Raw genomic sequence first — 72,089 nt, forward strand, 5'->3', positions numbered from 1 at the left:
CGACGTCAATAAATATCTTATAACTTAATTCTAATATTTTAATATATAAAAATATGTAAAATTAAATAGTTAACCTATTTTTAAATTTGAATTTGAATTTTTGTAAAAAATATCTATTTTTTAAAAAAATCAAACAAAAATATCATATTTCAAAAAAGATATTTTTAAATAATAGAAAGGATATGATATTTTTGTATTAACCCATTAAAAAATACATTCAAAAATCAAAATTTTTAAAAAATTTATCGCAGGCTGTGGCCAATGAAAGTGGGTGGCCGCGGCCACATAACGATCTGGGCAGAAATATGCGTGCTAGCCGCGACTAGGGGTTGATAGTGGCCGCGACCATTAGCTGCCGTTACCCAGGCTTCAGCCATAGCCCTAGAATTTTTAAAAAAAAAATAAAATTTGTGTAATTTTTCAACCCAAAAATATTTTCTAAATAATTTTTACCATGTTTTACATCAAATAAAGCAATTATATAGAGACTATTTGCAAAGAAAATACAGTAAAATAACCCAAATATGTTAAAAATCACATAAAATTCAATATGCATCATAGAAAACATGAAATACATCCAATTACTGAACACATCAAAGAATTCAGTTTTACCATGTTCATGCATGAAAATAAAGATCACCCAAGGCTCTAAGACCAGTTGTTGAGAAAACTTATACATGATCTTGTTTATTTTAATGTAAATCTAATATTAAACAAATTAATATAAGACAACCTAGAACAATTTTCTATAATTGAATTAAAACAGAAATAATGATAAGAACACTTACATTATACGCAGCATAATGAATGAGTCATTCATTTAGTTTCTCTAACCCTTGTATCCTTTCTGTCGCAAGGCATCACTAAGAAACTGAACCGATCTTCAATTTTCTTCACAACCTTCCAAAATATCCTTAGAACCACCTAAACTAGAGTGGGCAATTCTCAACACATGAGATAGAAAGAAAAAAAAAAAGAATAGAAGAAAATATTGAGGCTTAGAAAACGGCCTATGTTGTAGAAATAATCTAAAACCTAGAGCATCAAGAATAGATCTTCTCATCTTCAATCAGATAGTCTTTCTGTTGTCTTCTTTTAACTCTCACTTAACATTCCTTTTATAGACTCAATTAAAAATCAATAAAATAATAGATAATATAAGCCTAATGATCGAAATTATCATGGGCTTTAGGCTCGCGAAATTTCTCATTTAATTATCAGCCCATTGGACTTAAAATCAATGTCTATATTATTTTCTATTGATTTAATTAATTAAATAATTATTTAAATCATTTATCAAATTAATTATTTATAATTTCAATCTTGATTTAAACTTATTCATTAATTTAGACACCAATTTGTCTTAATTAATAAATCTGCCCTAAAATCTCTTTTCTTCTCTAAATTGTAAAACTCTGTGAAACTATAAAATATTGACATGGTCAACTTTGATAATTCTAATTGATGATTAAATCAATTAATTGAGACTATCTAGATGATTTTATCCAAGGTACAATGGGGACCATGGGCCTATGAAATCAAGCTCCAATAAGTTATCATAAATTTAACAAATAAATTTACTAACTTATTAATTCCTCATGACTCCACTAAAGACTCGGAATTGTACTCTTGAATTCATAGAATGCTCTATAACAAATATATACACGTTATTAATTATCCATTGTTACAACAATAATTGTCTCGCAATCCTCTATAGACGGTCTACAATGAGATGGGACTAAAATATCATTTTACCCCTCATTGTATTTTATCCTAAAAACACTTAGTTCCTTATAAATGATATTAATTACTGAAATGAGATTTCTATCATTTAGCACCTTGAACCAAACTAAAAGGAAACCATCATTTTACTTCTTCATCAGAAGCTATAGTTGTTCATATCTATGATTAACACTCCTACTCAATTATACTACCGAGTTCCCAAGATGTAAGTATTGGCTAGTCCGTAGGGTAAGCTGGTAAAGAACAAGTCAAAGAACTCAAAAAATACAATAAGTTATAATACTAACCACTCAGAATTGAGATTAAATTGACCTATGGTCAACTATATGATATGACTAGAAAAAATAATAACAGTATGTTTACTTATCCTATCTACTGTCAATATCGGTCTAGTCCGATGTAACAAATACATCCGATCTTATCTACTTTGATAATGTTCTAGAAAGAACATAACACTATAATGTGTAAGTAGATAATATCGTAGATTGACAAGTCAGTACAAATCTTGTGCACTGAATAATCTTAGGACTAACTTATGTTTGAACATATAATCATATTTAAACTCCACCGTGATTACATCAATATAAATATGATTAGCTACATGATCGAGATTTAATAGAAGTTTATATTAAACAAATAATCATGAAAATAAAACATGTGAGCAAAGTGATTGACCATGTAAAAAAATGATTTCTATTCTTTTTTGATAATAAAATGAGATTACAAAGAAATTGGGTTTTAATTAGGGCATAAACCCCAACAAGAGCTTCCTAATAACTATTATTCAAAATAGTTTATGTAAAGTTATTTGGTACATTGTCGTTACCATGTTTTTGAGCTTGCGGGTATGTAATAATTCACTAGCATGAATACCTTTTTGTTGGCTCCAAAATATTTATAACTTTTCAATGTAACTTTTTCTATTATTGTGAGTAGGAGTTAAGAATGATACTTGACTATATATATAATTATTATTATTGTATATAAATATATATTTTATTAAAACAGTACCTAAAGAATTTATAACTTAGATGTTATTCTTATTTATAACTAAGTCAAGTTGGAGCCAAAATTTTTATAATAAAATAAAAATTTATTCTTATATAAAGTATTCCTATATAGAAATTCTACATTATAATCAATTAACTAATTAATTTTATTCGGCCAAAAATATACATAACGTAGTGTTAAGCCCAAAATATACATAACGTAGTGTTATGCCCAAAATATTTGACCGAAATATATTTCCTTTTGAAAATTAGTGAAACGATGTGTTTCATTGAGTAAGAGGCAAAAATGTTCAGGAGCCACAGAACAGAGGCGAACAATCTATCTAGCCTTTATGGTTTGGGTCTGTAAGAAGGTATTTTGGCGAGAAATTCCATTATATGAAAGACCAATCAGGGAGTCCTTCTAAGCTTGATGTGTTTTAATTTTTCCTAAAAACAGCATGAGTGAGGATTCATTTGGGGGGAATGTGACTTAAGCATCAGAGTGTCTTTCTTGCATATACTCTAGGTGATTCAACAATCATAGAAGATTCCATCTTGGTCAGAAAAGATAAGAGAATCAACATGACCTGAGAGGATACTTCCAGAAATAGAAAGATCAAAATTGTTGTATCAACAATTTGACATTGTCTGTGGGAAACAAAAGATTCAAGAATCAGTTCTAATACTTCACGCAACTCCAACAAGAAGAACAATTAATCCTCGAAAAGTGAAGTCTGGTGAAATCAAGAATCGATCGAACGAAAAGCCATGCTGGAAAAAACCAACTGAATGACAACCACGACTTCTATAGCTGCAGCTACATTCAATATCAACGACAAGTGGACAAGATTTGTCAACTAATGGAGGACAACCAATAGCACTCCGACGAGACCATCAAAATGTCGAAGGAAGCGCAGGCAAAGATGGAAGCATAAATCGCTGAATTGAAGAAGGAGAATGTCGAGCTTTGGAAGAACCAAGACAAAAATGAGTCGAAACGTTGATCAGTCTGGAACTCCCATTGTCATAATCGAGCTGCCCGAAGATGACATTCCTCGTAATAGGTCTGGGTCCCAGGCTGCAAAAGCACCGTCACCTGCTTGCCATCAAACTAAGGCAACTAATCATCATGCAGCAAGAAACACGTAAAGATCTAGACGCAGTGCTAACACGAGTCTACCCTATTGCCGCTAAACATGGACACCCGTGACCCACTAGTGGAACTGAGCCAGGAGCAAAAAACGAGAACCTGGTCCCAACATCTAGATTCTTGGAGAATTAGAAAAAAATGATGACGCGGGAATTAAAGTAGAAATTCTCGGAGACAACACCCCATCATGGCACTGATTTAACAGAATTGGTCACAAAGGGAGCTGACAAGACCTTGTTCATCAAGTGGATCTAGAACGAGCCTAACCCCAAAGACTATATGACCCCCTCTTTGCCTGCCTTTAATGGAAAAGGGGACCAACTTAGTCACCTTTTTCAATTTCAACAAAAGAAGCCATTGGAGGTCAACAATGAGGCAATACATTGTAAGGTGTTTTTCTACTACATTGTCCAGGCCAGCTCTGTCATCCTAGCAACTGAAACCAGGATCAATCAATAGATTTAGCAATTTACGCAAAGTGTTCTTGTAGCAATACAACGAAAATCACGAGGCCCCAAGAACTATGGCAGATCTTTATCAAATATAACAAGGAGAAAATGAGCATACACGACCATACTTGCAAAGATTCATTGACTTAGTCCACCAAATACATGATGTGGATCCCACTATACCGGCTAATTTGTTTGTCAAAAGCTTGAAAGTGGGGACCCTCTTGCACAAAAATTTCATTATGAATCCTCCCTACAACATGGTAGAAATTCAACTTCATGCAGAAGGTTCCTTTCAGGTATTGGAATGACGTGAGTGTGCCCAGAAGAAGTCAACAATCATCTCTAAACCACCACCATACAATCCCCCACCCCCTGTCAAGAAGGGAAAAATGGAAGGGCAACGAACCAAGTCTACAAATTGGAAACAAGATATCAAGAGGCAACACCGACACCTCAAAATTCTCTTCCTTCGAGTTTACGGTCCTGCAAGAAGTTAAAAATGAAGAGAACTAAGATCGACCAATATGGCAGGATCCTAATAAAATCACCACACCACCTGTACGTCGAGACAAGAATCGATTCTGCACATTTCACAAATACCATGGACACATAATTTCAAAGTTTCATAATCTCTATAATCATTTTCAGGCTCTGATGAGGAGTGGGCAGCTGACTATGTACATTAAAGGCTTTTTAGAAGCTACCCCGATGCAACCAACAACCATCATGCATGTCCCAACAGGAACAACAACCCCTACCCCAACAAACGCGACCTCTACAAGCGTCCATGAGCCACTGAAACAAGTCCCCATGATACACGGGACCTTAGAACCCTCTATGGAAGATGAAAGAAGAACTAAGTGTACAAATCATATGGAAGAAAGGGTGAAATGGTATCAATCCCTCGAGCACTCAGTGAACTTTATTACAGTAGAAGAGTGATGCTATCCCGTAGCCCCCGTCACATTCACAGAAGTGGATCTGCGTTGCATCCACTTGCCACATGACGATCCCTTAGTCATCAAACTTCAGGTAGAACGATGTCAATTGGGCAAAGATTTAGTCGATGGAGGCAGTGACGTAGATATCATCATGGGGTATATAGTCAGAAAAAAGGGCATTGAGGCCAACCCAACTCAAATTGCATCACTATCAGAAGTCAAAGAGCCAAAAATTGTCTTTGATGTCTAGATGGTAACAGGGAAGATAGCAGCTCTGAGTTGATTCATGTCCCACATGTCAGATCGTTGGCAGCCTTTCTTTCAATGCATAAGGAAAATTGCAAACACAATATGGGGAGATGAATAGAAGCAAGTCTTTGAAGAGCTAAAGAATTACCTCAGCATTCCACCTATATTAAGCTCCCCGATCTTGTACGATGAGCTCTACCTGTATTTAGCAGTCTTTAACGTTGTTATAAGCTCAATCCTATTTCGACAAGAAGAAGGCAAACATAAGCTCGTATTCTATGACAATAAGATGTTGTTAGATGTTGAGACTCTATATAGCATGATGAAGAAGCTAGTACTAGCGTTAATGATGGCCAAGAATAAGCTAAAGCAATACTTTGAGGGCCACACCATCACGGTGTATAGAGACTACCCACTCAAGCAAGTAATAAGCAAGCCTGAACTTTTTGGGAGAATGTCCAAATGGGCTATTGAGCTCGGCGAGTATGACATCAGGTTCCAGTCTCGCAAAGCAAAGAAGGGATAAGTGCTAGTTGATTTCTTAGTAAAAATACAGTCGTTCACACCTGAAACCTCACCCCAACTACAAAACACAGAGGAAGAATGGATATGGAATATGAGCATTGATGGAGCCTCTAATTCGCATAGTGCTAGAATAGGTGTGGTACTAGAACCTCCATCCGGGTTGAAAGTCGAAGAGGCTCTGTGACTTGAACACTATGCTACAAACAAAGAGGCTGGATACGAGGCTCTGATATATGGATTGGAGCTAGAAAAAAGCATGGGAATTAAACAAATAAGAGTCAGAGGCAATTCTAAGCACATGTCAGAACAAGTGGCTAAAAATTTCGACACTAAGGCACCACGCCTGGCTAGTCTCTTGAAGAAGGTTTCGGCTCTGAAATCCCAAGTTCCCCTTTTCAAACTTACCCAAATTCTGCAAGAGCTGAACCAGAGGGCAAATTCCTTAGCCAAAAAAGCTTCAATAGACGAGTATAATTGTCACTTGTAGATTTCAATAACTAACACATATAATCACTCCCAGGTCTGCTCAATTTTGACAGAACCCGAATGTTGGATGGACCAAAAAATGCAGTACTTGTCTACGTTAGAAGTACCATCTAATAAAAGAGAAGCCAAAATATTGTGTCTAAAAGCACATTAGTACTCCATAATTAGTGTTGTTCAGTATATACACTCGTTCAATGGGCCATACTTACGATGCCTTTGACCGACAAAGGCAAGGAAGCTGTTTGAATGTAATTTGGCCCACAAGGCACTGACAATAGGATACTATTGGTTGTACATGATGAAAAAGGCCTGCAATTATGCAAAGAAATGTGACAAGTGCAAGAAAATTTCCTCAACCATTCACCAGCTTGTGCAGCTCCTGTAGTCGGTTCTTGCCTTGTGGCCTTTTGCTAAATGGGGAATGAATGTATTTGGAGAATCACCCAGGGAAGAAGGAGAAAAACATTACCCTCTGCTAACAACCGATTATTTCATGAAATGGGTGGTCACTGAGGCTTATGGCATTGTAAGCAAAACAGACACAATGACCTTTATATGGAAGCATATCATCAGTTAGTTTGGCATTCCTTGGGAAATAGTGGTAGACAACGGAACACCTTTCCAGAATACAAAGGTGAAAGAACTCTGTGATGCAATGCATATCAAGTTGAGCTTCACCTCTGTTACCTAACTGCAAGGAAATGGGAAGCAGAAGCCTATAATAAGGTCATTTTTGCCAATATTAAAATAAATTAGAAGATAAGAAGGGTGCCTGGCTCGAAGAATTACCAAAGTTGCTATGGGCATATCGAACCACTAAACGAGCCTCTACAGAAGAATCACAATACACTATTGTTGACGGTGAGAACTTGTCAACGAAATTAAGTTAGAAAAATTAAAGTATATAGCTTAAAGGCAAATCTAATAAGAAACTTAAAAGATAGTTGAAGAAATAAAAATAGAGAAAATAACTTGTATTTTTATTGGTATAATGCTACAGTGTTTTTTCCAACCCTCCTCAATGTTGAAGAGGGGTTCCTTTTATAGTAGGCTCTAATGGCCCCTGATACATTGTGGTCCAGGGGACCAAATGGTACACAAGTACATTGTCAGGAGAGTGGTATCAAGTGTGGTGGTGTTGGGAAAGTGGTGGTCGGCTCTGGCGCATGTCAGAGGCATGGAGGTGGTGCTACCACTCCTCGTACTCCCCCTACCACCACTACTTGTCGGGTACAGGTGTCAGTTCTATGCCTCAATCCTTGTAGGCATGTGCGTACCTATCTAGAGGTACCTTGTTCATACTTCTTGTCTCTTGTGGGCTACCTTGAACGACATACTTGGTTGGCCTTCTATATTCTAACCTGATACCAAATCATCACGGGGTATTTCCTCTATCTATGAGTTAGTCCTCCCCTTGCACATATTCATGGAGTTCCAGACTTTGTACCTCATAAGAGGTCCCAATTGGCTAACTGGAAAGGGTGTACCTCGTTGGTGGCCCCAACCTCAGCAAGTGATGTAGGGTCTTTTCAACGAGGTGGGTGGTGCATGCAATGAGGCTAGTGAGATCTTGCGCGGACGTGGGGAGGAAAGACCATGGCCTCTTTCATGGATGCTCAGAGGCAAGGTTCAATGTTTCTCATGGACGTAGGAAGGTCCTGGCGCCGTACGCACTCATGTGGCGTGAGGCGTCATATGCACTTGCGAGGCAACATGGGTGTGATGCGCTACATGCATCCGCAAGGCACCATATGCATTCGTGAGGCGGGAGGCGCCATGGGCGTGCGAGGGGAAGAGGCCTCGCGATGCGCCTGGGGTGCACGAGACATTCATGGGCGTGCGAGGCGAAGAGGCCTCACGAGGCGCCTGGGGTGCACGAGACACTCATGGGAGTGCGAGGCGAAGAGGCCTCGCGAGGCACCTGGGGCGAACGATACATTCATGGGCGTCCGAGGCAACGCGGCCTCACGAGACCCATGTGGGCGTGTGAGGCGATGAGGCTCGCGAGATGCCTGGGGCGCACAAGACACTTATAGGTGTCTGAGGGGAAGTGGTCATTTGGAGCAAGGTTGATCTGCGAGAGGTGCACCCAGAGTGAGCTCGCCCTAGGCAGCTGGTATTGAGTGAGGCTTATGCATTATTAGCATATGCTTCATTTCATATCTCCACCATCATAGTGTTTGAGCACTGCTTTGAGGGATCAAAAGGACTTCAAACATGGTTGCTTTGGACCTCCTAGGGACCTTAGACATGAAATGTGGGTCTTTAACCATTGTAGAATTTTCAGCATCCATAACTATGGTGTACGAGACAGAGGCTATCATTCCAAAAAAAGTGGGTCTTCCTACACTCCGAAGAAGAAGTTACCAGCAATCAGAAGAAGTTAGAACCTAACTGGGAAAGACCTTAAGAAATTACAGAAGAATTAGGTCGAGGCTCTTACACGCTCAAGGACATACGTTCTGGCCAAAAAGTACCACATACTTGGAATTCTATGTCTTTAAAGCATTATTATTGCTCATCCAAATGTACTATGATTTGAAACTTAATAAACCAATCTTCCTTTTTGTGCATTTATTTAGCATTTTGTTTATTATACGCAACAACAACTGTGCATTTATTACACACGCATATCTTCTACCACGTGAAGAATATTTTATGACATAGTTAAACAATTCCACCACATGAACAACTATCACGTCTCTCGGATCCCACCTTACAATATCTCAGTTAGAGAAAATTATTCATCGATTCCAAGAAAGTTTCCCATGCAACAAATCACTTTCACCTAACTCGCTAACTATGTTTTCACATGACAAACATTTCACTTACTCCAACAATATAAATAAAGGGAATATTCGCACACTACTCGATCACAACATTGGTTACACCTAAAATTAGCACTTGTGAACCAAATATTATAGTTCACGTTCATGCCTAACTATCACTACCAACTACTATATGGTGGGTTTTTTCTCTTTATCACACCAATACACTAAGGTGAATGCGGTCTAATTTAACCTGACTAATGTAGTAGGGGATTAGGGCAAGCCATTTTGCGGTCTATTCTGCCCTGACTATGCAAAACATGGCTGCCTTGATGTAGTCCAAGTGATGCTACTCGTACCCCTTAGCCTCTTCCCACCTTCTCCAATAATTGCTCGGGTGGCTTCTTCCTATTCTGAAGCCTAAGGACCAATCGTCCAAATAGGTTGAATGCTAATGGGCACGAACATCACTTTGTGAGCCCTACATATGTGACCTATTCTACCTTGACTACTATTCCATAGCACTTGGGTTTGCCATTTCAGAACAACTTCAGCCTTAGGTGAACTGGTTTGGCAATCCAAGACCGGGAGGAACTTTTCCATCTTTCCTGTTGTGTCTCCTCTACTGGCCATAATATTTGAAGTGCCCCCTCCCTTAAGGTGGCTCGCCCCAACAAATAACATTACCCAGAGTTTGGTATGGGTGAAGTGGAAAGATTTGTGCACCATCACCATTCCGCTCAGCTCTGCCGAAGTTGTGGCCCCATGTACCACACCTAGCATGCATCTGGGACTAGGCCATACCTACTCGCAAATGATAGAACATCGACCACCCTGCTCTTTCATATGGTGAAAGTTATGCCTACGTCATGGGACTACTGCAACAACTCCTTTGCTAGTTTCCCTTGCCATAGTCCAAGTTTGCAAGAAAAAGAGACTATGGAGTTCTCCAAGTTTGCAAGGAAAATATGTAATAGAATACTTTTGTAATTTTGCAAACTGCTCTGTAAATATGGATATTTATTAAATTATCATTTTCTATTAAAAGTTCTTTCTATAAGATTACATATAAATTTTTTATGCGCTGCTTGGATATTGACCCATTACAGTCGTTGCAAACATATCAAATATGTCTATTTTTAGACAACACATTGCTTAGCTACACCATTAATCCCATTCAATGCGGTGAAGATACTCAGTCATAGCACTCTTCAACTTTGTGTTCCCTAACCTATATCGCACACACAATATATAATAAGGAATCCCATTATTTACGAGCTCTAATAACTCCCAAATAGAGTATAGCCACCACGGTCCCATAAAGAAGCACCTCAGAAAAGGCACTTTAACTCCATATCGGTGCTCACCTGTCAAACAACCACCATCAGGGGTTGCACTGCATTACGCAACGTGCTAAACCACTAAATTCACAAACAACACTTAACTGGGAATTCTCTCCCACCATCTGTATGGCCACCTAGTGTACCTTTTTGAAAATGGTCTAAATGACCTATGCAGCCTTCTATCACAGTATGACAAGCGCATCATACACACTGAAAGTTTCAAACTATACACAATTAAAACAAAGATAACACACTTAGATGTATTATTCTGATTAAAGACAGACATTACCATTGCAAAACTTCAAGTTAAATTTACAAATCTAAATGTTACCCAACTATAAAACAAAAGCTACAACATATTTTTGCTTTCTATAAAATGTTTTTTAAGCACCTTGCTCGTCGTTCCCAGCGGTTGCTTGGATAGAGCCTGGTGGTACACACACATCTCACACAACAACTTCTGCATCAGAGACTACCTTAAGCGTCACCTAGCTGCTTTGTTGGCTACTTGGGTCTACAACAGAGGCCACGTCCTCTGTTACTTCCTCCTCATCGATAGGATCTCCACTTGCCAAGTACAGAGACCCCAAATCGTCCCTTCTCTACTTTAGCTTGTCCAAGTGCTCTTATGGATACTCTATGCCCAAATATTTGAGCTGGTTAAGATAAGCCTCTATGTTATAGTTGCCTATCTCAATGCCTACACTTACACAATACTTCTCCACTTTGGCCCATTTCTCCTCTGGCGTCTGCTTGGTATTCCGTAGTGCCATGTTGAGGTACTTCGCCATGTCAACCTCGGAAACTCGGATGAATTTACGTTTAGTAATTTCCCAATCCTTAATACGATGTGTGGTTGCCTCTACTTTGATGTCGTCAATTTCCTGCGCACGATAACAACATAATATCACAATGTTTCTGACACTTAACTACGATATCACATCAAAATGCACAATACATATATTTCTACCAACACTGTAAGGCCATCTGTGCTAATTACCTTCATAAACTCTTCCACGCATCGCTCACTCTGCGACAGAATCTCTTCAGTGCCACTGAGACCTTTCAAGGAGGCTCTTAGCTTCCTTCTTACTATCGCCCAATGACACTTCTACGTCAATTTTCTATTTGTACAAGTCCCTCACTTCAAATTCCATGCCCCTACCTTCTTTCCATGCTCTTTACTCGCTGTCTCTGCCTGACCCTTTTTCATTTGTGTAAAAATGACATCTTCATTCAGATCTTCAACTTCCTTTCGTAATTTCTCCACCTGCTCTTCGTACTTCTAACATAGTTATTGCTTCTCCATCCAATATTTGTTCATGTCGATCAACTCCCTCTTCAATCTGTCTTGCTCTAACTCGAGCTCCACATATTACACCAACTTAGCTTCACTGGCAGTAGCTTTCTCTTTGCCTCTGGTAGCTCTCTTTCCAAGTTCTTTATCTATTCTGCTAGAGAACCACACCTATCCTCGATGCTCCTCTTTTCTATCCTTTCTATCTCCAACATAATTGTTTGCTCAGCCAGTCTAGAATTGTTCACCATCGCTATAGCGTATTCCTATCTGGCCGCAGAAGCACACACGTAGCTCTGTACCAGATATTGCACATTATTAGTACCAACTCAATATTTATACTACAACAAATGCAAAAACAAAAGCACTCACCATCAAGATATGATATGATGCTTGTTGTAGCAAATCTTCTTGTAAATCTAGCGTGCTAAACAACTCTACAGGTAAATGAGGTTGATTGATGAACAACATCTCCTCCAATAATTAAACAGAAGAAGCCTCCCCAACTTCAGATGCTTTTACCCATCTTGATGTATATGTGTGCAATAATAAAGACTCACCTCTTACTATTGTATCACTACCAGCAACTTATGCCAAAGATGCAACAGGGGCAAACATTACTGGCATCTCAGCTACTCATGAGGCAACAACTATGCTATCAGATGCCACTACAGCAAGTCTCAATTTTGGAAAGTGCAAAATTGTAGGATGACAAGTTAGCACCTCGTCTCCATCTTCATCAAGATCATTGGGAAGAAAAGAATGCATTTGTACAGCAAAAGAACCAAGTTGGTCCAAAAACGTGTTCGAAGAGATAAAACCATAAATGAATGGGATAGTCAAAGGCTCGGGCTGAAGTAGAGGCACATGTGATAGTGGGATTCTCCCCTCCATTACCAGTTCTACAACCATAGGTGCAATGGCCTCTGATCCACTTGTTTTGAATTTAGAATTTGAGCCCAGAATAAGCTACAAAAATGGACAAGAAGCTTAAGCAAAGGATGAAATACTGGACCTAGACTTATCAGCTGAAGTCTGGGTAGGATTTGATCTTCGGGGTCATTACTTTCTATCACATCAGAGCCTCCAGATTTCAAGTGCTGAAGAACAATGGTGATGGATTCATTCAAGTTAATCATGCAAGGGGCACCACCTCTTAAATTGTCATCACCACCAAAAGTATCCTCAAGGAGACGCCTTTTGCAAGATGCAGAAGCAGAATGCATCCTGCCAGAGCCTAATAAACTATCCTGATGCATGCCCGCACTCACTGTAACTTTGGGAGCAACAGGTATTGTATGAATGGAACTTTGAGGCACTACCCTCAGTGGTTCCTTGCTTTGGGACGCCGCGTCAAATGTCTTAACCTTCTTGGGCACCCCTTCTAATGTTTTTACATTGAGGGTGTAATGCTCTGGGTAACCAAGACTGTTACACTATGTGTTTAAAATAGTGCAATAACTGCTACTCATGTCGTTTGAACATAAATGTGTTTCGAAATTCATCTAAAAGGTCAGGGTTAAAAGATTTTGATCATAAAATGATTGATTTTTATTAAAATAAGAGTTTGATACATGGGACCCCAAAAATAAGATTTACAAAGTAGAAACGACTCTCAAAAGTTAATACAGCAGTAGCCAGCCTAAATGGCAAAATACAATTTAGAGCTCTAGTTCCTGTAATTACCTCGTTCGTGGCGGTCAAGCAGCTGTCGATGTACACTCCGCCCCCAGAGTTCTCCAACTCATGGTTGGTCCAGTTTTCCTTTGCCTTTACCTGCACCATGTAGCACCCATGAGCCAAGGCTAAGCAAGAAAACCATAATCAACAAGCATAGATAGCAACAAGAGTATATATCAAAACTCCAAGCCAATCAGTTCAATTAATCAATACAATATAGGTATTAAGCTAGAAAACATTAAACATATACTTTCAAATATATAACTCAATCTGTAACACAAATATTTAGGTGTCGGTGCCCTTGGGCCGAGCCCTCTGGTTATTTAGCCTACCCCAGCTAGCTTAGGCCGAGTCCTCTGATTATTTAACTGACCCTAGCTCGTTTAGGCCGAGCTGCGTTCAATATGCTTATTATCACCCCGACACCTTTAGGTTTTACTCTCATATCCCACATAATAGATATATAATTAATAGAACACATATGTTCAATTACAGGGAATCTCACTCCCGTTCACAACCACATAGGTGCAGTTTTCTTACCTCGAGTCCCGAGCGATGTATAAAGAGCGGTCCTGAGCACGATCCTCAGTCCTGAGCCTTAACGGTAATCCTAGTCTCAATCAATAATGGATAACTATCAGATTCTAATCCAATTAAACATTTTGGAAACAAATACTAGTCTCCAGGACCTCGAATTCTACTAAATTGGGTAGTAGAATTTATCCTGAGCGTTTAGGTTAAAATCCCCAAGCCTCCCCGAGCCTAAAACCTAAGTTTCCCTTTCCTTTCCATTTAGGGCCACGACATGCCCTTTAGGGCCGCGACCCGCCTCTTAGACAGAGGGTAAGGCCCTACCTGGTAGAGGACATGGGTTGCGGCATGCCTTACAGGGCCGGGGCCCGAGCCCCCAAACCCAGAAAACCAACCTTTTTCTTGTGTTTTTCCTCGAGCCTAAACCCCAAATTCATACCTCAAACACCAATTCAATCCTTATAGCCTAAACATCATAACCAACCCATAAACAATTTCTTACATTCATCAAACACCCAAAACCAGTCTTGGAATCCATCTTCAAGCAAGCTCTAAGTTCTAACAACAATTCGGCAGAATTCATTCAAACAATTGAATTTTAACCCTTACCTTGAAGATGCAGATGGCGTCCCTGAGCTGTACCTCAGTGTTATACCCAGATTTCGAGCCATGGTAAATGTGACCTCGAAAGTCGGATTCACAACAAATGATCTCGTAAGGATTAGAGTATGCTCCAGGGTTGTATATCGAGCCTGCAAAGTACGATATATGACCTCGAATATGGTGACCTCGAAACGATCGCGACATCGGAAGGTAGCTCCGAGAACACCCTCATCTTCAGGGACGACTTCGAATTAGGGGTCGCGAGCTCGATGAACGTGTGATCTCGAAAGCCACATGAACTCGAGAGATATCTTCAGCTCGACAGATGACGGGAAACCTGGGAAGCTAAAGCCTTAGAAGATATGCGATAACCATCCTGAATATCTACAAGTATTATAAATATGAGATGTAATCCTCATTCATTAATGTAAATCCCCTGGAATCGTGGGATATTATTTGATTAGTTATGCATTTCCTGGTCTTCAGGGACGTTTCCTTTTATATCTGATTATAGGCATTTAAAGCCATTTATTTTATTTACACAAAAAGGGTAACTACCCAAAATATGTGGGATAGTATTCTGCAGCCTTCTCTATAAATAGAGAGGCCATGCACCAGTGTAAAGGACGGAAATTCTGAACTTTGAGAGAAAACTCTGAAGAATTCATGCTTAAGAATTTTCAGAGATAATCTTGAGATTAATAATAGAGACTCGTGGACTAGGCAAATTTAACTGCTGAACCACGTAAAAATCGTGTGTTTGATCTATTTTATTGTATTTGGTCGTTATCTATTATTGTTTTTGTGCTCTTCTTTCACTGTTTGACGAAAAGCGGCGTCAACAGTTTGGTGCTTTCATTGAGAGACTTAAGCATTCATCCCTGAGAGATTCATGGCCACGAACAATCAAAACACGCCTGATGAAAGTTACCCAAGGCGTCCTGGAAAACAACCAATGGAGAACCCGGATGTTGAGGAGTGAAGTGGGTCTTCTGATTCTCGGGGACCACCACCTCCACCAAGGGATGAGGACATGTACTACAATCCAGAGCGTTACGTTCCTATTGTAGAACTGGAAAACCGGCAGTTGAAACAGCTGTGGGTAGAGGCCAACAAACGGAATGAGGAGCTGACTAGGATAGCCGCAGAGGCACAGGTGGCTCAGCCCCCGCCTCCGTGCGAAAACCAAGTCCCTCCTCCAAGGGACGTGCATGTTCCTCCCCAAAGGCCCCATGGGCGTCCACGAAAGGATGCTGCCACAAGGAGGCCGACTCAACCTTCGGCGCAAGCAGAGCCATCTGCTCCTCCTAGTCCCCAGAGGAGTACCCGAGCTCGTGTTTCGCCTAACCCACATGTGGAAGTGCTTCCAGGAACTGAGAATAACTGAACCCCTGCAGAGGCTCGGACTCAGGTATCTGGGAGTGCACCGAATGCAACTGACCCATCTCGGGCAAATTCTGGCCCCTCTAGGCCGCGACAAGGGCGACAACCACCGTCGCCCATGCGTTTCCCTCCGTCTCCCATAAGATATCCTTCACCTCCCCGCATAAATGCTCAACCTGTTCGAGATCAGGATCAAGGGCATACTAGGGAAAGACAAGGAAACAGGGAGACATTCCAGGAGCGGAGAGGCGCACCATCTGAGAAAAGTCAGACATCTCGGTCTCGCACTGCAGAGACGAGGCGACATGGGAAGAATACATCACGAAATGACCAATCAATGAGTTTCACCAGTGACGAGTCCGGAGAGACCAGGTCCGTCAGTAATCACGACCGAGGTCGTAAAAATACTGGAAGTCGCAAGAATCTTCATGACCTGCGAAGTCATCTAAATCAGAGTAGGGGGAAGGAAGATCAGACAAATCCGGACCTGAGGGATCGCTTGAATAGGCAGAGAGATCCCTCACAGAGACGCGAGCCTGGACTCATGATCAATGACAGTCAATTCCAGGCAACACCTCCTACTGACCCAGTCCAAGCAAGGATCGATCAGCTCGAAAAAGCCTTTAGGCTTTTAAAGATTGAACGAGGAAATGGTCGATATGAGGACTCTGATGAGGAGCTCGAGCCGTTTGCTCCACATATTTCCAACACCCAATTTCCTCAAGGATTTTGGATTCCTCACGTCCCAGCGTTTGAAGGAAAAACCGACCCATGTAGTCACCTGAGTACATTCAACACTATTATGAGAGCTAGTAACGTGGGTTACGAGCTCAGATGCATGTTGTTTCCAACATCATTGGCAGGACCTGCCAAAATTTGGTTCGAAAAGTACAAGAAACACTCAATAACTTCATGGGAACAGTTGTCTAAAGACTTCAAGAAGCAATTCCGAGCTATGGTGGGAGTCAGACTAGAGGCATCCACTCTGACCAACGTCTGACAACAGCCAGGCGAAACACTGAAAAGCTACCTGACGAGATTTAATCTGGAGGTCACCCGAGCTCAAGATGTGGATGGCAGTGGGCACCTTATGGCTATCCGAGCTGGTGTTTTACCTGGAAGTGCCCTTTGGGATGACATGCAAGGGAAACCGGTGAGGTCAATAACTGAGTTTAACAGACGAGCGCAGAGGTTTGTAAATGTAGAGGAGGCGAGGTCAACGCTCAAGGCGACCTCACAGACCGAAACTACAACGATAAACATTAACTCCGCCTCAACCTCAGCTGACCCAGCAGCTCCGCAGCCTACCTCGGAAAATCCCTCAAAGAGGAAAAAGAGAGAGGGAAATAACCCCGAGACTGAGGGAGGAAAGAAAAAGAAAGGAGAGAGGTATTTCTCCGTGTATAAAGTACACACCGAGCTCAATGAGTCTTGGGAAAACATATACCTGGCTAATGAAAACCAGGTTCCCTTCAGGCGTTCGGACCCAATGAGAAATCAAAAATCCAAAAGGGATTCCAGTAAGTATTGCCGGTTCCACAGAGACACCGGACACACAACTGATGAATGTAGACAACTGAAGGACGAGATCGAAGGGTTGATCTCGAGAGGTTACTTCCGGCAGTATGTCAAAAACCAGAGTACTGGACAGACTACTGCGAGCCAGAGAGTAGCCGCGCATTCGACGGCACAAAATAATAACTCCCGACCTCGGGAAGAAGACAGGTTCCCGCCGATAGATGGAGAGGACGTGATAACCATCTCGGGAGGGCCTCATCTCGCAGGAGGGGGCAGAAATGCTCAAAAAAGATATGTAAACGAGCTGAAGACAGGGGACGGGTCTCATTATGAACCCGAACCTAGGGCACCGAAAAGCCAAAGGATTGAAACACAACCGATAACCTTCACTGAGGAGGACGCTTCCCATGTTCAGTTCCCTCATCATGATCCATTGGTTATTACTCTTCAGCTGGCCAACAAAAGAGTCCGCCGAGTTCTCATAGATAATGGGAGCTCGGTCAACATTCTTTATAAAGCGACCCTCGAGAAAATGGGACTCTCCCTTCGCGACCTGAAGGCGTGTGCAACTACTTTGTACGGCTTTTCAGGAGAAGGAACTGCCTGTATGGGATCCATTGAACTCCCTGTGACCTTGGGAGACTATCCGGTCTCGGTGACCAAGATAATGGAGTTCGTGGTAGTAGAGTTACCATCTGCCTACAATGTACTGCTCGGGAGACCCGCCCTGGTCAGGCTGGGGGCAGTTTCATCTGTGAGGCATCTGGCCCTTAAGTTCCCAACTCCAAGCGGGGTCGGGACATTAAAAGGAGATCAATTGGCAGGAAGGGAATGTTATAGCATTTCTATGAGGGGAAAGAAACAAACGAGCGCTCAAACACTCGCTATCATACAAATAAAGACGGAACAGTCTTAGAAATTGACGAGGAGATCGATCCGAGGATTGAGGAGAAAGTTGACCTCGAACCTTTAGAGGAGCTCGAAGAAATTCAGCTCGAGGAAGCTGATCCCTCGAAGAAGGTGAAGGTCGGAAAACACCTCCAAGACGAGGCAAAATAGCAATTAATTTGCTTTCTGAAGAAAAACCAAGATGTCTTCGCATGGTCACACTCAGACATGGTGGGGATAAGCCCGAATGTAGCGAGCCACGCATTGAACATAGACAAAAGCTTTCCCCCGAAGCGACAAAAGCAAAGACAGCTGGATGAAGACAGAAAGAAAGCATTAAAGGAGGAAGTTGACAGGTTAAAAGCAAACCATTTCATTAAGGATGCCTTTTACCCTGAGTGGGTAGCCAATCCAGTGTTGGTCCCAAAGCCCAATGGGACGTGGAGAACCTGTATTGACTACTCAGATCTCAACAAAGCTTGCCCAAAAGATTGTTTTCCGCTGCCAAGGATTGACCAGCTCGTGGACGCCACGGCGGGGCATGGCCTGATGTCATTCATGGATGCCTATTTTGGATATAACCAGATTCCCATGCATGCCCCCGACCAAGAACATACGAGCTTCATCACAGATAAATGGCTCTACTGCTATAATGTCATGCCATTCGGACTTAAGAATGCTGGAGCCACGTACCAGCGGCTCGTAAACATGATGTTCTCAGAGCAGATAGGAAACAACATGGAGGTTTATGTTGATGACATGCTTGTCAAGTCTCAACTTAACAAGAACCATGTTGATGACCTCGAAGAGTGCTTTGGCGTGCTCAGGAAATACAACATGAAGCTAAATCCTCATAAGTGCACTTTTGGGGTATCTTCGGGAAAATTTCTGGGCTTTATTATAAACTCTCGTGGAATCGAGGCCAACCCCGACAAGATTAAGGCCCTGATTGACATGCCTTCACCTCGGAAGCACAAAGATGTTCAAAGCTTAACCGGCAGGATGGCAGCCCTAAGCAGATTCATTTCGAAGTCAACGGGAGAAGTAAGAAGTTTGAATGGACAGAGGAGTGCGAGCTGGCCTTTCTGGAGCTCAAAAAGCACCTAGCTGAACCACCCATCCTGTCAAAACCTGAGACGGGAGAAGTATTGTACCTATACCTCTCAACCACCGAGCACGCAATAAGCGCGGTGCTCGTTCGAGAAGAAGAAAAAGTGCAAAAACCCGTCTACTACATCAGTAAAAGATTACTGGGGGCAGAGTCAAGGTATCCATTGATGGAAAAACTTGCCCTCAGTCTAATCCATTCATCTCGTAAGCTCCGCCCCTATTTTCAGGCACATCCCATCCATGTACTGACAAATCAACCACTTAGGCAGGTCCTGTCTAAACCAGAGGCTTCAGGTTGACTTCTTAAATGGGCTGTTGAGCTCGGACAGTTCGAGATCACCTACCATCCAAGAACGACCATTAAGGCACAGGCATTGGCGGACTTTATAGTGGAATGTACTGGTATAGCCGACGACGAAGTAATAACCACGGCCCACGAGCTGTGGAAACTTTACGTCAATGGCTCGTCAAATGAAAATGGAGCAGGGGCAGGGGTTATTCTGATCACCCCCACAGGGAGCAAATTTCACTCCGCTTTGAGATTCGGCTTTAAAGCATCGAATAATGTGGCCGAGTACGAGGCTCTACTTGCGGGACTACGAATAGCAAAGGAGCTCAAGGCTAAATCCATTCATTGCTATAGTGACTCCCAGCTCGTGGTTAATCAAATCTTGGGAGAATACCAGGCTCGCGGCACAAGAATGGCAGCTTATTTGGAGAAGGCAAAATCTGCATTGGAGTATTTCAAATTTTATGCAATCAAACAGGTTCCCCGAGAACGAAACTCAAATGCAGATGCCTTAGCTCGACTCGCCATCTCCGTCGAAAATGAAGAGCTGAATGTTGTACCCATAGAACACCTGTTAACACCCAGCATTACTGAGCCAGACGAGGAAGATGTGTGCATGATCGAGACGAAGCCGACCTGGATGAGTCTGATAGTTGACTATCTCGAGAATGGGATTCTTCCAAAAGATCGAAATCAGGCTCGAAAGTTGATGTAACAACTTCCTCGTTACACCATTCTAGATGGAAAGCTATACAGAAAAGGGTATTCCATGCCGCTGCTTAGATGTGTAACCCCTCCCGAGGCAAAGAAGATCATTGAAGAAATTCATGAAGGGTTCTGCGGAGACCACACCGGGGGGCATAGCCTGTCCAAGAAGATCATACGCCAAGGATATTTCTGGCCAACCATTAAAACAGACTCTTTTGAGTATGTGAAGAAATGCGACAAATGCCAGAGATTCGCCACGATACCCCGAGCTCCACCATCCGAACTGACCATGTTGACATCCCCATGGCCTTTCGCAGCATGGGGCATCGACCTCATAGGCTCTCTCCCAACTGGAAAAGGCGGAGTGAAATATGCGGTAGTCGCCGTTGATTACTTCACGAAATGGACGGAGGCTGAACCATTGGCAACCATAACTTCGAAAAAGATCCTTGATTTCGTGGTAAAGAACATCGTATGTCGATACGGAGTACCGAGAAAGATTGTATCCGATAACGGAACCCAGTTCGATTGCGACTTATTCACCAACTTTTGTGAAAAGAACGGCATAATAAAGAGTTTTTCATCAGTGGCTCACCCTCAAGCGAATGGTCAGGTCGAGGCCGTTAACAAAACTCTCAAGAGTTCTCTGAAGAAAAAGTTGGAAGAAGCAAAAGGACGATGGCCCGAGGAATTACCTCAAGTCCTTTGGGGGTATAGGACCACAGCTCGGACCTCAACACGGCATACCCCGTTCTCTCTAGCATACGGCTGCGAGGCAATGTTGCCCATCGAGGTCAAAATCCCAACGATTCAAACTCAGATTTACGATCAAAGTTCCAATCACACTCAGCTCGAAGAAACCCTAGACTTGATTGATGAAAAAAGAGAAGAGGCTCAGCTGAGAAACGCTGCCTACCAGCAATGAACTACACGATATTTCAATAAGAGGGTTCGAGATCGAAAGTTCGGAATGGGAGATCTGGTATTAAGACATGTATTCTTGGCAACCCGAGATCCAGCAGTTGGAGTGCTCGGGCCGAACTGGGAAGGACCATACCAGATAGAGTCAGTCATCCGACCTGGTGTGTACAAACTTGTGAGATTGGATGGGAGCCTGATACCGCGAGCATGGAATGGCGAACACCTTAGACCTTACTATCAATAGTGTAGGAAAAGTGTTGCCTGTAACCATGACTTTCTATCTGTACTAGTTTGTTTGTTTGTTTTTGAATGTCATCAAATAAAAGGTCTATTTTGTTCCATATGTAATTTCTTTTTATTTTTGCAATCTCTCTTAATTTAATAACCTATGGTCACACTCATAGGATATTAAGGGGGCATCATTGGTATATATACCATCAGATTAAAAAATAAAAAATATATATATGAAGTATTTGGAGATAACCAAGTACGCGAGCTTAGATAGTTCGGACATAACCGACTTATCAAAAAGATAAAAGTATTTGGAGATAACCAAGTACGCGAGCCTAGATAACCGAGTTATCAAAAACATATGAAGTATTTGGATATAACCAAATACGTGAGCTTAGATAGTTCGGACAAAACCGAACTACCAAAAACCTAAAACGTTTGGAGTTAACCAGATGTGCAAACTTAACAGGTCTGGGACAAACCAACCAAAAAATTGATCGATCGAGGCTGATCTGGTCTGGGACAAACCTATCACGAGACAAGTCGAGATCGAGGCTGGAATATCTTAAGAGAAAAATAGTTTCAAACTCTTAACCTCGGAACAAAAAATGAGGATGAGGAAAAGTGACTAAACAAAAAAAGATATAACCAGATCATTCACATTACATACCATATAAGTACTCTTGAGTTCATGGTTAAAGTAATATCCGACCTTGATAAGTAACGAGGTCGGAAGCGGATAATTCGAATAAACTATGCATGAATGCATCAAATTTCGAGCCTAAATCCAAACTATGTTTGTATGAATTAAATAAACATAACCGGTTCATCAATATAAAAATATGCAGAATATTTCGAGCCAAGAAATGTAAAGCATATAAAAGAATGGTCAAAGAAATTGTATCAGCCCCGTGGGCATATATTAAAATAATTACAGAAATAAGGGGACGCAGCCTCGATAACTGATCTCCCCGAGGTCAGATTCAAGGAAGAGGAGTCTCCTTGGCCTTCTCAGCGTCAGTGGCACCGGACCCCCCAGGACGAATAGCATGACTATCCTCCTGAGCTCCCTCCGAAACGGTGTCCGGAGCAGCCTTCTCCTTCTCGAGCTGTTCAGCCTCTTCCTTCTCGAGCTGAGCATTCCATCGTTCAAGAAGCGGCGCCGCGTGGGGACCTAAGAAGCTGGTGTCCAGATCTTCATTATAAGCCCACATCCAGTACATGGCTGAGTCGACCGCCTTTTCCTTCTTTTCTTTGTACTCGGCAAGAAGGCGAGTTTTGGCATCCTCTATGATGTCGAAGGTGGCGGCCTTTTCCTCTTCGAGCTTCTTATTGGTCTCCTGAAGCTGGGTGTTATCTTTCTTTTGCACCTCGAGTTCAGCTCTCAGCTTTCCGAGCTCCTTGGCCATGTCCTCACGCTCCTTAACCACTGCCTCGAGCTTAGCATTCGCCGCCTTCAGATCGTCATTCGCTCTAAGGTGGAGGTCCTTCGCCTCTTGAGCATGAGTCCTGCTCGAATGGATCTCGTTGTTCAGCTCGTAATTGAGCTGGGCAGTGAAGGCAAGAGCCTGAAAAAAGGAAGAAACCACCATTAGCCTCAGGTCAGCATGAATGTAAGAAAAAGGAATATAGAAGAATACTTACCGCAGCAGTGTGCTCGATACTCTTCTCATAAAGAACAGTGCGGTCTCGAGTGCCGGTTAAGCACTGCCACTGGGGAGCTTCGAAACTGCCATAGCTCTAGCCGATCCGAGACATGACATCCGAGATCAGCGTAGATCCGTGAGGTCCAGCAGCATTGTCCACCACATATGAGTCCATATGGGTGGAGATTGTTAGCTTCTGAACTCGAGAAGCAGAAGGTCTTCTGGAAAGTTGAGCAGAAGACGTTTCGCCCACCACAGGAGGTTGGGACTCAACAATGGCAGGGGCACCAACCAGCGAAGTCGATGCAACCGCGGAGACGACGGCCTGCGAGGATGGCATTGTCGTGGAGGCGTTGGCCTGGACAGTCGACGCAGCAACAGAGCTCGAAACCGGCGGGGCAAGGGGAGGTGTCTTCTTGGATCTCTTGGAGCCTTTGCCCGTCTGACCGATCTTCAGTGACCCCGCCCTAGGGCATTTGCTCCTCTTGGCGCCTGCATTGTCGATAAGGGTGTCAAGGTCGGAGTCCATCTCGCCTGCACAAGTCACAACACTGAGTCAGTAAAAGAGAAGTGTACATCAAGTAATTTCGGTATCACAGACATATAGAGTGATGATAGAAGAAACCTAACTGGAACTCTCCCCCGAGCTCGAGCTTGGGGACCATGAAATTCCCCCGTCTTCAGAGGAGGCGGGGGGAGTGCCTTCCCTATAAGTAGGTGATAACCTCAAGAGGTCCCTATAATCATTGGTCCCGTACTGCACAACTATCTCATTCCACACCTCGTTCGTGGTGTACATGGTATCGTATTTCCCGAGCCCACTATCGAACCTATGGACACAGTCATCTGCCCAACTCCATATGTAGAAGTGGTATCTATCCTGTGGGCACGAGACTAACCTATTGGGCCTGTGTTCTAGTAATGTGGGGGACCACATCGTCGAGGTAGGGAGGACTTTACCTTCATCTGAGTCCGAGCTCGAGGCTTCAACATTGGCCTCATTTTCGGACCGTGGACTCCTCAAACGAACTGGGAGTGATGGCCTCCTTTCTCTCCTCAGAGGAAGGGCGCCTGTGGGCAGTGGCACCTCCTCCCAGTGTTCATATTTTTTGCTGGACCAGTCAGAGGTTGACTGGACCTCTCCCAACAGCCCGCAAGCTCGAAGCTTGCCCTCATGTAATAGGTACGAGAGAGACCTCCTACCATAAGGGAGTTGGAGCAAGGCCTCTCTGTGCCTCTTCATCGCTTCATTAGGGGTGGGACGTTGAAAGTTAGCTGAAAAACGAAACACATTTCAACTAAATGTGGATTTAAGAACTAAAGTCTCGAGCTCAGGAATAAAAGTAACGAGAATACTTACGAATCCACCTGAACGAATAATGTCGAGACGGGGACAGACCATCTGTCCAGAAGAAGGCCATCTTGAAATCAGGCGGGTGGTTGGGAAGATCCCCAAAAACCTGCGTCTCTTTGGGGTAGCTCGAGAGATAGTAAAAACCATCCCCTCCCCGAGCTCGGGAGGGGTTACTTTTCAAACAAAAGAGATATAAAATCTCTTGAGGTGAAGGTCCTTCCCACCCCAGCTCGTGGAACAAGGACCTCAGGGCAGACAGCACCCTGTACGAATTGGTGTTGAGTTGGAACGGAGCCAACCCAACGAAATCAGTAAAGTCTTTGAAAAAAGACTTCAAGGGCAGCAGTGCTCCTGCCCTCATATGTTCTTGGCTCCATGCCGCATATTTCACTGTGGCATCACGGCCGCCAGGGGCGAAGCAGCTCCGTTCTTGACCAGTCGGAGCTCGACACTTCAAGGTGCCTGACAAATGAAGGCCATGGAAGGCCAGTATTTCAGATATTTGGCTGGTTGTGGTAACCGTGCTCCAGTAGAGCTCGGCCTCGAACATCTCTCTCCTCGCCTGTGAGGAGGAAGGTTCCCCCATTAAGGAAAACTGGAGTTCCCCTGGATGATATGCAACAGTGACTCTTAGCGCAGGGTCGAGGGGAATTGGCCTAGGTCCTGAATTGAGCTTCAGATAGAGGGCCTCCCGAAGAACTCTTCTCTTCTTTTCAATGACCTCGTCTATCTGGCGGAAATAGTGGGCTCGAATGTCTTCCTGCTCGCGTGCAAGCTCATATTCTCTTATCCGACATTGGTTCCGAGCGAAGAGCGATTCTGGGCTCGGAGATTTTGGCTCGAAAGGGATTTCCAGCAATGACCCCCACCGTCTTTCCAGATTCTGTGACATCTAACGAGAAAGAAAATATGGTGAGGGCCATGCATGCAAGAATCACGAGCTCGATGGAATGAGCTCGGAAGTTTAGGAACGAGACACTAAATACTAAGATCCTTATTGAAGAGTCAGGGGCGTGTATTCCACGAAAAAGAAAAGGAGCGTGGATAATTTTTTGAAAATCCCGAAATTCAAGGGAAAGAAGAGTGGCGGTTAACCAGGAAAGGCGTCTTTGGGTTTCGTGCATTTATCAAGACCCACGTTTTTATCCGAAAACTTAGTGCACAAGAAACGTTGCCTAAAAATTTCAAAACCCAGAAAATGGGAACCACACTCAAACGTCAAAACTGGGTATAAACCTGAGACGAAAATCCAAAATGAAAGACTAAAAGGCATGAAAACCTATCGGGTTAAAACTTCCTATCGTGGATGCAAACCAGTATAAACAGATACACAGCAAGAACAGTTTAAATAAAAACTGGCAGAATGAAAAACAAAAATGGCATATTTACACAGTAATGGCGATTGCAGAGAGATTGTCGATTGAAGAAGAGGTTGCAGGAAAGAACTCACTGACTCGAACAGACCAGGATTCCTTTGTTTCTTTGGTCGAGAAAACATGCACAGAATAGGAACTTTGCAAAGAGGTCTCTGGGTTTGTTTTTCTTCTTTTCTTGCTTATGGCGAATGAAGGTAAAAGTGAAGAAGAAGATGAAGAGTGGGGTCTTGTATATATAGGTGGGGAAAAGGAATTAATCAGGAGCGTCTGATGAAATCCTCACTAGATCGAACGGATGGGGATCAATGACAAGAAGGCGCCGAAAAGTTGTCAGACGGACGATCGTGGGCGTGTTTCCCATGTACTCAAGTGCCTAAAGTGAGCAATACCCAGCTGACGTGTGTCCATTTTTAAGAGTGTATGATGGTACAGTTCTCAAGTAAAGTAGTTCAAAAGTTTCCTTCTCTTAGGATTCGAACAAATACTTTTGAGGGGGCAAGATGTTATACCCAGATTTCGAGCCATGGTAAATGTGACCTCGAAAGTCGGATTCACAACAATTGATCTCGTAAGGATTAGAGTATGCTCCAGGGTTGTATATCGAGCCTGCAAAGTACGATATATGACCTCGAATATGGTGACCTCGAAACGATCGCGACATCGGAAGGTAGCTCCGAGAACACCCTCATCTTCAGGGACGACTTCGGATCAGGGGTCGCGAGCTCGATGAACGTGTGATCTCGAAAGCCACGTGAACTCGAGAGATATTTTCAACTCGACAGATGACGGGAAACCTGGGAAGCTAAAGCCTTAGAAGATATGCGATAACCATCCTGAATATCTACAAGTATTATAAATATGAGATGTAATCCTCATTCATTAATGTAAATCCCCTGGAATCGTGGGATATTATTTGATCAGTTATGCGTTTCCTGGTCTTCAGGGACGTTTCCTTTTATATCTGATTATAGGCATTTATAGCCATTTATTTTATTTACACAAAAAGGGTAACTACCCAAAATATGTGGGATAGTATTCTGCAGCCTTCTCTATAAATATAGAGGCCATGCACCAGTGTAAAGGACGGAAATTCTGAACTTTGAGAGAAAACTCTGAAGAATTCATGCTTAAGAATTTTCAGAGATAATCTTGAGATTAATAACAGAGACTCGTGGACTAGGCAAATTTAACTGCTGAACCACGTAAAAATCGTGTGTTTGATCTATTTTATTGTATTTGGCCATTATCTATTATTGTTTTTGTGCTCTTCTTTCACTGTTTGACGAAAAGCGGTGTCAACACTCAGAATCCTAGCCTTAATTTCCCAGTCCTCAAGGTTAATTATTCAAGTTTCTCTTTCAAAAATCAAAACTCTTCTAGGCATAAGAGAGGGAGAGAGAGAGAACGTGTATAACTTAGCCTATAAGTATTAGATGGGTTCTGGCTGTTTCCTAAATCTCACTAAGCTTATCCTTTAACTAAAAAGACCAAATTGCCCTTGTTATTAACTTAGCCTCCTATTTTCCCTTAAGGACAAAATGGTCATTTTGCCCCCTGTTTCCCACTAATTCCTCGAGTCATCCTACCAATTGCCAGGTAATCCTGTCATGCCCAACTAATTACCAACTACTTACTCGTTACTTAATAAACCCCAAAATATTCTCCAAGTTCCAAAAATACCCCTAGGCTCACCCCAAGCCGTGTATTAAACCCTGTTGTGACTATTTTGTTAATCTATTCACTAGGATTGCATTGAGCTGTATACTTCAAACATATATATATCCACATAAAAATGTGGTCTCAATAATTTAACATATATAATCACATTTATGCCCTAAACGGGCCGAAATTACAGTTATGCCCTTATAAACAAGAACAGGCCCACATGCATATTTAATACTCATGAACATGCATATAAATATATTCATATCATCATATATATCATGCATGCCACATATTCATGCATTTAATAAATTAATCACACACATATTCAATTATGCCATTCTGGCATGCTAATCAAGGCACTAAACCCAATTAGCATTTTTGGGTCATTACAACTTTCCCCTTCTACTAAGAATTTCGTCCTCAAAATTTTACCTAAATAACTCATGATACTAATCTCGCTTAGCTGACTCGAGCTCCTAAGTTGCTTCCTCGACCTTGATATTCCTCCATAACACTTTGACTAGAGGAATCGTCTTGTTCCTCAAAAATTTAACCGTCTTATCCAGGATCTACACTGGTCACTCCTCATACAATAAATCTGCCTGTAGCTCTAAATCCTCATACCCCAATACTTGAGTCGTATCTAAGACGTATTTCTGAAGATAGAGATGTGGAATACATTGAGAACTCCTGATAACGATGGTGGCAGAGCCAATCTATAGGCTACCTGCCCGATCCTCTCCAGGATCTCAAAAGGTCCTATGCATCTACGACTCAGCTTGCCCTTTTTCCCAAACCTCCTCACCCCTCGCAATGGTGAAACTCACTGAAACACGTGGAACTCCACGTCCATACGCTTAGGATCAAAGTAGCTTTTCTATCTGCTCTGCGAAGCGAGCATTCAAGCTCAGATCTTCTCAATAGCTTCATTAGTCTTTTAAACCATCTCTGGTCCCAAATACCTCATCTCCTCCATCTCATCCCAATGAATGGGTGATCTACACTTCCTTCCATATAACATCTCATATGGTGCTACTCCAATCATTGATTGATAACTGTTGTTGTACGAAAATTCAATCAACATGAGGTACTTACTCCAAGACCCCTCGAAGTCTAGCACACACGCCCTAAGCATGTCTTCCAATATCTGAATTGTCCAATCAGACTGTCCATCTGTCTGAGGATGAAAGGTTGTACTAAACTTTAGTTGAGTTCCCATAGCCTTCTGCAAACCACCCCAAAACTTTGATGTAAATATGGGATCCTGGTCCGATATTATAGATTTAGGAACCTAGTGGAGACATTCAGTCTCCCTCACATATAACTTCGCATACTGATCTACAGTATAGGTCGTCCTCACTGGCAAAAAGTGAGCTGACTTGGTGTATTTGTCTACTATCACCCACACCGAGTCATGTTGCCCCATCGTCCTGGGTACACCTCCCACAAAATCCATAGTAATATCCTCTCACTTCCACAAAAGAATACCCAAAGGCTGTTACAACCCCACTGGTTGCTGATGCTCAACCTTTACCTGCTGACAGGTTAAATACTTGGCTACATATTAAACCACATCCTTCTTCATCCTAGGCCACCAATATAAAGTCCCTAGATCCTGATACATCTTTGTGGTGCCTGGATGTAGTGAGTATGGTGTAGCATGGGATTCACCAAGTATCTCTCACCTATTCCCCATATCCATCAGAACACAAATTCGATCCTTATACCATAGTAAACCAGTCTCTGAAATAGAATAATCCTTAGGCACTCAAGCTAGGACATTTCCTCTAACCTCCTACAACTGCGCATCATCCAACTAACCCTCTCTTATCCTCTCTAGGAGGGTATACTATAAGGTAATATTGGCCAAACGGCTTACAACCAGCTCTATCCTCACTCTGGCCATCTCCTCTGCCAATTCCTTTGATATCTGTTTCGAACTAAACAATTGTCCTGGGCCCCTCCGGCATGCATCTGCCACTACATTGGCTTTTCCTGGGTGGTAAAGGATGTCAAAGTCATAGTCCTTCACCAATTCTAGCCAACGTCTCTGTCTCATGTTTAAGTCCTTCTGGGTGTAGAAATACTTCAAACTCTTATGATTGGTGTATATCCTGCACTTCTCTCCATGCAAGTAATGTCACCAAATTTTCAGTGCGAATACCACCGCTGCCAGTTCCAAATCATGCATACGATACAGCTGTTCATAATCCTTCAACTGCCGCGATGCATAGGCAATAACCTTCTCATTCTGCATCAACATGAATCCCAATCCCAGTCTCGATGCGTCACAATACACCACAAAATTCCCTCTCCCCAAAGGGAGGCTCAACATCGGAGCAGTAATCAATCGTCGCTTCAACTCCTGAAAACTACCCTCACACTTGTCTAACCCGGAAAACTTCAGGTTCTTCCATGTCAACTCTGTCAATGGTGTAGCAATCTTTGAAAACCCCTCCACGATCCATCTGTAATATCCTGCTAATCCAAGGAAGCTCCTAACCTCTGAGGCATTCCTTGGCCTCAGCCAATCCCTAACTGCCTCTACCTTGGCCGAATCTACCTTAATCCCATCTCCACTAACAATATGTCCAAGGAATGTCACTTCTGGTAGCCAGAACTAACACTTCTTAAATTTAGCATATAACCGATGCTCTTTTAATTTCTGTAATACCCGTCGGAGATGCTGCTCATGTTCTGCCTCTAAACTGGAGTAAACTAGAATGTCTTCGATGAAGACAATCATAAACTGATCTAAAAAGTCCTTGAACACCCTGTTCATCAGATCCATAAATGCTGTTGGGGCATTGGTCAAACCAAACGACATGACTAGGAACTCATAATGCCCATACCTCCTACGGAAGGCCGTCTTCGGAATATCCTCATCCTTTATCCTTAGCTGGTGATAACTAGATCGAAGATCAATCTTCGAGAATACCATCTTACCCTGTAGTTGGTTGAACAGGTTATCTATCCTTGGTAGGGGGTACTTGTTCAACTCCCTGTAGTCTATACACATTCTCAGAGTCCTATCCTTCTTCTTCACAAATAAAACCAAAGCACCCCATGGCGAGAAGCTAGGTCTGATAAATCCCAAGTTTAGAAGCTTCTGCAATTGTATCTTCAACTCCTTTAACTCTGTCGAAGCCATCCTATATGGTACCCTCGATACTGGCTCTGTACCCAGGGCTAACTCAATGATGAACTGAATCTCCTTGTATGGTGGCAATCCCGGCAAGTCCTCAGGAAACACGTCCAAGAATTCGCATACCAGTCTAGTCTCTCTCGGCCCCACTGGCGTCACTCTAGTGGTATCCACCACACTAGCTAGAAGACCTAGACAACCTTCTTGTAATAGGTCCTTAGCTCTCAATGTTGATATCATAGGAACACGGGGTCCATGCATATCACCCACAAAAACAAAGGGGTCCTCACCCTTAGGCTCAAAAGTCACCATCTTCTTCCTGTAATCTATAGTGGCCCTGTATCTGACTAGCCAATCAATCCCCAAAATCATATCGAAATAATCCATACTCAACTCAATCAAATCTACTGATAGTTCCATATTATCCACTATCACTGGTAGTGCTCTAATCCATCTCCTAGAAACTACTAGCTCCCTTGTAGGCAGTATAGTCCCAAACCCCGTAGTATCATACTCACTAGGCCTACAAAATCTATCAATTACTTTACTAGAAACAAATGAATGTGTAGCCCCAGAGTCAATTATTATAGTATATGAAGAGTCAGTGCTAGAAAGCCGACCTGTCATTACCGAGGGACTAGCCTCAGCCTCTGCCTATGTCAAGGTGAACACTCGAGCTGGAGTCAACCTGTCCACCCTCCCTGGTTCCTATTTTTTCAACGTCGGGCAATCCTTCTTGAGGTGTCCAACCACCCTGCATATGTAACAAGCCTTTTCCTGGCATTCGCCTAGATGGCGCTTCCTACATCTGGTGCACTCTGGATAGCTTCTCCAAGACTCTCTGCCTCCCTGGCGGCCACCCTGAACACTCCAACCCCACCTATCAGGGCCAACAAATGTCAAGGTATCAGGGGTCTTCCTCTTCTGATCATTAGGGCCTCCTCCCCTACTAGACCCTGTAAATGGAGGCACTGCCCTACAAAGATTCCGTCTCCCAGCGTTGTCCTTCAAAATCTTGTTCTCTACCTCCTTAGCAGTAAGAGCCTTCTTAATAACCTGGCCATAAGACATCTCCCCAAGTAATAATATTTTTGATTGAGCAGATCTCTGAACCCATCCCAACTCATAGCAAAAACATCCCGAGTCTGTGATGCCACCTCCCACCAAATACAGGAATCCTCTCTAAGCATATAGGTGGCACAGGCCACCTTATCATTACCTTCCACCCTCATAAAATCTAGGAAGGAGGTAATCATACCCATCCACTGTTTAGCCTTCAGTGGAGTTGGTCATCCCTCAAAGGTTGAAGGATGTTGTCTCCTAAATCTCTCATAAAGTGGATCCCACCTGTTTCCAATCTCAGGTGGCTGAACAATCGGTGCCACAACAGGAGGAAAATTAGGTGCGGTACTCCCTGACGAATCCTGTTGTCTCAGAAGACGAATCTACTCTTCCTGATTCTGAAGTCTGGCTTGCATATTAGCAAGCAACTATTGCCAGTTCTCAGGGACTGGTGGAGGGTTCTGGCCCTGCTCATCATCTCTAGCCTCGACCCCGATGTTGGCTAGCCGTATTGATCGCCTTGGACGCATAACTATCCAAGTTTATCTATAATTAACGGCTCGACAGTCAGGCAATGATAGCAAGTTTATATTCATTCCACAATCCCACACCAATATTTAAGCCACAAAGCATAATCATGATTCGAACAAGCATTTAAACAACTATTCAGATATAGTAGCAATGTTGATAAGCACGCCCTAACATATTCTCATAGAAGTCAAGGGACAGACCCTATCAATATATCGAATGCTCCCTATTAATCGTGCAGATAAAGCATTTATATTTCATTTAAACATTTAAGCATATAATCACATATTTGGTTACAGAACTTTGAGTCGAGCTTGTCTTTAGCGACGAGTGTACATGCCAGCCAATCTTCAGGAACCCTTAAACCTAGACTGCTCTAATACCATGTTGTAACGCCCTGGGTAACCAAGACTGTTACACTATGTGTTTAAAATAATGCAAGACATGCTACTCAGGTCATTTGAACATAAATGTGTTTCAAAAGTCATATAATAGGTAATGTTAAAAGATTTTGATCATAAAATGATTGATTTTTATTAAAATAAGAGTTTGATACATGGGTTCCCAAAAATAAGATTTACAAGGAAAAAACAACTCTAAAAAGTTAATACAATAGTAGCCAGTCTAAATGGAAAAATATAGTTAAGAGCTCTAGTTCCTGTAATTTCCTCGGCCGTGGCGGTCGAGTAGCTGTCGATGTACACTCCACCCCAGAGCTCTCCAACTCATGGTTGGTCTAGTTTTCCTTTGCCTTTACCTGCACCACGTAGCACCCGTGAGCCAAGGCTAAGCAAAAAAACCATAATCAAAAAGCACAGACAGAAACAAAAGAATATATCAAAACTCCAAGTCAATCAGTTCAATTAATCAGCATAATACAAGTATTAAGCTAGACAATGTTAAACATATACTTTCAAATATATAGCTCAATCTGTAACACAAATATTTAGGTTTTGGCGCCCGTAGCCTGAGCCCTTTGGTTATTTAGCTGACCCTGGCTCGCTTAGGCCGAGTTCTCTGATTATTTAGCTGACCCCAGCTCGCTTAGGTCGAGCTGTGTTCAATACGCTTATCATCAGACCTAACACCCTTAGGCCATACTCTCATAACCAACATAGCAGATATATAATTCACATAACACATATATTCAATTACAGGGACTCTCAGTCCCGTTCACAACCACATGGGTGCAGTTTTCTTACCTCAAGTCCCGAGTGATCGATAAAGAGCAGTCCCGAGCACGATCCTCAGTCTTGAGCCTTAACGGTAATCCTAGTCACAAGCAATAATGGATAACTATCAGATTCTAATACAATTAAATGTTTTGGAAACAAATACTAGTCTCCGAGACCTCGAATTATACTAAATTGGGTAGTAGAATTTGTCCCGAACGCTTAGGTTAAAGTCCCCTAGACTCCCTGAGCCTAAAACTTAAGTTTCCATTTCCTTTCCATTTAGGGCCATGACCCGCCTCTTAGACAGAGGGCAAGGCCTTCCTTGTTGGACACGGGTCGCGACACGCGTAGGTAAAACAGAGGATTCCCAGCCTCTTCGAGCACACGGTCCGCGACGCCTGAAAAAACAGGGCCGCGACCTAAGCCCCCAAACCCAGAAAACCAACCTTTTTCCTGCGTTTTTCCTCGAGCCTCAACTCCAAATTCATACTCCAAACACCAATTCAACACAGAATTAAGATTAGTTTTCTTATCCTTATAGACTAAACATCATAACCAACCTATAAACAATTTCTTACTTTCGTCAAACACCTAAAACTAGTCTTGGAATCCAGCTTCATGCAAGCTATATGTTCTAAAAACAATTCAGCAGAATTCATTTAAACAATTGAACTTTAACCCTTACCTTGAAGATGCAGATGGTGTCCCTAAGCTGTACCTCAGAATCATATCCTTAATTTCCCAGTCCTTAATCTTAATTCTTCAAGTTTCCCTTTCAGAATTCAAAACTCTTCCAGGCATAAGAAAGGGAGAGAGAGAACATGTATAAGAGAGAGAGAGAGAGAGAGAGAGAGAGAGAAAGAGAGGGTTCTGTAAGTATCAGATGGGTTATGGCTGTTTCCTAAATCTCACGGAGCTTATCCTTTCACTAAAAAGACCAAACTGCCCCTGTTATTAACTTAGCCTTCTATTTGCCCTTAAGGACCAAATAGTTATTTTGCCCCCTGTTTCGCGCAAATTCCTTGAGTCATCCTACCAATTTCCAGTTAATCCAGTCATGCCCAACTAATTACCAAATACTTACTCGTTACTTAATAAACCCCAAAATATTCTCCAAGTTCCCAAAATACCCCTAGGCTCACCTCGAGCTGGGTATTAAACCATGATGTGACTATTTCGCTAATCCGCTCACTAGGATCGCCTCGAGCCGTATACTACAAACAAATATATATCCACATAATAATGTGGTCTCAATCATTTAACATATATAATCACATTTATGCCTTTAACGGGCCAAAATTACAGTTATTCCCTTATAAACAAGAACGGGCCCACTTGCATATTTAATACTCATGAACATGCATGTAAATATATTCATATCATCATATAAATCATGCATGCCACATAGTCACATATTTAATCAATTAATCACACACATATTCAAATATTGCTTCCCGGTACGCTAATCAAGGCACTAACCCTATTAGCATTTTTGGGTTGTTTAAGAGGGGCAACGTTTTTTACTCTTCTGTGCTCAGGGGCAAGACCTCTGATGGAATGACACTTGAAGGTGCGATCCCTAATACTGCCAAACTCAGGGAACAAGTTTCTGATGACCTGACGACATTTGAATTTCCTTTTTGTGAAGGCTTCTGAGAGGATAATGTTGAAGCGGATTCTTTCTGTTGAACAGAAGATGCCTGACCTGTCCCCACAGTCGGAGTGTCACTGTTTTTCCAAAAAGTTCCTTTGAAAGCATTGTGGCAAAAGGTTTGACTAACGACTTTGAGGATTCAAAAGTAGAGGCCTTAGACATTTTGAATTTGATGGCCAATGCCTTGTCGTCATCAGAATCATCATCGAGAGAGTCTTCATAAAGCTTTCACTTCCTCTGACCCTCCAAGAGTTAAAACAAAGATTGATCATTGCTCCAGGATATCAGTATAAGTATAGTGTGGATCGACGTACAAAGACAAAATGGTGGGTATGATCTTTGTTGTTTTAATGTGAGAAGTTCGTGGTGTATGGAGGTGTGGCATGACAGAGACTAGGATATGTCTGTATGTATGTTGGGAATGTGATTTCGTATGCTTCGTGGTAGTTAAAGGAATAAGAACAGAGATATTCTACATGAGACCTTGAGTTGACAACAATGATGGTTGTGTTTAAGGTGTGGTGACAGTACTTATGTGGGGAGAAGTGTGAGACATATATTAGCATAAAAGTTTAGAGTGTTTTGTTACCCATAGGGTTTGAATATGAGATAAAGATGTTGGTGAGAACTGCTGAAGGATTGATGGTGAAATCCTTTATTTCCTAGGGAAAAGTAACGTGGAGGATGATGCCTTAAGTTGAAAATTTCCAAGCCAAGTGTATGATTAGAAACAAATCACAACAAATTCAGTTGAGGAAGTGACTAGAATTTGTATGGAGTTTAGGATTGGAAAATTGGCAGTTATAAGTCTACAAATGGTGAAACATAGAAAGGGAATCTTAGTAAAAGTGGCTAAGGACTCTACTAATTTGACATTGGTAGGTTGAGACGTAAGGATCAGATATATGTTCTAATGGATGTTGGCATCAAGAAGGAGATTCTAGATGAATCTCATAGCACTCCATACTCGCTACACCCAAGCACCCCAGATGTGTATTAAGATTAGAAATATGTATACTAGTTGCTAAGGGCCTAACCTTTGAGCAAGTTAGGGATAAATACCAGAGGCCAGCGAGGTTGTCATGGCCTTTGGGCATTTTAGTATAAACACGGGTATATATAATTATGGGTGGATTGCATAGGATTTTGGGTCAGATGATTTTGGTGTGAGAGTTTGTGACTTGATATACCAAGTCAGCGCACTTGCGGCATAATGTGGAACATTACATTGAGTTATTTGTGAAGGGAGATGGTGTATTTTCATGGGGACTATAGTCTGTAGTGCCGGATCGAGATCCCATATTTATTTACAAGTTTTGGAAAGGCTTGCATAGGGCGATGGGTATAAGATTGGGGCTTGGTATTACATATCATCCTCAAACAAATAGAAAACCTGAGACGATGATTCAGACATTAAAAAATATGCATTGGGCATGTTAATTAGGTTTTTTAGGGACCCTGGGGTAAGTACAGTCTCTTGATTGGGTTCCTACTTTGGTTACCATTCAAAAACTATAGTGACTCTCTATGAGATATTGTGAGATAGGAAGTGAAGACCACCCATTTCTAGGGATGAGGACCAATGAAATTATTGGGAAATGTTAAAGAGGGAACATTTGCTTTATTGAAAGGACAGAAAAGCTACGCAAATCTTAATATAGGAACATGGAGTTCCAGGATTTGAGATTTGGTGCTACCCCGAGTATCGCAGATCAAAGAGATAAAATACATTGGAAGAAAAGGATAAGTGAGCCATAGGCTGTTATTATTGGCTAAATACAAATGATAAGTGTAAAATTACAAGCAAGGTACAAACACTTAGTAAAATTCACATAATGAAAATGTGAAATTTGAGCTTCAATTGTAGGCACTTATAAAATGCAAATTTGGGTCCAAAGTGATACATGAGAGTAGCTAAGGGTTCCCAAAAAGTTTGGCGGCATTTAGAGCATTTTTGGGACCTTTGGAAGTGTCCAAAGTCAGAGAGGGTGGCGATACGTCGCCACCCAAGAGGCGAGACATCGCCTGCATGCAGGTGATGTATCACCTATTGTATTACGTGACATATCTTAAATGCTCATAAGGACGTGATTTTCAAGTCTAATCCTATTGGTTAGACATAATGACGGTGCCTACTCTATATAAGGGTCAAAAACAGTGTTTTGGAAGACTTGATCACTCTCTCCAATCTCTCTCTACCCTCTCTCTCTAGCTCCAAGAATCTAGTTTTCTCCAAGAACTCTCCAAGAAAGTTCTTGACTTTGAGAGTTGAAGGCTTGTTCAATCTCAATCCTCATTTCCTTAAGAGAAGGCCTCGTGCATCAATAGTGGCTGGGAAATAAAGTATTAGGACAATGTTTTCCAACGTGTATAAGCCTTGGTTTGTGTTTGGTTTGCTCAAAGAATTTTCTCAAAGTGGTGGTCTTGTGTAGGGTTTTATAGCTTCATCAAAGTTGAATAACACAATTGTTCTACTTGGGTTTGCATGTTCTTTCTCAATCTTTTTTAAGTCTTTCTCAATCCAAATTTTGTGTAGATTATATTTCTTGAGGTGGTGTTAGCTCACTCTCCCCCAACATTCTAATACTCTATAATCTGTGATATCATATCATGGAAGAATCTAACTCTCTTTCGGCATTGAAATTCATTACTCAAGACATTGTTAGATTGTATAGATTTTATGGGACTAACTTTATTCGTTGGCAAGACAAGATTAGATTCTTGCTCACTGCTTTGAAAGTTTTCTATGTGTTGGATAAAGACCTAAAAGCCTTGGAAGAGCCCAAGGAAGATGATACACAAGAAGTTGTCAAGGAAAGGAAAAAGCGCGAAGAAGACGAGTTGATTTGTAGGGGTCACATCCTCAATGCCCTCTTAAATAGGCTCTATGATCTCTACACTAACACCAAAACTGCCAAGGAGATTTGGGAGGCCTTGGAAAAGAAGTACAAAGCGGAAAAGGAAGGTATTGGGAAATTACTTATTACTCAATATATGGAATTTAAATTTTATGATGATAAACCTCTTCTCCATAAAATTCATGAGCATGAAATTATTGTGAATAAATTTTCTACTCTTTAAATTGTATTTCCAGAACAATTTCTTGTGGGTGCCATTATAGCCAAGTTTCCTCCTTCATGGAAAGGCTATAGGAAAAAGATTCTCCATAGAAATGAAGAGATTTATTTGGAAAAAATTCTCAAACACTTGAGAATTGAGGAGGAATCTCGCTCTAGATATATGAATGAAGAGAAGTCTAATGGAGAGACTTCTAAGGTCAATGTTGTGGCAAATCCTCCTAACAAGGGAAAAGGAAATGGCAAGAACAAGGGCAAGGTTAAAAACCCTTGGGGCCCAAGAAGAATGAGGGAGAATTCAAAAGTTCCAAGGGACCTTGTTTTTTCTGTGGCAAGAATGGCCACTTTGCTAGAGATTGTGGGTTCAAGAGGAGCCATAACAATGAGGCAAGAATCAACTCAACCCAAGAGGAACTAGTGGCAACACTAAGTAAGGTTAATGTCATACATGGAAAGGTGAATGAGTGATTGTATGATACTTGTGCCACCATCCATGTTACCTATGATAGAACTCTATTCAAGAACTTTGAATTTTCAAAGGAAGGGCATTAAATCAAAAATGGGCAATGAGAAAATGTCCAAGGTTGAAGGAAAAGGAACCATTGATTTGTTCTTCACATTTAACAAGAAGGTTCTACTCACCAATGTTTTGTATGTACCAGAAATGAGTAGAAACCTTGTGAGTGGAAATTTACATGGCAAACTGGCAATCAAGGTTGTGATAGATTGCGACAAGCTCATTTTATCTAAAGACAATGTGTTTGTGGGAAAGGGATATGCTTGTGATGGCATGTTCAAACTGTGTACTTCCATTGATAATGTGAACAATAAAATCTCTTCTTCTTGTTATATGCTTGACTCAAATTCTATTACTTTGTGGTATGTTAGACTTGAACATATAGGATTTAGCACAATTTAAAGGGCTGTCAAATGTGAATTAATTGATTTTGATAATGTTGAGCATGAAAAATGCGAATTATGTGTTAAATCTAAAATGGTAAAGAAACATTTTCCTAGTGTTGAAAAGAACTCCAAGTTGTTAAGTTTGATACATAGTGATTTATGTGAACTTAATGGAATATTGACTAGAGGAGGAAGTAGATATTTTATTACTTTCATTGATGATTGCTCTAGGTTCACATATGTATATTTGCTTAAAAATAAAGAAGAAATATTTGATGTATTTAAGGTGTATAAAGCGGAAGTTGAAAATCAACGTGAAAGGAAAATTAAAGTGCTTAGAAGTGATAGGGGTGGTGAATATTTTTCAAATGAATTTTACTTGTTTTGTGAAAAACATGGAATAATTCATGAATGTACAACTCCTATACTCCACAACAAAATGGTATATCGAAAAGAAAAAAATAGAACATTTATTGAGATGATTAATGCTATGTTATTACACTCTAAATTGAATTTTAGTTTATGGGATGAAGCATTGCTATCCGCTTGTCATATTTTGAATCGTACTCCCATGAAGAAAAATAATATATCTCGATATGAGTTATGGAAAGGAAAGAAACCAACATTGGTTATCTTAAAGTGTGGGGTGTCTTGCTTATTGCAAGAGCACCGATCCAAAAAGGACCAAGTTAGGTCTAAGAGCTATAAGATGTGCATTTGTGGGTTATGCCCAAAATAGCAAAGCTTATAGATTATTAGACTTGGAGTCTAATGTAATAATTGAATCTAGAGAGGTTGAGTTGTTTAAGAACATGTCATGATATGACAATAAGTTAGAACCAGCTCAAACTAGAGAGCCTCAAGAGGAAATTCCTAGAATAGTTGGTGAGCAACCTCAATTGCCTAGAAGGAGACAAAGGCTCAAAGATTTGGGATCAAGTGAGAAGTGTTCTCCAATAGAGACACTATACATTGTTGAAGGTGATAATGAGGAAGTTACTTGGAAACATCCAATAGTACTTCAAATAGAAGATGATCCCAAAACCTTCAAAGAAGCAATGTTCTCAAGGGACTCCGCTTTTTGGAAGGAGGCAATTAATGATGAAATAGATTCAATTATGTCAAACCACACTTGGGAATTGGTTGACCTTCCAAAGGGGAACTCGAACAATTTCCCTACTCAATCAAGCCAATTAGCAAGTCAACCGATCCAAACCCATTGAATGCAAATGGTATTTAGATTGAAATATCATACTGAATGCACCATACAAACCTTCAAGGCTAGGCTAGTAGCCAAAGGATTCAAACAAGGAGATGGAATAGATTACTTTGACACATATGCACCTGTAGCAAGAACTACTTATATAAGGTTGTTGTTTGCCTTATCATCTATATACAACCTTTATGTTCACCAAATGGATGTCAAAACGACATTCCTAAATGGGGATCTCGGTGAGGAGGTCTATATGGAACAACCAGAAGGTTTTGTTCTTCAAGGAAATGAACTTAAAGTGTGTAGACTTGTCAAATCATTATATGGTTTGAAATAAGCTCCAAAACAATGGTATGAGAATTTTGATAAAGTCATTGTTTCTAATTGATTTAGACACAACAATGCGGACAAGTTCTTACATTCTAAAACTTGTGGTGGCTATGTAATACTTGTGTGTCTATATGTAGATGATATTTTATTTTTAGTAATGACATGAAATGAATAATGGAAACAAAGAGGTTTCTATCTTCTAAATTTAAAATGAAAGACCTTGGAGAGGTGGATACCATTCTAGGTATCAATGTTAGAAGGAATAGTGGGGGTTTTGTGCTGAGTCGAACCCACTATGTTGAGAAAGTGCTCAAAAAATTCAATCATCTCAAAATCAAGAGGCCCATACACCATTTGATTCAAACATGAAGTTTGAAAAGAATGAAGTAAGAGCGATGGCTCAATCGGAATATTCAAGTGCAATAGGTAGCCTAATGTATGGCGCTCATTGCACAAGAGCGGATATTGCATATGTGGTTAGTAAACTTAGTAGGTCTACTAGCAATCCAAGTATCAAGCATTGGAAAGCTATTGGGAGAATTCTTGGTTATCTTAAGGGTACCAAAGAGTATTCTTCACTATACAAATTTTCTAAAGATACTCCGATGCTAATAGGATATTGGGAGTTGGAGATATTTCTCCACCACCGGTTGCGTGTTTACGGAGGTGCAATCTCATGGGGCTCCAAGAAGCAAACATGTATATCACACTCAACCATGGAAACGGAGTTTATAGCTTTAGCGGCAACCAACAAAGAGGCTAAGTGGCTTAGGAATCTCTTGATGGATATTCCTTTAATCTCTGATATCGTATCAACAATTCCAATACATTATGATAGCCAATTCGCACTTGCTAGAGCATATAATAGTGTGTAGAATGGAAAGTCTAGACACATTAGTTTAAGACATGAAGATGTGAGACAATTGATTCAAGGTGGAACGATATCGATCTCATATGTTAAGACAAGTGAGAACCTTTTGTGAGAAGGTTAGTAAGTTCTACTTCAAAAGGGATGGGATTGAAACTCCTAGAACAATAGATTCACTAATGATGGAAACCCAACTCTCAACTTGTAAAAATCAAGGGAAAGAGTTCAATGGGTAAGAACAAGTCATTGATAAGTGAATAGTTTCAACACTTAAATTTATGATGAGTTCCATCTGAAATGGTTAGTGTTGGTTGCTACCGAGTTAGGGTTAAGCCTAGGGCTTTTAATGAAGTTCAATTGAGTGTAACAGGTATCTATAAAGGAAGCAAAGATGTTGTAAGAACTTCACCTATGTGGACTTAGAGGTGGTGCCACCTCTCATGGGAGTTGGAGTTTCTCCCTGGAAAGTACATGAAGAGATGAGCACATGGCCATGATAGTGCTAAGCGAGAAAGTGGGAAAACAAAAGATGTGGTGGAGGTGTGTAAGGTATCACTGGTTTTATCATATGGAATACTTGGTTCAAGCTTTAAGCAACCAATGATTTTTATAAGACTTTGTGGTACTTTCACTAAGGTAAAGTTCAAACTGAAAGACACTTTATTTTATGCACCAAAACTGTTTAAGCTAGATAATGAGGCTTGTATTTAACTAAGTGGGTATTTTTATGATTGGTTAAATACAAATGATAAGTGTTAAATTATAAGCAAGGTATAGACACTTAGTATAATTCACATAATGAAGATGTGAAATTTGAGCTTCAATTGTAGGCACTTATAAAATGCAAATTTGGGTCCAAAGTGATACATGAGAGTATCTAAGGGTTCCCAAAAAGTTTGGAGGCATTTAGAGCATTTTTGAGACATTTGGAAGTGTCCAAAATCAGAGAGGGTGGCGATACGTCGCCCCCCAAGAGGTGAGACATCGCCTGAAAGCTAGGGTTTCAAGAAACCCTAACAAGCGCACATCGTTTTCATGCAGGCGGCACATCACCTACTATATTACGTTAAATACCATAAATGTTCATAATGATGTGTTTTTCAAGTCTCGTCCTATTGGTTAGACATAATGACAGCAATTACTCTATATAAAGGTAAAAAATAGTGTTTTGCAAGACTTGATCACTCTTACCAATTTGTCTCTAACCTCTCTCTCTCTAGCTCCAAGAATATCTAGTTTTCTCTAAGAACTCTCCAAGAAAGTTCTTGACTTTGAGAGTTGAAGGCTTGTTAAATCTCAATCCTGATTTCCTCAAGAGAAGGCCTCAAGCATAAATGGTGGCTGGGAAATAGAGTATTAGGACAATGTTTTGCAACGTGTATAAGCCTTGGTTTGTGTTTAGTTTGCTCAAAGGATTGCTCAAAGTGGTGGTCTTGCGTAGAGTTTTGAAGCTTCATCAAAGTTGAAGAACACTATTGTTCTACTTGTATTTGCATGTTCTTTCTCAATCTTTTGTAAGTCTACGTCAATCCAAATTTTGTGTAGATTCTATTTCTTGAGGTGGTGTTATCTCACTCCCCCTCAACATAGGATTGTCAGACCTTTGGGATCTTGGTGAGAATTAGGCAAGTGGCCTATAGATTAACCTTACCCTAGCATGGGTGGAGGTTCTTAGGGTGTTTCAGACATCGATGGTAAGGAAGGATGTGTTGATTACTACACCTATTTAGGTTAAGAGACCCTGGAGTTATAATGACTTTTTATGTGAAAAGAAGTCAGTGCGGATTTCAAATGATAAAGTCTTAAGGAATAAGACTGTCACCTTAGTGAGAGTGTTGTAAAGAAATCACAAGTTAAGGAACATGAGTCCGAAGTTAGAGTTAGATATGCGGGACCATTATCCAGAGATGTTCAAGTCAATTTCGAGGATGAAATTTCTATGAGGAGATAGTTGTAGCATCCCAAAACTCCTAATAAGAATAAGGCATTGGATTAGTGTGTCGGGAGGGCACGCGGAGTAAATATGTGGATTATATTAATATGTAATGCCCTACTTCCTTAGAGCTGTTACTAAGTGAGTTTAAAAACGTGCTTTCAACTCGCTAATCGAGGTTTTAGATCAAACAGTGTGATTAAGCTATAAATAAAAGAAAAACTCAAGAAAATAATAATTTCCATAGAAAATCATAAAAGCTTTACACTTGGGATCTCAAAATACAGTTTAGAAATATTTACAGCACATAAACTGAACCAAGTCGACTAAACGACAAAATCTAGGTTTATTTACAAACATCTCCCAAAATCCACTGGCTGTGGCAGCCAGGCTGGCCCAACATGTACACGCCGCCTCACGCCTACTATACTCATGGTCGGTTGGCCCTCTCTTTACCCTTACCTGCACCACAGAGCAACTGTGAGCCGAAGCCCAGCAAGAAAACCCACAAACAAATAACATATGCAACATATATAACAAGCATATACACAGGCCACCAATGGGCTAAACACATACGACCTAGCCGTCCCAGGCGTTTACCAAGCCCTGGGTTCGCAGACCTCGCCATGAGGATATCCCAGGTATCCTTTTAGGGACTCGCCCTGGCAACTCGCACTCCACGTGCTCAACGCTGTTCCCAGCCCCTTGCCGTTCTTGGCCTTGCACTCAACGTGCCTAACGCCATTCTCGGCCCTTCGCCGTTCTCGGTCTACACCGTTCCCGGTTCTTACCAATCACTCACATCATAGCATACACAATATAGCAAACAAGTACAGAATTCTAGCATACTCAACTAAAGGGCTACGCCCCGCAGTTCTAACATATCGGGCTCAGCCCTGCATACCAATTCTATTAAAACACATTGGGCTCAGCCCTGCACACAAGCTCTATGGGAACAAGGGTTTTCTTACCTGAGTCCTGAGCTTTCCGAGCACCGATGCCCCGAGCACAGTCCTCTAACTTAAGCCTCGCCGAAACCCTAGTCACAACACATTAACAATAACCATCCATCAAGTTATAATCCAATAAATAACTTTGAGCCATAACCCTAACCTCTAGAACCTTGAATTCTATCCATCCGGGTGTCAAAATCAATCCCGAGCCTTAGCCATTGAGTTCCCAAGCCTAAACACCCTTAAAAACACAAACTGGCACTAAGAGCCGCAGCCCCGCCCACAAGCGCCGCGGCTAGCCTCAAAACAGAGGCTAGCACACCCCTGCAACACACATGGGCTGCGGCGCGTGCACCAATCGTCGCGGCGCGCCCCTCCTAGGGTCGCGGCCCTCCCCACTGAACCCAGATTTTCACACCATTTCTCTAAACCTTTCCTCAAGCTAATTAATCCTAAACTTAACTAATAATCCCATATAACCAGCACCATCATTTCAGCTCAATAACGGCACCAAAACCCCATTGAATCCTACTCCAAAGCTCAACCAAAACACTTAAAACAGATCAAACTTAACCAACTTGCAAACTCTTACAAACCAGCAGCAAATCTAAGCATATTCTTATAATTAAATCTTACCCCTTGCTGAATTCAATCCCAGAAGTTGATCTTCAATCCTCAAGCTCCAAGCTTCCCAAGATTTCTCAACTGAAATCCTTCTAGTTTCTAGCCATTTCTTCCAAGTTCTCCTTAAGTCTCCAAAGAGAAAAACATCCACTTGCTTGGAGAGAAAATGAGTCGGTTCCTTAAGTGTTCTGAATAGTTCTAAGATTTGTCTTATTCAACTTATGTCTATATGGTCACCTCAAGGCTCGGGGTACCAAAACGTCCCCGAGGGCAAAATGGTAAATTTTCCCCAATACTCCCGCCTAGACATTCTATCCTCAAATATATCTCCAAATAATTATTTTCATGTCTTGATAATCCCATAACACACCTAGTACCCAAATTACCCCTCGACTCGCCCCGAGTCAGATTCTCAACCCCGTTGTGACTTCCTGGCTAACTTCTCCCCAGGACTGTCTCGGATCGTGCTGCACAAACATATCACATATATATAACATTTATCACACTTATGGCCCTAATATCCAGACAGGGCCCACATACACATTTAACTCAATTAAACATGCATCATTATCACATATTCACATAAATCCACATATTAGCATATTAAATCACTTATTGCCCTCCAGGCACACTAATCAAGGCCTTAAGCCCGATTAGCAAATTCGAGTCGTTACAACTATCCCCTCCTTACATAAATTTCGTCCTCGAAATTACCTGAACAACTCGGGGTACCGCTCCCTCATCTCTGACTCAAGTTCCCACGTCGCCTCCTCAACCTTGCTGTTTCTCCACAGCACTTTCACCAAGGCGATGGTCTTGTTCCTCAAGACTTTATCTTTTCAATCGAGAATCTGAACCAGCTTCTCCTCATAGGAAAAATCCTTATCAAGCTCCAGATTCTAAAAACTTAGAACATGCGTGGAATCTGACATATACTTCCGGAGCATGGATACATGGAAAACATCATGAACCCTTGATAAAGCTGGAGGCATCGCTAGCCTGTAAGCTACCTCTCCAACTCGTTCTAGAATCTCGAAGGGGCCAACAAACCTAGGGCTCAACTTGCCCCGAACACCAAACCGTTTCACACCCCTCATAGGTGAAACCCTAAGGAACACGTGATCACCAACCTGAAACTCCACGCTCCTGCGTTTCAAGTCTGAATAACTTTTCTGTCGACTCTGGGAGGCGAGCATACGCGCTCTAATCTTCTCAATTGCCTCATTGGTCCTTTGAACCATCTCTGGACCCAAATACCTCCTCTCACCTGTCTCATCCCAATGAACAGGTGATCTACACTTCCTTCCATAAAGAATCTCGTACGGAGCCACACCAATGGTCGCCTAATAACTGTTGTTGTACGAGAACTCGATCAAAGGGAGATACTTACTCCACGATCCCCCAAAATCAAGCACACAAGCTCGCAGCAGATCCTCCAATATCTGAATTGTCCTCTCAGACTACCCATCCGTCTGAGGATGATAAGCGGTACTAAATTGTAATTACGTGCCCATAGCTTTCTGCAGACTCTCCCAAAACTTGGAAGTGAAGGTGGGGTCTTTGTCTGACACTATCGACCTCGGAGCCCCATGAAGTCGAACAATCTCCTTCACATACAACTCAGCATATTGCTCCACAGTATAAGTTGTCCTAACAGGCAAAAAGTGGGCGGAGTTGGTATACCTATCCACAATCACCCACACTGAGTCATGCTGTCCCACAGTTCTCGGTAAACCAACTACGAAGTCCATAGTAATATCTTCCCACTTCCATTCTGGGTTCCCCAAAGGCTGCAACAACCCTGCTGGCCTCTAGTGCTCAGCCTTAACCTGCTGACAAGTTAAGCACTTAGCCACATAATCCACCACATCCCTCTTCATGCCTGACCACCAATACAGAGCTCTCAAGTCCTGGTACATCTTCGTTGTACCCGGGTGCAAAGAATAGGGAGTGGTATGCGATTCATCCAAGATCTCTCGCCGGATATCAGAATCCATCGAAACACAGATCCGACCCTAGTACTTCAGTAACCCCATCTCTGAAACGGAGAAGTCCTTTGCCGTTCCGACTAAGGCACTCTCCCTATGACCTCGCAACTGAGAATCATTCCCATGTGCTTCCTTGATCCTCTCAAGGAGTGTAGACTGAAGAGTGATGTTGGCCAACTGACCAACCACCAACTCTATACGTGCTCTGGCCATCTCCTCAGCTAACTTATCAGATATCTGCCTTGAGCTAAACAACTACCCTGGGCCCTTCCGACTCAATGCATCAGCCACTACATTAGCCTTCCCAGGATGGTATAGGATATCACAATCATAATCCTTAACCAACTCCAGCCACTGCCTCTGGCGCATATTCAGGTCCTTCTGTGTAAAGAAATACTTTATGCTCTTATGGTCGGTGTATATCTCGCACTTCTCACCATAAAGATAATGTCTCCAAATCTTAAGTGCAAACACCACCGCTGCCAACTCCAGGTCATGCGTAGGATATCTCTGCTCATATTCCTTTAACTATCTCGATGCATAGGCTATCACCTTACCAGCTTGCATCAGCACGCACCCTAAACCCTGTCTGGATGCATCACAGTAAACCACATACTTTTCATTCTCTGTCGGCAAGCTAAGCACTGGCATAGTGACCAATCGCCACTTCAATTTCTTAAAACTGTTCTCACATCTATACGTCCAGACATACCTTGTGTTCTTCTTTGTCAGTTATGTCAATGGCTTAGCTATTCTGGAGAACCCTTCAACAAACCGCCGATAGTACCCTGCTAAACCCAGAAAACTTCTCACTTCAGGAACATTGCTTGGTCTAGGCCAATCTTTGACCGCCTCAATCTTACTTGGGTCAACCAGAATCCCCTCTTTACTGATGATATGGCCCAGAAATGTAACTTCTTGCAACCAGAACTCACACTTACTGAACTTAGCATATAACTTATGCTCCCTCAACTATAGTAGAACCAACCGCAGATGCTGCTCGTGCTCTGCCTTTGACTAGGAGTACACTAAGATGTCATCAATGAATACGATCACAAACTTGTCCAGATAATCCTTGAAAACCCTATTCATCATGTCCATGAAAGCTGCTGGAGCATTGGTTAATCCAAAGGACATAACCAGGAATTCATAGTGTCCATACCTTGTTCGGAAAGCGATCTTTGGTATGTCCTCCTCTTTAATCCTTAACTGATGATAACCCGATCGGCGATCTTTCTTGGAAAACACTGTTCTTCCCTGTAGCTGATCAAATAAATCGTCGATCCTAGGCAGTGGGTACTTGTTCCTAATTGTTAACTTGTTCAGCTCCCTATAATCGATACACATCCTAAGGGACCCATCCTTCTTCTTAACAAACAACACTGGAGCACCCCATTGCGAGAAACTCGGTCTGATAAACCCCAAATCAAGTAACTCCTGCAACTGAATCTTCAACTCCTTTAACTCCGCCGGAGCCATTCTGTAGGGTGTCCTAGATACTGACTCCGCTCCTGGTACCAAATCTATAACTAAGTCAATCTCCCTCTGCAGCGGCAACCCCGGCAGATCCGCTGGAAACAAATCTGGAAACTCACACACCAATCTAGTCTCACCCAGTCCAACCGACACCGCCTTAGAGGTATCCACAACGCTCCCTAGGAATCCTATGCAACCTTCCTGCATCAGGTCCCTAGCCCTTGAGGCTGAAATCATTGGTACACGCGGTCCAATAGCTGAGCCCACAAACACAAAGGGTACCTCCCCTTCTGGTTCAAAAGTCACCATCCTGCGCTTGCAGTCAATCGTTGCAGCATACTTGGATAACCAATCCATCCCCAAAATCATGTCAAAATCATCCATCTCTAACTCAATCAAATCAACAGACAGCTCCCTACCATATACCTCTACTGGCAATGCTATAATCCACTTCCTAGAGACTACCAATTCTCTTGTTGGCAACAAAGTCTGAAATCCCCTAGCATACACACCACTAGGTCTACAAAGCTTATCTATCACTCTAGCAGATACAAATGAATGGGTAGCCCCTTAATCAAAAAATGTAGTATACAAAGAACCAGCACTAGAGATCTGACCTGTCACAACTGAGGGGCTAGCCTCCGCCTCAGTCTGTGTCAAAGTGAATACCCTGGCAGGAGCAAGATTGTCACTCTGCTTCTGCTCCTCCTTCTTAACTTGAGGACAATCCCTCTTCAGATGACTAGCACTCCCACAAACAAAGCAGGCCCTAATCCTACACTCAACCTGGTGTCGACGCCTGCATCCAGGACACATAGGAAAACTCCTATAGTTATCACTGCCACCCTGACGGTCAGTAGAAGCACCCTGTGCCCTCCTATCTGAGCTGGGAGGAACAAAGGAAACTGGGGCCTTCCTCTTCTGCTCACTGAAACCACCACCATGACTGAATCCAACAAAAGGAGGCACTGTTTTCCTGGCATCGCGCCTAACAACGCTATCCTTCCAAATCTGATCCTCGGCCCTCTCAGCAGTAAGGGCCTTGTCCACAGCTTGGCCATAAGTAGTAGTCTCTAGATCCAAGGTAATATTCACATCGCGGGCGATCATGACATTTAACCCCCGTATGAATCTATCCCTCCTTGCCGCATCAGTCGGCACTAGATCTAGCGCAAACTCCGCCAATCTATCAAACTTAATAGCATACTCTGTCACTGTCGATCGATTCTGAGTCAGGTTGATAAACTCATCAACCTTCACAGCTCGTACTGCCACACTGTAGTACTTCTAATTAAACAAGTTTTTGAATTCCTCCAAGGTCATAACCGATACATCCCTTCTCTGAACCACCACGTCCCACCAGATGCGGGCATCCTCTCTCAACATGTAGCTAGCACAGGCTACCCTCTCGTTCCCCTGAACTCTCATAAAATCGTGAATTGAAGTAATCATATTCATCCACTGCTCTGCCCGTAGCGGGTTTGATCCACCCTCAAAGGTAGGAGGATGCTGCTTCCTGAACCTCTCATACAAAGGTTCCCACTTGTTCTCCAAAGCAGACTGAACTGGCACCGGCGCTGCAACCTGCTGCACTGGCAGCCCAGTAACCTGAGGCAGGGCCTGTTGCCTCATCTGTCGCAACTCTTCCTCTGTTCGCTGCAGTCTCGCTTCCATCTCAGCAAACATCTCTTGCCAGTTCTGTGGGGCAGGTGGAGGGTCCTGACCCTGGTTGTCATCCTCGGCCCTACTGCCGTGGAGTCTAGCTGATTGTCGAGGCATCTCAACAAATATGCCTGCAACCAACGACGCCGCTCATCAGGCATGATAACAACATCCAAAGACCACCTCCCAAATACATCAGTCATCCACAAATAACAGCTCATATAACATATAACACACAACAGGCCATGCCCTAGCATCATGCATATGTTAACTCATTCATCGTGCTCTATATAAAATAAGTAGGCATTCAGGGCATTCAAACACATATTCAAACATGTTAGCCAATCTTACCAACCAACCCTGAGTTAAGCCTGTCTTTGACAACGTCTGTACATGTTCGGTCAATCTCCAGAACCAATAACCTTGGCTCACTCTGTTACCAAGTTGTAACACCCTACTTCCTTAGAGCCGTTACTAAGTGAGTTTAAAAACATATAACACACAACGGGCCATGCCCTAGCATCATGCATATGTTAACTCATTCATCGTGCTCTATATAAAATAAGCAGGCATTCAGGGCATTCAAACACATATTCAAACATGTTAGCCAATCTTACCAACCAACTAACCCTGAGTTAAGCTTGTCTCTGACAGCGTGTGTACATGTTCGGTCAATCTCCAGAACCAATAACCTTGGCTCGCTCTGATACTAAGTTGTAACGCCCTACTTCCTGAGAGCCGTTACTAAGTGAGTTTAAAAATGTGCTTTCAACTCGCTAATCGAGGTTTTAGATCAAACAGTGTGATTAAGATATAAACAAAAGAAAAACTCTAGAAAATAATAATTCCATAGAAAATCATAAAAGCTTTACACTTGGGATCCCAAAATACAGTTTAGAAATATTTACAACACATAAACTAAACCAAGTCGAATAAAAGACAAAATCTAGGTTTATTTACAAACATCTCCCAAAATCCACTGGCTGTGGCAGCCAGGCTCGCCCAACATGTATACGCCGCCTCACGCCTGCTATACTCATGGTCGGTTGGCCCTCTCTTTACCCTTACCTGCACCACAGAGCAACTGTGAGCCGAAGCCCAGCAAGAAAACCCACAGACAGATAGCATATGCAACATATATAACAAGCATATACACAGGCCACCAATGGGATAAACACATACGGCCTAGCCATCCCAGGCGTTTACCAAGCCCTGGGTTCACGGACCTCGCCGTGAGGATATCCCAGGTAACCTTTTAGGGACTCGCCCTGGCAACTCGCACTCCACGTGCTCAACGCTCCTCCCGACCCCTTGCCGTACCCGGCCTTGCACTCAACGTGCCTAACGCCGTTCCCGGCCCCCCCTGCCGATCTCGGCCTACACTATTCCCGGCTCTTACCGATCACTCACATCATAGCATACACAATATAGCAAACAAGTACAAAATTCTAGCATACTCAACTAAAGGGCTACGCCCCGCAGTTCTAACATATCGGGCTCAGCCCTGCATACCAATTCTATTAAAACACATTGGGCTCAGCCCTGCACACAAGCTCTATGGGAACAAGGGTTTTCTTACCTGAGTCTCGAGCTTTCTGAGCACCGATGCCCCGAGCACAATCCTCTAACTTGAGCCTCGCCGAAACCCTAGTCACAACACATTAACAATAACCATCCATCAAGTTCTAATCCAATAAATAACTTCGAGCCATAACCCTAACCTCCAGAACCTTGAATTTTATCCATCCGGGTGATAAAATCCATCCCGAGCCTTAGCCATTGAGTTCCCAAGCCTAAACACCCTTAAAAACACAAACTGGCACTAAGAGCCGCAGCCCCGCCCACAAGCGCCGCGGCTAGCCTCAAAACAGAGGCTAGCACACCCCTGCAACACACATGGGCTGCGGCGCGTGCACCAATCGTCGCGGCGCGCCCCTCCTAGGGTCGCGGCCCTCCCCACTGAACCCAGATTTTCACACCATTTCTCTAAACCTTTCCTCAAGCTAATTAATCCTAAACTTAACTAATAATCCCATATAACCAGCACCATCATTTCAGCTCAATAACGGCACCAAAACCCCATTGAATCCTACTCCAAAGCTAAAAAAAAACACTTAAAACAGATCAAACTTAACCAACATGCAAACTCTTACAAACCAGCAGCAAATCTAAGCATATTCTTATAATTAAAGCTTACCCATTGTTGAATTCAATCCCAGAAGTTGATCTTCAATCCTCAAGCTCCAAGCTTCCCAAGATTTCTCAGCTAAAATCCTTCTAGTTTCTAGCCAATTCTTCCAAGTTCTCCTTAAGTCTCCAAAGAGAAAAACATCCACTTGCTTAGAGAGAAAATGAGTCGGTTCCTTAAGTGTTCTGAATAGTTCTAAGATTTGTCTTATTCAACTTATGTCTATATGGTCACCTCAAGGCTCGGGATACCAAAACGTCCTCGAGGGCAAAATGGTAATTTTTCCCCAATACTCCCGCCTAGACATTCTATCCTCAAATATATCTCCAAATATTTATTTTCATGTCCCGATAATCCCATAACACACCTAGTACCCAAATTACCCCTCGACTCGCCCCGAGTCAGATTCTCAACCCCGTTGTGACTTCCTGGCTAACCGCTCCCCAGGACTGTCTCAGATCGTGCTGCACAGACATATCACATATATATAACATTTATCACACTTATGGCCCTAATATCCAGACGGGGCCCACATGCACATTTAACTCAATTAAACATGCATCATTATCACATATTCACATAAATCCACATACTAGCATATTAAATCACTTATTGCCCTCCAGGCACACTAATCAAGGCCCTAAGCCCGATTAGCAAATTTGGATCATTACATAATATATAATTGAGTATGCATGATTATGTGTATTAAATGTGTTTAAAGATTTGCTTTGGTTAAAATGGGGCATTTTCGTAATTTTGACCAGTTGAGGATATATTTGTATTTTTTGTGCTATATGCTTGATTCCACATGATTATGTGGATATATTTGTGATATAGTGCATGAGTGGATCCTTTCGAACAAATTAGTGGAAAAGTCACAAAAGGGATTAAAACTCGGATCGGGGTGAGCCAGTGGGTTATTTTGGTAATTTGGCATATATTTGGGATATATTGGTAAATGTAATTACCTGAGGAAAATATTTGTATTTGGAAGATTAGTGGATTAATTAGGAATTTAAGGTATAATTTGAGGTTTAGTGGGAATTTAGGTGAAATGCCCAAAATGGCATTTGTTTAGTTTTGAAAGTATGTTAAAGATAGTGGCAAAATGTTTCATTCAAGTGCTGAGCACTTTGGCTCAACTAGCATTCCTTCTCTCAAAGGTGACCTTCTTCAAAGGAAGTTTTGGAGACTAGAAGCATCCAAGCTAGCCAAGTGATTTTCTTTGAAATTCCCTGAGGATTGGCAGCTCTTAAGTGGGATTATAAGATGCTAAGGGCATCATTAAGCTAGGAAAACTAGAATTGTTCAGAGATGTAAGTTTCTTTTTTTGATTTTTCCTTCAAACTTTGGTTTTCTTCATGTTCTTGATAAAGTTTGGGGTTTGTTTGATTTTCGAAATTCTCTTGGTAACTAGCTGTTTGATTAAGTGTTTTGATGTTGTGGATTAGTTTATAATTGCTCAAGAGATTTTATAGCAGCTAGGAAGTTTGTTTTAATTGTGTAAACTGAAATTTTAAGAGTAATTAGATTTTGAACCCCAAAGTTTCAATTTGGGTTCTTGATTGGGATTTTTGTTGTATTATTGGTGTTCTGGTACTTGAAGCAGGCTATTTGGGGTCGAAAACCTATGTTTGAACTGTTGGGGGTCAATTTTTGGGTCTAGGTTTGGATTTGAAATGGGGAAATAACATTTTCTGGGTTTTTTGCGGTGGCGCCGCGACCCTTTAGATGGGGCGCTGCAACTATAAATAGGAAAAATTATAGGGAGAGCTCTCTGTTTGTTTGAGACTCGCGGGCGCCGCAGCTCAAAATGCACAAGTTTTAGAAATGAGCTTCTCAATTTGCTTAGAGTCATGACATTGTAGGCGTGCTCTACGGCGCTAATGTAATTTAGAGTGCAATTGTTTAGGGTATTGGTGAGCTATCTTGGGAGGCTTCATGGACGATTTCACTATCCCGTTTAGTGGAATCCGAGGTCTCGAGAGCTAGGGCCTAGTCTTGAGGCCCATTATCGCAATTAGTTCCTGATAAATATAACGTTGATGTTATGACTAGGGTTGCGTGAGGCCAGGGAAAGAGGATCACACTCGAGGTTGCTCTGTAATCTTCACCGGACTTGAGGTAAGAAAACTGGCACATGCACCGAGTGTAGGGCTTGAGCCCTGATTATAGAACCATCGATTTGTAAGAATCTGCTGTTTTATGTTTTCTCTATATAAGCAGTTGTTGTTATAACCGATTTGTAATGATTGGTTGTTGCTTGTGATTGATCGGTCAGGAGGTCGTTATCAGTACTACATGCGTAATGTAGGTCGTAGTGGTGGGGCCATTACAGGGGTGCGGTATGCATCTACTCGACATGAGTCGTTATACTCGTTGGAGAATCAACATGGATGTGGTTATGATTTATAAAACATGTATTTGATATAAATGCTTATCAGAATATTTGTATTACTTGATTGAGTTTTCTTGCTATGCCTTGGCTCACGAGTGCTTTGTGATGTAGGTAAGGGAAAATGAAAACTGGACTAGCCATGAGTTGGAGAGCTCTAGGGGTGGCGCATACATACTCAGCCACCACGACCGAGATAGTTTTGAGGAACATTGGTTATTGGATCGATTTTGTTGCTAGGTCAACTAATTCTGTAGTTTTGTTGTAACCGTATTTTTTATTAAAAACCTTTGGGATTCCTTGTATATAGTCAAACCTTTTTATGGAAAAGTTTAACTTCATTGACTAGATTTTTTAATACCGAAACTTTTGTTTAACCTTAATTATACGTTTAAGTCCAAATGACTCGCTTAACGAGTTAAGTATTATTTTAACACATGATGTAACGGTCCTAGATTAGTAAGATGTTACATCGACTTTTTTCAAAAAACACATGTGAGTCATGACTTGCATGCATTATGATTGAGAACGCCTTTGATACTAATAATAAAATCCTTTAATTCGTGGAGAATCCCCTTCTCCGTCAATCAATATTGTCTATCGGGGCTCATGCCGACATTAGGCCATACGAGCTCTATAACAATGGTGATAATCTGTACACACAAAGTCACTAGTTAAATATATTGGGGATTTTCGCAGCACAACGACAAACAGAGCTAGACAAATATCTAAAACATACAAGGGAAACAACAAACCTTTAATGAAGTTTCAGGCGAGAGAAAAAACTTCATTAGGTAGAAACCTCGGGTACCATTCCTCTCCGACAATGAAGAAGTGTTCATCCCAATTTCTGTGGGAGCTATCAAAGTTAGTAAAAAATGTCCTATCTTTTTTCGAAGAAAGGTAGAATGTTTGCCACGACTTTTTTGTAATGGCTCTATCGTTGGATTTGGTAAATGAGGCATAAATATCATCTACAAAATTTTCAACATTGCGCAAGGCACTGAGCATTTGGGCTCTGATGATGGTTGCACGACATTTGGAAGAAACTGCGAAAGGTGAGCTTTCGATGGAGAAAAAATTTGAACTAGGATGGTAAGGACTGGAAAATGAAGCCATTTCATGTGCTTTGAACTCAATACTATTTATGATGGCCCCACCACGTCTTTGAATCTCCAATCCCTAATCTCCGAATAAGATATCATTCAGATTGAAAAATTATTAGGAATGTCGCATTCTTGTGAAGACATTTTCGAATTCGACAGGAATGATTTTGGCAGCAAGCTCTCGGATATTCTTCATTTTTCTCTGAAGAAAATTTTGAAATGAATGGAAAGAGTAAAGTGAATAGTGGCTAAATGGGTCGATTCCGTTCGAAGGATATGGATCATTAAGCGTGAGCACAATAAAGTTTTGAAGAGTAATTAATTTCGAGTTGACATGCATTACACCACCTAATGATTACTTTGTAGAATAATTGAATTTAAATTTTGAAATTTGGGCGAAATTATGGGTAATCAAGGAGTCGGCCCAAGACTGATATAAATCCCTTTTTATTTACAGGTGCGAGCTCTGGCCGAGGTGCAATTGTTAGGCCCAAAATATTTGGCCAAAATCCATTTCCTTTTGCAGATTAGTGAAATAGTGTGTTTCATTAAGTAAGAGGCGAAAATGCTCAGGAGCCACAAAAAAGAGGCAAACCATCTATCTGGCCTTTACGGTTTTGGTCTATAAGAAGGCATTTTAGCGGGAAATTATGTTATATGAATGACCAATCAGAGAGTCATTCTCAGCTTGATGTGTTTTAATTTTTCCTATAAATAGCATGGGTGAGGATTCACTTGAGGGATTTTAACTTAAGCATCGGAGTGTCTTTCTTGCAAATACCTCCAGGCGATTCGATGGTCATCGAAGATTTCATCTTGATCGAAAAAGATCGGAGAATCAACAAGACCTGAGAGAATACTTCCAGAAATAGAAAGATTAAAATTGTTGCATCAACACGTAGTACCAATCAAACACACTCATACAAGGTGGCTTATTTATTAGAACTATGAGCTTTTGATCGTGTATTTGCATTGCACCAATAATATCATCATTGTTAATATAATTATTATTCTCGTTTGTTTGTTTGTTTGTCTCTTTTATATATATTTATATATATATATATATATCTTCTATATAAAAAATATGTAGATAATGAAAATTCATGATTTTAACCGTTTTTTATTTTTTCCGTTAACTTTAACGGAATATTATTTTATTTAACAAAATATTTTTATATTTAACAGTATATTGTAAACATGACTTAAACTTAAACAAATAAATAATTAAACAAATTAAAATATGATATTTTTGAAATATTTTATAATGACAATTATTTAAAAATAATAAAATCATACATTTTATAACTTAAATAAAATTTAAATAAACATAAACTTCATGTATTAGAATAATATCATATTAAACATATAATATAATATAATCTATATTATCAACTAGCAACAAATTTCTTTAAAAAAAATAACAGCAAACTACTTACATTTAAAATCACATATAATATTAATATTATATTAAACATATAATATATCTCTTGTTGTTATTGTGAAATTCAAAACTAGATCAAATATAAACTTAAACAAAAATAAATATATAAATTAATTACTTAAAATAAGATATTTTATGATAATTTAAATAATTAAATCATATTTATTTAAAAATAATAAAGTCATACATATCAATTTCTGTGATAGTTTTTTTATCAAGTTATTGGAGTTCTTTTTCTTTATAAAATTTACTAAAAGATATTAAAAGATACATTAGAAACTAAAAATAGTTGATACACTATGACTTTTACTATTCTAATTTTATTCTATTATTAATTTCTTTTTAAATATTATTGTGGTTTATATATATGTCATGTAGTCATGTAAATATATATGTATGTGTTTATATGTTATATATATATACAAATTATTACAAATTATTTATATAAATATTTATATATACTCTAGAACTGTAATTTATTCTATTATATATTAAACATTTTTTATTTATTTTTATAATATTGTTTATTTATTTAAAATTTATATGATCATTAAAAAAATATAATAAAAATAAATATATATTTGAATAAGAATGTTTACAGAATTAAAACTAAATAAATGTGTATTATAACTTAGTGTGTGTATATATATATATAGATATTTTGAAAAAATATTTTGTAAAATGAAAAAGTACATTTTTTGTTGTTGTTGGTATCTATCTTATATCCTTGGCACACAAATGAAAACAAATGTACGGCCTAGAGAGCTAGAACGAAAGAGAACCCACGTGGATGTAAATGGATTGATCTAATAATTAATATATATCAGATAAAATTATAAAAATAGTCATAGAAGATATCCAATAAAAGAAGAAAAGAATAAAGTTAGATGTTGGATATATTCTCCCCATTATTATTATTTTTTTTTTTTAAATTGCTATTTGACAATACTCAACACCATTTATATATATATATATATATGAGATCACATATTAATTAATAGAAAAATTACATCACACGACCAAAAATTTATTTTACTTATAAAAATATGGATACAATTTTATTTACACATATATCAATGTTTTCTATACCCATTTAAAATATAATTAAATTTATCTCTCTATCTCTTTTACATCAGCCACAATTTCTCTTGTCTCTTAGCCGTCCATTTTCTTTTCTTTTCTTTTTTTTAAAAAAAAAATAATCCTCTTATTTCTCTCTCTTTTCTTTCATTTAAAATTCTTTTCCGGCCACACCACTAACCACTACTAGAAAAGAAAAGTGCGTTTGAAAAATTTGTGAAGGACAAAGGACTAGCCAAGTTCATGGCTAGAATAATCGTAGAAAAGTACAATGTATATCTTTAGTTTTAGCATGTTTCGAGATATTGGTTGGAGATATTTTCTCTTTAACCAAACAAAACGACACACATACATATCGATCGAGAATCTAGATATACTCTTTCATTCCATATATCTTTTTAGCTACCAACAAAAAAATTATATGTATTTTTTCATATTATATATATAGTATGCTTTATTTTCTGGGAAACTTTTTGCTTAAATATAAGGTAGATAGATGTAATTTTTTTTGAAAGTGGGATCATGTACTACTTTTAAAATCATAATATATGTGTTCAAACACATTATAATCAACCGATGTTGTAGATTAAAACGGAAATATCCACAACATTCATAATGTCATGCATAGAAAAATATCCATACATATTTAATTACATTTAACGACAAATCAAGCTAAAAATAGCTATTTGTTTAATAAGTGTTAGGTTCTTAAGTAGTGCCGACATAGATGGAATGTCTCTAGTACGTGCGAATAGTATTAAATGTAAGAATATTCAAACACTAAGTCAAAGGAAGGTATCAATGCATATATTATTGCTTTTAGTAATTCCTAGTTACGAATTATATGATACATATAAGCCCTTTACGTATATGATATATGCACCTCTCTAAATTATATAGGGAAATTTTAGTTTTTTATATGCAGAATCATTTAAAAAAAGAAATGCTAATTATTATGACTCAAAATACCCCTCTAATAACTTTTATCATCTACTTTGCCATTCATCTCAACTCTCTTTTAGAAAAAAAATTCATGGGTAAGGCAAAATATAAGAGAATTCAATGTAATGGCAAATATTAATCACTTAGGACACTAAAATACTATATTTCAAACAGATCCGGATATGATTTTTAGGTTTTTCTGTGATTTTTTCAGATCTGAAACTTTGAAATCTGCAAAAAATCAACGTGGTGTGATGGTGGTTGATGCCAGCTCGATGGTGCCTTCAAAATCAAGATTTTCATGAAAAAATCGATGTTACTCGATAGTGGTTCGATGGTGCTCGATACGATTCTTGCAAGATACGTAATTTTTCACTCGAGTGTCCATTTGGAGTATTTTTTTTTCATAAATTTTTTCAAGATCTACATGTTTGAAATGTGTATATATATATATTTGGGAAATGTAAATCTTGAAAACAAAAATGCAAAATGCAAAACATACCTTATGTTCAAGATATGTTTGGGTATGTTTTCAAATTCTAAACTTTGAAAATGTGTATGTGAACATCTAAAACGTGTAAATCTAAAAAAAATACCCAAAATAAAAAAAAATCACCTCAAACGAACACCCGAATGAAAAATTATGTCTCTTACAAGAATTGCATTGAACTACCATCAAGCAACCATCGAACCACCATCAAGCAACATTGATTTTTTCATGAAAATCTTAATTTTGAATGCCCCATTGAGTTGGCATCGAACACCATCGAGCAACCATCGAGTTGGCATGGTTTTTGAGTTATTTTTCAGATCTAAAACCCTGAAATTTTTAGAAAATTGACTTTGCTCAATTGTTGCTTGATGGTGCTCGATACCAGCTCGATGGGGCCTTCAAAATCAAGATTTTTATGAAAAAATTGATGTTGTTGATGGGGGTTTGATACAACTATTGTAAGAGACATAATTTTTCACTCGCATGTCCGTTTAAGGTGATTTTTTTTATATATTTTTTTAGATCTACACATTTTAGATGTTCACATACACATTTTTAAACTTTAGAACTTGAAAACATATCTTGAACATGATGTATGTTTTGCATTTTTCTTTCAAGATTTACATTTTCCAAATGTATATACACACATCTCAAACATGTAGATCTTGAAAAAAATACTCAAATTAAAAATAAATCACCCTAAATGGACACGCAAGTGAAAAATTGCGTATATTGCAAGAATCGCATCGAACACCATCGAGCAATATCGATTTTTTCATGAAAATCTTAATTTTGAAGGCCCCATCAAGCTAGCATCGAGCACTATCGAACCACCATCAAACCATATTGATTTTCTGTAGATTTCAAAGTTTCATATCTGAAAAAAAATTACAAAAAAAACCCAAAAATCATGTCGAGATCTGTTTGAAATACAATATTTTAGTGTCATAAGTGAGGAATACTTACCATTACATTGTGTTCTTTTATATTTTACCTTACCCATGGATTTTTTTTTCTAAAGAAAGAGTTGAGAGGAATGGGATGAGGGAGAGAGAGGAAAGAGAGAAGAAGAAATGGATGGGAAAGATTATGAGATGAATATTTTGGGTATTGTCAAAAGATTTGACATTTTTTTGAAATGATTAGAAGATCTACCATTTTTTTAAATTTAGGACACATCATTAAGCATAAAAACTCAAATTTCCCATTATATATATATATATATACTTATGCACTTTCTCTCTATATAAATATATCTATAGTATATCAATATATATATATATTTATATATGAGTGCATTCTTAATGGTTACTATTTATGGATGGTTACTTTAATATTAATTATTAGATTATGATCAATGATCAATATTTATAGTTATTAATTAATATTTCTAAAAATAAATTTTTATTTTTTCAAATTGTTTGAAGGGTTACCTGATGAAAAATGTGTATTTATTATGAAAATATAATATTGTAAACTTTTTATTTTTCAAATGAATATTAATTTCTAAATATAGTCAGTGTCTCTCATTAGTTGTAAACAATATTAATTATGACAAAAAAAACAAAATTCAAAATTAATGTAGAAAAAAAAGAATTATCATTGGTGACTTGTTATACCAAGTCATTATGTTGCCACATCATCATAATTATTAGTACACATCTATAAGTAGCAACTATTGAAAATCTTCCATATATATCATCCATTCCCAAAGTTATATCATGTGTAGAAACTTTTCTCACCCTGTCACTAAATATTTAAGCGAAAAGTTCTATTCGTTTTAAATATGCGTAGCTTTTTATAGATCTTCGGGGTTTTATTTTACTTTTCATGTAAAGTGTGTCCTTTTACTGGCTGTGATAAAAAGGTGCCATAATGAATAATTCTTCGCCAAGAATAATCGAAAAAACATAAAGTTACAAATATTGCATAAATATTCGTGGCTTCACTCTGGCCCCGTCACCTCTTTATGTCTTTCCAACAAATATTCGTGTCTCACCCTCGAATGCATAATTCATACATATTCCAGAGTTTTTGTTTTTGTTTTTGAAGGATGTATGAAATTTTCATCATAAGGTAAACTAGATATAGTATATTTACTATAAAAAAAAATGTGGCTTTTGCATGCGCTTCTTTGTACGGCAAAATGCTGGAGACTTTTGTTGGTGCAATATTAAGCTAGTAAAGGGTATTGTGAGAACTCTGCCAGTACTACGTACAACTATTGTCAACGCAAAATGAAATGTGTCGGCAAAATGTGACATCACCAGAGCAATTTTGCTCCGGGAAAAAAGAGACACACTAGGGAAAAAACCGAATGACGTAAGTGTGGAAATGACTTTTGCCAACACAATTTTGCACCGACAAAAGTCTACATATTTATCGGCAGAATTTTACGCCGACAAAAGTTCAACTATTTTCGGGTAGATTTGCATCAACAACGTTCATCCTTTACTGGCACAATATTATGCAGGCAAATGTCGACTATTACCAGCGCAAAATGGCTTCGACAAAGGTTTAACATTGCTGGTGTAACATTTCGGCAAGAAAAAGATTTTTTTTAATTAACTATTTAATATTTAATTATTATTAATTTTATTATTATAGTTGCCAATAAAATTAAAATTGAAAAGGTTTTGTTTTTTAAAAAATTATTCAATATTTAATATTTGATTATTATTTTTATTTTATTATACTTGCCTATGAAATTAAATTAAAATGGTAAAATTTAATATACTAGATAATTATATATAATATGGTTATAATTAAATTATTTTAGTTATATTTAAAACATTAAAATAAGAAATAAAGAAAAGTTATAATTGTCTTGAAATATTTAAACTAAAGTAATCTAATCTAATTCGCCATGTTGTGTAGCCTCATGGCCTCATCGTCGTTGTCCTCATTGTTGTCTTGTTATTGGCTCAGGGCAGCATCATTGAACTCAAGTGGTGGCAAGTCCATCGTAAATTTTGGTACGATAGTGCTCATCTGTTGCACTAAAACTCGCAGCATGTCTTGTTGGGTGTGTTGATTCCTCTTAAGTTTCTCATTTTCGGTGAGGATGGTCTCATTTTCTCTCAAAATTGTCTCCATGGGAACATATTATTGATCAATAGACACATAAGAAAAATATGAAGTTGGTGTGCGCTTTGCCCCAATTGCCTTCAACCTAGGCAACGCCTCATATCCTTTCTTATAACGAGATCGAAGCCCCAAAACATCAGTGAATATGTCCACATAAACAAGAAGGGGGGGGGGGGGGGGGGGGGGGGATATTCGACATTATGGCCAAACAAGAAGCTGCTGACGATGCAGGGGGAGTACTCTGTGATGCTTGCTTCTAGGTCATCTCTTCCTGAAAAAATTAAAAAAAAATAAAAATGAAGTGTGAAATAAAATATAAACTCTGAAAATGAAATGTTTTAAAAAAAAAAGTCACTAACCTATGAGAGAAGTATTTTATAAAATACATAGTTTGAAACAATAATTTTTTGAACATGGAATGATAACAATTGTGCTTGCTTGGAACTCCAATAATCGCATAAAGTTGCCCAGTCAAAAGGAGAAACATCTCTGAAAGGTTTTGTCTTCAACTTCTCATTGTCCACCAATCCCCCAACCTCAGATCAGTGTTGCCTCATGCTATAGTGTCAATCGGACAAATGCTTATGCATCTGTTAATCCTGGCATGTGAAATGACATGATTATCCAATGGATAATTAAATTTGTTCTACAATAAAAATTTCAGAATTTATAAAAATATTATTTTGATCTCACTAGTAGTTATTTTAATTTTAATTAAATTTAGTAAGATACTAACATATAATCTTTGACTAATGACCTGAAGATCATTTGACGTCACATCTGTCCAAGACAATGTTGTTGGGGGTATGGTCTTACATAGGAACTAGGCCATATAGTTTTTGAACCACTTACTGTAAGTCTTTACGACTTTCCCGGTCTGTAAATCAAACTCTTCAAGAAGACGGGTCATCTTACTCTTATCAAGCTCTTTTTCGTATCAAGATATCGTCTATGCCCGATGTAAGAAATTTTACTCCAAATTCCTATAGAAAGAGTTTCCTCATTACAAGTAGGACATGCGTCTTATACCCATTTGTGCTCTAGCCAGACATTATAGCATAAGCTGGGTAATCATTAATTGCCAACAAGATTGTTACACGCATAGTGAATAAGGAACTATTGTATGCATCTTGCTAAACTTAACTTTCTTAATTAAATATATTACTAACGATAACTTTTTGCAGAAACGTTCTGTGGTCAACAAAGAAAATAGGAAGAAACTGAAAGAGCTTAGCTATGGAGGTTCTCAGTCAATCCCAGCGTTGCGCTATAAAAAAGTTAGTTAATTAATTATTTTTTAGTTTGTTTTTCTTATTTACGTTTAATTATTAATTTTATAAAAATATATGTACGTGACAGCGCAATTTAGAAACTAGGCAACTTGAGCCCATCCCGGATAGCTGGATGAATACTCACCATAAATCAGGCACAGGGTGGGTGACAAAGACAGCCAACAATACTTGGGTATGTTAAGTTTTTTTAAACATTTTTCAAAATTTTAATTGTTTGTTTACAATACATAATTACATTATACATTGTATCAAATGAGGAATTGCGTGCATATCGCGACACACAGCAGACACAAACAACTGATACTGAGAGTTCCACACCAGTTTCGAGTGCACCTGAAGATGAAGACATATCTTTGGTACAAACTGTCTTCGGAAAACGACGGGGCCACTAGAAAGGATATGGACGTATCCTTAACATAAGGGACCGAACTCCATTTGATTTTCATCCTTCACAAACTAGAGATGAAGAGATGTCTGAGATGAGAGAGCGTGTTCGACAATTAGAGGAGCATGTTCGGACTCATTGTATCACCTCGGGATCTCAATGTGCCCCACCACCACCCGATGATCCCGATGTTGGAGCACCGACTCAGTAGGACTTATGTATGAATTTTATTACTATGGACTATTACATTATCATGTTTAGGACAACTCTTTATTTTGATTCAGCAAACATAATCTTATGTTTTTATTTATATGTTTAATATAAGTGTTTTAATTTTATTCTATTGTTTTCTATTTAATTTAAATTAAATAAATAAGTGAATAAACATTACAAATATAAAAAATATTCCAGTTTACTCTATACCGAGGACATTGTCCTCGGTATATCCCATTAATATGACAAATTTGGGTTGGTTGTGTCGAGGACATTTTGCACTCTATACCGATGACATTTTCCTCGATACAACCTATACCGAGAACATGTTGATTGTCGTCGGTAGAAGTTTACCTCTACCGACGCGGCTGTACCGAGGACTTACTGCCAACGACATGTTCTTGGTATAACCTCTACCGAGAACATTTAGGCTTATACCGATGACATTTGTTCTCGGTATAGGCCTTGTTTTTTGTAGTGTGAGAGCATAGCAATGGAGGATATTGTTTAATTAGTTGAAAGATTTGAAGGAAGTTATTTAACCATAAATTAATCTGTTCATTAACTTTTTTTTGCAGAGGAAGATTAAATTATCATATATAAAGCTCAGGTGTAGTTTTAGAAGTGGAAGAGAGTAGCTTTGGGCCTTATCACCAGGTACTACACTCATAGTCTCTTGATTGTCTACTGAACATCTTTGAATCTTTAAATCTATATGTATTTGAGTGTGCAGAGTTTCCACTACTTTTCCATTCTATCATAATTGGTAAAGTAGATTGCTTTTTCTATTATGGTGGGTTTGCTTTGATCTGGGTTTGTTTTTGTTTCATAATTCATTTATGCACGTTGGATTGAATGGGAGTATATAATCTGATATCTAATCTGGGAATTGGGAATTTGGAATTTTTTTTGCATGGTTGACGTAACATGACTTTCTTCGGTTGATTATGCATACCAAATTAGTAGGTAATGAGGCTGAAAAGTTAATTGCTTTTTTTAGTGGAAGAAGGGTCTTGGGATTTAGGAACTGTGTTTGAAATTTGATTTTTTTAATTTTATAAAAAAGAATCCTTGGTCATAAAAGTGATGGTTGTTGGATTTGGAAATGTGGGTAGTGATTATGTTACAGTGATCAATGAAATCAGTGTGGCTTTATCTAATGGGGATAATTAGTTATTGGTGCCAGTTAAATTAATTAAAACTCATACACTTACTGACCATTGTGTGGGTAAATTGATAGTATTTTCAATTCATCCTCAAATGTGAACAAGTAATTTTACTTGCTTTTGTCATGTTCTTCTTTATTCTAATTTTTGTGTATATATAAATAAATTAGCAAGGTGATTCTATACTCTCTGTTCTCCATTCGCACCTTTCTTTCCTCACTTATTTTGTTCTTACTTTGATACAAGTTTAGGTTCATATTTTAAATTATTTGAATATGGCAGTTTTAATTAATAATAGTCCTTTAGATTTGGGCTGTGTTCATTTTTGTGTTTGTGTGAGTTTTTGGATTTTTCATTAACTTTACTGTATAATTATTTATTTTACAGCAATTTTATAGTCTAATTATAGATTATGAGCTCTCTTTTTGTTGTTTGGTTTGTTAGTATTGATACTTTACAAGGATGATTAACCTAGCTGCTTATTATTGTCCACAATTCATTCTATAATTAAGATAGGAAGTATGCTTTTTAGTTTGGAAAATTACAAGAGATGAACATCCATACTCTAATTTTAGTCTTACAAGAGATGTGTTATATGTTATTTTCATTATACATTCTATCTTATGTTGTTTATCCTTGTATAATGCAGATGCTAAAGAAGCTAAGCAAACAATTACGTGGTGAGGATTGGAATTGGAACAACTTAAACACATTATGTTTGGCAATAAGGTCTATACTTGGTTTGAAGATGGAATAATAGGTACACTTTTTAGCTTACCTTATAAATATTATTTCTACTCATTTTTTGTTTCTATCAATGTTTATACTTTCTGATTCAACTATAAATAGTAACATGTCTTGTAAAATTGAATATGCAGTATAGAATAGGTGGAAAGGATTTGGACTAAAAGCTTCTGCAGCAATACTTGCTAGGCTGTGTGTTTTACTTTAATGGGCATTGGCAGCTCATTTCATGCTCAAGAAACTGCTGTGTAGAGTCCAAGAACTTTACTTAGCTAGTTAGATAGTAGTAGTAATAGTAATAGCTAGTAGTAGTTATAGTATTGTTTATTACTTGGGATTTTGGTTCAAGCCGAGATTTAGTTGGAAACTCCTAGCAATAGTTATGGATTTTATAAGTTTAACCTATAGTTTAAGAATATTAATTATAACATAAGGTTTGATTAATATTGCTTGTTATTAATATGATAATTATTATAACCTAAGGTTTAGATAGAGCTAATAAGAATATGACACTTGTCATGAGCATGGTTATTCCTAAGAGCCAATAGGATTATGACACTTGTCATATGCATGATTATTAAGGAATTATTATTTTAATAAGGGAAATATAAGACTTAGTCTTGACCAGAATCTATTAGGAGCATGATATTTATTTAGATATTTAGATATTTAGACTCACAATTTTATTTATTTGTGGATTAGGTTGTTATTTAGATAATTAAATAGATATTTTTTTTCGTAACTTTAGGGTATTGTAACTTCCCACCTATTTTTGACCTAGTTATGTTATGAATTTCGAAAAATAGTATTTCTAAAAAGTTGTAGATAATTTAATTCGCTTTCTAACGATATAAAGATATTTTACATTGGAGTCCTACAGCTCCAGATATGTTGATTTTACTGTAGGTTAGTTTAGAGTTACGAGATTTAGAAAGTTAGAAGTTAAGATTCTATTTTAAATTTAAATTTGAATTATAATTAGAAGATTTTTATTCCTAGAACTCTATAAATAGGACCTAGCACCAAGCATTTTCATTTATTCTTCAAGCATTGATCAGAGCCTTCTAGGTGCTAGTGAGACTATAGAGTGATAAACACTTGGGTTGGGGTTATAAGCTTTATCATTCTAAGCTTATTAGACACTTGGGAAGTAAGGTTCATAGAGTGTATTTCGGTTTCGAGGTGTAGTTCGGTCATAGTAATTTCAAAGGTATTCCTATTCTTAGTTCCTTTTCTGTATTGTTTCATTAGTTCTTATAGTTTTTCTCTACTCAATTCCTAACCTAATCTTCTCTATTCTTGGTTAGGCATCTAAGTTCTTCGAACTTGAGATTTCTGGTTGGTAAGTATCTTCTCGATGGTTTAGTTCATTCCTCTTCATCTCTTTCTTTTAGAAAACTCACCTCTCTATTAATGCTTTTTAGGAGTGTTCCAAAATCCTGACCTTTTTCTCATCATCCCGGTATTTTGGTAAGGAAAATAGGCTAGATCTTGTATGTTTGTATGATATGTTATGTTTTTATGTTATGTTATGCTTAATATATTATGATAAGTTTATGTTTTTATATGTTATGTTATGATTTACCCTACCTCAAATATTAGACAGGGGACGTAGATGGGTTATCATACACTACATGTGATCTAACCTACCTCAAATATTAGACAGGGGACGTAGATGGTTTATCACATGTCATAATGGTCATTATTAGTATAGTCTTATATAGTATATGTTATGATATGATTTATGTTGTTAGTAGTTTTTCCTTGCTGGGTACTAGGCTCACTCCTTTTCTTTTAGTATGATGCAGGAAAATAGATGCAGAGGCGGAAGGATTCTTGGAAGCTTGGTGTGTGTATGGAGGTGACTGGAGTGGATGGGTTGCGTGTCGATTCGAGGACAACGTTTTTTTTAGTTTCTTTAAAATTATGTTTTTATGTATTTTTCCGCATGTAGCTTTGTAAACAATTTTATTTAAAGTTATGTTTTATTTTAAAACAATGAGCTCATTTATGTATTACAAATATTGTTTCTTTAAAGTTTTCAATAAAGTTATGAATTTCTTATGTATGTTCTTTTCAAAGTTGTGTTTATGTTTAGTAGGTTTAATGATCTAAGTTTCATAGATAGTTAGGTCGTTATATGCTGTGAGTGGGCAATTGGAGAGTCGAGTGTGCTAAATACTGTTCTTTTCCTGTGTACTGTGTTATGTTTATTTCTTGCCACGTTAATGCTCTTATCTCTTATCTTTTGCCCAGGGTTGTTGAGATCATCTGCACTTTGGTCAGGAAATTATCTCCTAATCCTAATAGTACTGCTACAATGGCCATGGGTGTTAACATCTTGGCAAAGAGATTGAAATGGTAAGCTAATCCATATTGCATTTTTTTTATACTTTTGGGTATAAACTTATATATGGCTCTTTCCACCAGCACGTTTCTTATGAGAAGATTTTGTATTCTTCTCTGAGCTGGATGTGTGTGCCATCAATTTATATGTTGACTTGAAAAGTAAAATAAAAAATTGTATAATTGTGTAATGACCTCTATCGTTAGGCTTTTTTTTTTCTTTCTTTTTCAACTGTCCTTCTTTGTTTATTGATATTTATTTTATTCTTCACTTTATGCCATCTGAAATTTGTACTTATTTTGTTAATTTTACTTGATGTAGTTCAACTTTAAAGTTATTTAATGTTATTTGTTTAGTGCACTACCCTGCAAGGGCCCTATTGCTTTATTTTAATTTCTCCATTGATTCTGCATTTCCTTCCTGATTGTGTATTGTTTCTTTTCTATTTTCATAGATTTTTCCATCTGGGCCCAAATTCACACATTTTTTGCCCCTTGTGAGTGGGTGATGATGCATCTTATTTTCATTGTGTTTTCTTTGTCTTGTCGTATGTAAATTCTATACTGTAAAATGGATATTGTGGTCTAAGTGTATGGCCTTATTTTTTTAGCGGATCATGGTTACTTTCTGGAAAATTGGCAACAATGCTATTAATTGACTGTGAGCAAAACGAGAATAACTATTTCTTAACTACAGCAGGTATTTTTAAGAGCATGCAATTAATAATTTCATGTGATCAGCTCAATGGTGCTTTATATTGTATAGACTCCAAAGTAATACATGTTGTGATATGTGATTTAAAATATTGCAGTGCTGGATTTTACAATGCAGCTGATGGAAACAGTATTTGAGAATGATACTGTTCTTGCATTAATTGTCTTTTCTCTACAGTATGTTCTTGTAAACCATGAATATTGGAAATACAAGGCGAAACATACTAGCTGGAGAATAACATTGAAGGTATACCTTTAGTTTTACTATGGAATTTGAGTTGGTTCGCTATTTCCATCCCTTGTTCTTTCTTATCTTTCTCCGTCATAGTATAGAAAACATAATGCAGTTAGATTATTTAACTTGCTTAAAAAAATGTTACATATTGAAGATAATAAATTCATTTTTATTTATCCTTTATAATCTATAGTAATCTTATTTCATTTGCCAAGTTTAATATAGTTCTGCACATCAGAGGTCAATATTTTAAAGACTGGTTCTTTATAGGCCAGCGTGATTTTCTTTCTTTTTAAAAAAATCTATTTTAGGTGCTAGAACTGATTATAAAAGGTATCGCGTTGACATCATACACTGGAAAGCTGGTTGGGGTCATCTGGGACATGTTACTTTCTAATTCTTCAATCCATAGTGCTCTTTTTCGGATTATTTGCATGACTTCACAAGCATTGATCAGAATTTGCTATTTAATTTTTTTTCTTCACTGATTTGAGCATTTTTCTTCCTATAATCTTTTTCTTCTTTTGTCTTGTTTTTTTTTCATTTATCATGCAGAAACTTCATGTTAGCTGTCTCTTTGATGTCACGGAAATTGAAGGTTTATCACTTGCTATATCATCTGTTTTGGATATTCTATACAATGTGCTTGCCAAATTTCCTAAGGTACATTGTCCATTAAACAGTTGGCTACTTTTTTATGCTTGACCCAAGTTGGAATTAGTAACATAGATGTTGGCAGTTCTTGGTGCTATGGTTATTAGAATTCTCTCTTTATGAATTTTGTTGATTCTGTGATTAGTACTTTTTAATTACAACAGATGATGTTCTGTTATTTAAATTTTTCAGGATACATCTTCCAGCCTCCCCATCTTTCTCATTATTTCTTTCTCGAATCCACATACTGTCCAATGGGGTTTGAATCTTAATTAGCCATCTCAATACTGACTTGAACAAATAAGCTCCAACATTTTTTTTGGCCCTAAGAGCATGATAATCTCCACTCTTACCTTTGTTTTTAAGTTGCTGAAATATTGTTAAGAAAAATTTCAGGTGTATGCTTTTGTTCTTACTTGGACTATGTGACAATTGGAAGATGATTCGGCTAGAAAAGCAAAGGTTTCAATTCAGTTTTCTTATGCTATTTTTCTGGCATGCATGTTAACTATCTTTTGGTTGAGACAATTTATTCTTCAAAAACAGAATTTGAGCAGAAACATTATGTTATTTTGTAATGATCCAACTACTCTAGACTTTGGACCATTAATGACTACTTATACATAGACACTAATCTTTAATAGAACTCACTAGTGAAATAATCATAACTTCATTAAAACTTGTAAGACAAATGTTAAACTACATAAAATTAAAAGTAGGATATGGGATCCCATTGTTTTTAAAATGAAAGCATAACATAACTTTAAATAAATGGATTACAAAATAAAGTGCGGAAAATACATATAAAGCATAATTTTTAAAAGACTAGGAAGCAACTTCATCCCCGAACCGAACGCTCAATCCATTCATTTCTAATCTGCCTCAACACACAACCCCCAAGCTGCCAAGAACCCTTCTGCCATCATAGCTACTTTCCTGGACATATAAACATAAAGGAATGAGCCTAATGCCCAGCAAGGAAAATCTAACACATAAATCATATACATAAAATTAATATCAACATATACTAAAACATATAATAAACATATGTCACACATACTATAATGGCCATTATTACTTGGGGCTCGTAAACTGAACAAGTCATATGCCCATTATATTTGCGGGGCTTGCTAGCTAAGCAAGTCATATGCCCATAAATTTATTGGGG

This window comes from Humulus lupulus, chromosome 9, assembly GCF_963169125.1.
Source record: "Humulus lupulus chromosome 9, drHumLupu1.1, whole genome shotgun sequence".
Classification (NCBI taxonomy): domain Eukaryota; kingdom Viridiplantae; phylum Streptophyta; class Magnoliopsida; order Rosales; family Cannabaceae; genus Humulus; species Humulus lupulus.